The sequence below is a fragment of the Falco peregrinus genome, chromosome 4 (genome assembly GCF_023634155.1).
Source record: "Falco peregrinus isolate bFalPer1 chromosome 4, bFalPer1.pri, whole genome shotgun sequence".
Classification (NCBI taxonomy): domain Eukaryota; kingdom Metazoa; phylum Chordata; class Aves; order Falconiformes; family Falconidae; genus Falco; species Falco peregrinus.
Genome location: NC_073724.1, coordinates 55,950,493 through 56,013,179, shown reverse-complemented (window position 1 = coordinate 56,013,179; position 62,687 = coordinate 55,950,493). Strand labels below are relative to the sequence as shown.

General features: G+C 39.1%; 2 protein-coding genes across 3 annotated transcripts; both read right to left on the bottom strand.

Moving 5' to 3' along the window:
• Window positions 1-2,741: 2,741 nt before the first annotated feature.
• On the bottom strand, window positions 2,742-31,195 carry GCC2 (GRIP and coiled-coil domain containing 2). The gene is made up of 23 exons (XM_055801752.1): window positions 31,055-31,195; window positions 28,099-28,161; window positions 27,350-27,434; window positions 26,253-26,320; window positions 25,307-25,411; window positions 22,039-24,528; window positions 21,274-21,343; window positions 20,507-20,607; window positions 20,328-20,426; window positions 18,929-19,048; window positions 17,316-17,480; window positions 16,835-16,939; window positions 16,107-16,269; window positions 15,474-15,574; window positions 15,271-15,348; window positions 14,474-14,611; window positions 12,351-12,472; window positions 10,898-11,074; window positions 9,239-9,456; window positions 7,648-7,842; window positions 6,710-6,849; window positions 5,691-5,892; window positions 2,742-4,579 (listed from the first exon to the last, which is right to left on the bottom strand). Exons 1-23 carry the CDS (start codon window positions 31,148-31,150, stop codon window positions 4,509-4,511), a joined length of 5,172 nt encoding a protein of 1,723 aa, XP_055657727.1. The 5' UTR covers window positions 31,151-31,195; the 3' UTR covers window positions 2,742-4,508.
• Window positions 31,196-37,819: 6,624 nt separating this feature from the next.
• SULT1C4 (sulfotransferase family 1C member 4) lies at window positions 37,820-45,445 on the bottom strand. 2 transcript variants are annotated; one of them, XM_005228654.3, is made up of 8 exons: window positions 45,300-45,445; window positions 44,160-44,337; window positions 42,372-42,509; window positions 41,007-41,104; window positions 40,557-40,683; window positions 38,898-38,992; window positions 38,506-38,686; window positions 37,820-38,358 (listed from the first exon to the last, which is right to left on the bottom strand). In XM_005228654.3, exons 1-8 carry the CDS (start codon window positions 45,312-45,314, stop codon window positions 38,246-38,248), a joined length of 945 nt encoding a protein of 314 aa, XP_005228711.2. In that variant the 5' UTR covers window positions 45,315-45,445; the 3' UTR covers window positions 37,820-38,245. The 2 variants fall into 2 exon arrangements, with proteins under 2 accessions (XP_005228711.2, XP_055658792.1); XM_055802817.1 differs by lacking the exon at window positions 45,300-45,445 and adding an exon at window positions 44,815-44,906.
• Window positions 45,446-62,687: the final 17,242 nt, after the last annotated feature.

Genomic DNA, 62,687 nt, shown 5'->3' with positions numbered 1-62,687 from the left:
AGTTGTAAAATTTTCCCATAGTCGTGTGAAGAGACTTCAGTAAGTAACTTACAACTATTTGCTCTAGCTTTTGCTTTCTCCCAGAACTTCATGCAACCGCAGATGGTATATTCTTCCTTATGTTGTCATTGACTCCTGTGCCTGTTAACACAGCAATCCCATGGTTGTTTACCTTAATATAATCACTGGATTTCAGCTTTAAACTGTGTTCATGTTCTTCATCTTGTACCTCCAAAGCTATAAAATTAAAGCACAGCAAAGGGAACTTTGACGATTTAAGTATGAATGATTTTTGAACACAAGGTGTCCAGCTTAACCATTTCTAGCAAAAATGAATCTATGAATTCACCAATTATTTCACATTCTTGCTCTGCATTAATAACTTCACAACTCAATTGCAAAAATAATCTTTTATCACCATTTGATTGCCATAAAAATACATAAAAATAGTATGTAGTTTACTCAGAACGCTAAAACTTACTGTAGTAATTATTCTGACATCCTTATAAAAGCAAAGGCAAATTTCTGCTTCATGCATTTTAGACATGCCTAGTATATTTGGTTTCACCTATTCTTGGAAGATGGAAGGAGATTGTGCAATAACAGGGAGGTGGCTTTTATAGATCAGTCTCAAACCCCTGCAAAACTGATCATAAAAATTCCATATTTAGCTGTACAAATTTCTGCTTCCATGACAAGGTCAGTAATTGGACAGACAGACCAAGAGCTAAAGAAAAAGCTTATGGCAGCACCACAAAACAGGTACTTTAAAAAGTAACTTTATGACTTTTGGAAATCATGGTATTGCTCTCATGTTTTTGAGGCTTGTATGCCACTTGCATAATATGGAAATTTGTCCACAGCAACATTTAGTGGGATACTTTAAAAAAAGCTCAGGGTCTCTATTCAGACTGAAAGCTTAGTCTACATCAATAGATTAAGCTATGAAAAGAGTTAATATACAGTTATCCTTTCTGTTTATCAGGCTATTCTGATTATGCTCCACCTATCATAAAAAAATAAGCTTCTCCCTGAGCCACTCCAAATGCCTAACCTACCCATCAGAAATAGTTTTTCAGTCATCACTGTTCAACTGCAGAAGGTAGGGAAGAAATCTGATGGCAAATCCTGCTGACAAATCCATTCTTCTCTACCACATATCGACCATATTTTAGCACAAGCATTTCTAGATATTGCAAGATCAGCAGTATCACCATTGGTTAAAAAAAAAAGTCATTGCTTGATGACAACAATTTGATGCAACTAGTTATAATACCTGTTTATTATTTTGTAAAGTTATTTGGATGGTTTTGCTACTGCCAGTGTTCAGAGGTACTCCAAACAGAGGAAATGTAGCTCAAGTCAAGCAGCACAGAAGTCAAATATCTTGGGATGGCTAAAGGATGGGGGGTGGGGTGGGGGATGACACCAAGTTCCAACCCAAAATACTGTAAGCCATTTTCCTATGTTAAACTCTTTGCAAGAGTTCCAAGAACAAATAGGTACCTCTGCTCCAGAAATGGTCTGAAAGTTCTCAGAACAAGCTTTGATTTTCAAGCAATAGAACGATAACCCTCCCTCAAATCCTATACTCGTGTACAGCTGCTACATAGTCTAGTTTATCAATTTAAAACACTTTCAAAGGTCATCATAAGAGGACTGGGACTGTGCCCATGCCCAAAATAGCACATTTCTTTTTACACTGATTACCTTTACCTTGGAGTCTTAAGACGCCTACAGGCAGTCAGCTGCCAGCAAAAAGAATAAATTATTTACTAATACAAAAGTGGATTGAATTGCTGGAGCAATAACTGATGTGCATTTTTCCATTTTACTATCTTTAGTCTTCGTTATTCAATCCAGCCTTGATCTTCAGGATGAGCCTGAGGTACACGGGACAGGAAGAAAGCTCTTGATCCTAACACACACCTTCTCATCCTTGCAAGACAGTATGATAAATTTTAGATCAAATTCAGTTTGAAAAGTAATCAGATTGTTATTTCTCTTCCACTAAGCATATATACCATATATACATTTATATGAAAGCTGTTGGAAGTCAACTTATAATTATCAGGCTTTCTTATTTGACTGTCTTACATCCATTTGTTATGTCAACTTCTTTTCACTCTTTATGATCCCCTCTCTGACCCCATGTTTGTATAATAAACATAGCCTAACATAAAATGGATGGCAAGAAGATAAACACACCAAGCTCTCACTTCAATCCAACCAACCACCTCACCTCTTCATCCACAGAGCATCTATCTTTGAACTAGGACAACCGCAGATACAGAAAAAATTATCACAGGGAAGTAGGGAAGAGGTCGTTAAGTCCACTTTAAGGCTGACATTAGGAAGGAGTGCTGATTTATAAGGTGTCTAATATTTAAAGTTAAAATACTAAGTGCAATCCTTCCAACAAGCACATTAATACCTTCTGCATCCCTCTTCTCCACGTCAGATACTGTCAGATTGTTGGTGACAATTTATTAACAAAGTACTTTAAATGAACCCTTAAAAAAAAATATTGAAAAAACCCACATAACAGATTTCTTTTCCATTCATCCAGAAGTATCCAACACTGTTACTGTATCCCAAAGAAAAGACAGTAGCTACTAAACCAGATGCACAAAATCTTCTCTTTAATGCTACTGTAAGCATCCCCTTGTTTTCTACCTTGCACCTGACCAGCATTTTCTCAAGTAGAAACAGATATTCAAGGAAAAAAGAAAGGCACTCTGTTGGGTAAAGTTGAATTTTATTGAACTGATGGCCACACGAAAAGGCCATCAAAGATATTTCCAACCAAAACATCTATTCAGACTAGCAATTCTGAAATTACTACAACAAATATACTTTTACCTCTTCATACATTTGGTTTCTCAGCTTGTGGGTGGTAGCTACTCTTTGCAAGGCTCCTAAGGGAGGTATTTTCACAGTACCAGTAATAGTAGAACTAGCAGTTGGTTGAGGAAGTAATTGTGCACTGGGTGAAGCCAAGGCATAACATAAGCCAAATGAAGCACTGGTGGTTAAGCTGCCTTCAAAGCCACTTAGTACACACTAAGGAGAATTTTGAAGTATACCTCCACAACTTCACCTAAAGATAGATAGGAAAGGAAGAATATTGTTTAGTATTGGTATGTATACCAGGGCATGTTTCTCTGTAAAACAGCACAGACAGCATGAAAATATGAGTGAAAGGGATGGAAAGACCCTGGCTGAAAGGTTAAGCAGGGTTTAAACACATGTGTATGTATTTTAATTACTTTCAAAAAAATTAAGATGGTGAAATGGTGAAATGCAGCAAGGTGGATAAAGGGGAAAACAAGACTGAAGCTAAACAAACATGCTGTGCTGGTAACAGAAGTAGTAATTCTATGGCAGATTGTTTCTTTTTCTTCAAGAAATATAAATTTCTGTTGAATAACCTGGAACACAGATTATCTCATCTGTGCAAAAGATTTGTGCAAATGATGTGTGCAAACACAGAGAAGAGAGAGAAGGGTATAACAGCTTCAGTCTTTAGAATATTTAAAAGATGCATCTACTGACAAAAGCTCCGTCCTTTTCTCTCAGAAGTTATTTTTAGGAGTTTGACCTATGGACTCAGATTCTTCCTTTAGTGTCTTCAATATGACTAAGTCAGACGAAAAGACTGCTTCTACTAAGTACAGACATCACTACAGTAATGAAACTTTCCTTCCTGGTCTTGAACACAAACTTCCAGCCTCAGGTTAAAAAGCCATAGCTTCGGCCCTTTCTCCCAAAGCTTCAGCTCACTTATGACCTCCGATTCTTGGAGTACTATCCCAAGACTTCCATAGATGCCATTAATCTTTACAACAGTACCATACTCTACATGTGCCAAGCATCGCGTTTCATACAGTTTTAGGCACCATCTATACTTTGTGGACCGCTGCCTTCATATTTTCAATCCAGCTTTTGCAGAAAGAAATAAATATAACGAAGACTAAAAATTTAGTCAAGTCAAAGCAGAAAATGCCATTTCTGTTTCCCAATGATCTTACATTTTGTAAGCATCAGCAGAGAGGAAATAATTTTAATTTCTTCAACATGCAGAGAATAACACTAACAATACAGATGAGCGAGCTGAAAAAAATACGTTAAAGAAACTGTAAACACTTTAAAATGCTTTAAGTCTAAAGTCTAGTTATTCCAGTTATTCAAAAGCGCCATCACAGACAGGTTCGTCAAATTATGTTTCCAAGCAATTTGCAATTAATTTGTCATTTCTCATTATACTATTGATCATCAGCTTTAACATTTACAAGAGAAATAGTTGAACTGCTGTCAGAGCATAATATACAACAGTCTTTCAGAGCTACCGCAGGCTTCTTTCTTAGAAGAGCCCCAAAAGCTGAAAATAACACACAGAAATAAAACCCTGTAGTTCAGTGCTATAACACCAACAGATTGTTGTTCTACATTAAGATTTCTCTTTTGCCACTGTGGAATGTGTTTAGAAGTTGAGTGTTCCCACTGTCTCATCGAAGTCCCGACCAGCTGTGAAGGTATGAGGCCCACCCAGAGGGCCGTGAGGAACTCTCTTCCTCACCTGGAGGAAGAAGAAAAAACATAGTTTAAACTAAGGTTATTACATTAGACATTGCGTCATTTAGTTATGTGACCTTTTTTCGCCCTTTGCCTCTGCTCTTTTTCAAATGTTGCCATCGTAAACTTGTTGAGGAGGTAACATTCAACGCTTACTCTTGGGCTGCCATAGAAATGTTCATGGATTTTATCACCAAATTGACTTTACTTCGGGGGTACTTAAGGATGTTTTGAAGAGGCCATCTATCACCTTTCTTCAGAAAAATCCAATCAGTGTTTGTTAGACTACCAAAACATCATCAAAATTCTATGGACTTAATTTACAGCACATCTTTCCAAACACAAAGCCTATCATGAAATGCAGTATTTTGCCACTTCACTTATTCATGTGATCTTGTTCATAAGTTTTAAGTACTTACATATACATATGGTACTTGCTCTTCATATTGATTTTAAAACGAAGTATAGGTTACTTGCTAATGAAGTACAAGAATCTACAAGTTGTTATTGAGAAATGACAATCAAAAAGTGTTTTTAAGGGGACAAACAGTATTTGAAGCAGAGCCAGAACATTATTATACAGTCAGCTCTTGGGTTAATTTCTTGCAAAGGCTTAACTCTTTTTCATTCCTTCACTAGTTCCTTTATTTCTTAAACAAAAAGCACCTATCTTCTTGGAGATAATTTTAAAGTTAATATACTGAAACTAATATTAGATCTGCAGTACTGCCTTGGAAGGACCACTTTTAATTATCTTTTTAGAACACCTGCCAAGAAAGTAATTCATTTATATTAACCTTTACTTTAAGGTCAATTTGACAGAACTCTTCACTCAAAACAAAAGCACATTAAAGTCCTACAACTTACTATCGTCTTCCTAAAATGTACGTTTCAGAAGAAATTATATTTTAACTTAATTTTATTTATATTTTTGGGTATTTGTTCTGTTTTCTGAAAACGGAATAGTAACTTCCCAACAGAGCAAAATGGTTTCACTGCTAGCTGACTAGCATTATGCTGCTAAGTTTTGTTCCTCCTCAAAGGGCTACATAAAAGAAAGTAAGGAACTTCAGTTGCCTTTATTTCCACTTTTCTTTTTTTGCAACGCCACCTACCTTGGGCAATTGCAGTTAGCTTCCCCTTCTCTTCAGGGCTGAGCTGCAACATGGTGTCTATTACTGGGAGCAGCCTTTCTCTCTCACTTCCTGGTTTTAGAAATATGAACTGCAATAGAACATTCTTCAAGTATTCTAAATTAGCCACAGACTTTTCTCTCTCTTGATTTCTTTCCAATCTTCGTATTTCACTCTTAAGAAGCTGCAGATGAGGGAAAAAAATACGCAATATTATTTTCTTCATATAATGTGCAATTGAACCAAGGTCTTTTGAAGAGCTAAAAAGCTAAGTATACAGCTTCCTTCAAAAAGAACAATGTGTGCAACTTATTCTGGACAAAAATGCAGTGAAAATCGGATACATGATAATGCTGGCCAGAAACAACTTCTTATTAATCAAAAATAACCTTTTTTGATAAAATCTGTGCAGTAGTTATAATGATATACAGTACAAACTATTCAATTTTAGTGATGCAAGGTTGAACAGTTAAATAAGCAATGCAGATCAAAGATTTAACAATATTATCATTCATTAAGAAACATTTTATAAAAGAGAGCTTAGCATGCTTAAAGAGTATGTTAACTTAAAAAAATATCTTCAGAAAACTCAGGAGAAAAGAAAGCAGACAATGCTTCCCTTGGGATCTACTGCTTTCATCTACGTGAAAACAGTAAAGGCACTTCACTAAACATTAAACTTGCAAACTCTTGAGGGTGGTGGTGGTTTTTTTTTTTTTTTTTGTAGCAAGCTTTTACTCCACTCACCCTTGACTAGAAATTGTGGGGAAAAACCCCCAAAAACATGAAGTCAACTCTGGAAGTGTTAATTAGTCTTGTGGAATAAAAGCCCTTCTAAAATTGTTTGGCATCACCAGATTTTTATATATTGGGATTTTCTGAAACATATTCGGTGTTAAACATTTTGTCTAAGACACAGATCATATGGTGGCAAACATTTTGTCTAAGAAACAGATCACAGAAATTAGAGCTGTCCCCACATGTCCCACATGTCTGCTAACCTTTATCTGTTCCATTAGGATTGCATTGGTTGCTTCTGATTCACGAAGCAATTCATTCAAGTGCTCAGCACTCTTCGCTGTTGTGTTTAGTTTCTGAATCAGTTCATCCTTGCTAAGTTCTGTTTGCCACTGAGACGGTTCTGCATTTAATTGGAAAAGAAAACAGAGAGAAGGAAAAAGCACTTGCATCTACTTTATACATTAATCAAGTCCTAATGGTAAGGTTGTAGCTTCTCAGAAACAAAATCCATGCAAAGTCAGACTGCAAAATTAACAGGCATCATTGCTGCTGCTGTATGCTTGTTTTGCCGTCTATTTTTATATATATATAGATATAGATATATTAGAAGAGGATTGGCAAATCAGTTCTATGTGCATCAAGATACATGTTTTAATTTACCCCTTGTTTCCTATTCATAGATGATTTCCAACAGTCCTCCACAAAGTGTTCAGTAGACTCTTAAAAGCATGATTAGATGCGACCATCTCTTAGGGGACTCTTAGAACACTGTGCTTCATGCTGGCTTTCATTTTCCTAGTAAAACTATGAATAAATTCCTGTTCTAATAGGCCACAATAAGATGAACAGACATTTTATCCCTTTCATTTATAAATTGGCACCTAATTGCCTCTTGTAGAGACTAGTCCAGAACACAAGTTCTGTAACTATTCACTGACTTGCTCTTCCAGTCTTTTCCCTTTAGAAAGTCACAAATATGACATATTAAAATCATTAAAACCTGTTGCAATGTTTTATTCTTAGTCATTACTAAAGGAAAAAAAATACAGAAATTCAGGATAGTATAAACTCAGTGGCACATGTAACCTTGTGTCTTGCACCTAAAAGCATGAAAACACTATGTTCCTCATATTTTGAGGGCACAAACTTCTGCAACTTACGAAGGCAAGTGCTTCAAGAAGTCACATGTTCTACCTACCAAGGTTTGCTTCTGGGGAGTTTAGAAGTTGTTCCAAGGATGGTACATAGGTGCTGGCTGAAGAAACAGACTCTGTGTCTGTTGTTTCCATGCCTTCTCCCTCTTCCCTAGCTACAGTGTGCACATCGAGAACAGGAAGGTCAGTGTTTTGCCGTTCTCTTAAGTTCTTCATTGCTGGATTTGAAACAGTTGGACCTGAAAGATACTTACTGATGTCCATCATCAGAATGAAACTGATAGAGCTATTTCATAGGTGTGACTGTATCAGATTGGAAGGAAGTACATAAAACAATCTTCAAAAAGCAGGAGGATGAAAGGTGAAGAAAACTGAGAAAGCCAGATACACGTATAAAATTTATAACAGAAAATATAGCCTTTCACCTCCAAATGACCATTGAACCAAAGCCTGTTTCTAAATCCAAACTTGATTGGCAATTTTTATTTCGGTGACTATGAAACCTTCATGCAACTCTTGCTGTAGCTGTGATGAAGGTGTCAAATGTTTAATGCCAAACAGAATTGGCCTTCTTTCAACCAGTCCTGTGGAAGGTGCAAACTGTTCTGTTTTAATACTGTGTGCACTATCCTTCTGCTTCACTAACAGACGGAAACAGTAACTTCTTAAATTGTTACTGGTGCTTGCCAAATGTCCAACTACATCTTAATTAGTAACTTTACAGATACAAAAATAGCACTTGAGCTTGAACACAGTAAGCCCATAAATTAGAAGAGGGATCAAATAGCAAATATACCAATAATAAACATTGTTAAAACTGCTTTCAATATGCTTTTCTTTAGCTGTATCCCCTCATACTTGAAGTGGAGGTCCAGGATGCTTCAAAATCTGAGACAAACTGGTAGGAAGAAGACCTAATATTTACAAAGCAATTTCCCTCCATCTGACAATGGGCATACTGCAGAAGAGGTAACAAGTGATGCCAATACTACAACAGAGTGGAATAGTTCCAATTGAAAGGGACCCAGAACGACCATCTAGTTCAACTGCTTAACTAATTCAGGGCTGACCAAAAAGTTAAAGCATGTTATTAAGGGCACTGTCCAACTGCCTCTTAAACACTGACAGGCTTGGGACATTGACCACCTCTCTAGGAAGCCTGTTCCACAGTTTGACCACCTGCTCAGTAAAGAAATGCTTCCCAGTGTCCAGTCTAAACCTCCCTGGCAAAGCTTGGAACCATTCCCACGTGTGAGTAGCAGGAAGACGACCAGGGAGAAATGCTCAGCGCCTCCCTCTCCACATGGAGAACAATGAGGTCACGCCTCAGACTCTTTTTCCCCAACCTAGACAAACCCAGAGTCCTTAGCTGCTCCTCATAGGATATTCCTTCGAGCCCTTTGCTTGTTGCCCTCCTCTGGATGAATTCAAGTACCCTAAGATTATGAAGGGCCAGTAATAACAAAGATACGTTCCTTACTTGGTGGGTGGATTGATACGACATGTTGCAGATTCTCCAGAAAAAGTTTCTGGTGTATTACAGAACCACACACCACAACAATGTTTTAGATTCAGACTCAGGTACACAAATTTGTATCTAACCCAAGAAAACCTGGTATTATGACTGAAAGTTACCTCTAGTGCTTGGTTCACTCTTGAGTTGGAAGAACTGAGCTTCTACTCTGGAGAGTTGCTGCTGAAGAGTCTCTACTGTCTTCCTGTGCTCTTCTTGCAGGTTCCTGACTTGATCTCTGAAATTGTTCCGGAGAGCTTCATTCTGGGCTGTCAGCTGACTCACAGTCTGGGCATGCTCTGCTTTCATGACCATGTTCTCAGATTGTATTGTGCAGAGCCTGAAAACAGCGTATACGTGAATGAACAGCAAATGTCATCATTTTAGTTTTTTCATTTTAAATTTCAAACTTTCTAGAGTTTAAAGGAGTTTTCAGTTTTCATTTAGATGATAATTTTAGAATTACTGTGCAACTTTTTTCCATTTAAGTTCCTCTTTTTACAGGGAAAATCGAAGATTGGAAAAGTTACTACTTATCATATGAATGCACTGTGCTATATAAACACTTGTGTTAGAGAACAGTAAATTCAGACATCTTTGTGAAAACATTAAGGTATTAAAAGACACTGCGGTCTAAACATTCTTAAATTCTAGAACTGCAACATGACTATTTATAGTGTCATACAGGGTATGTCACTTACTTTACACTCTACTTCCTTTACCATTTATTTACCAAACACTTACGCAGGACTTCTGAAAACCTGCTTCTAAGAAGCCAAATTTAATTTTTTTTAAGCTTCAACTTTCAGTGCAAGAGAGGGTAGAAGAGCGTAGTTGTTAGCAGAAAAATATTAGTAATATCAACTGTACTTGTTTTGGAGGTATTCCAGAAGCATGACAGAATTGTCACAAGCAAATAAATGCACGTATGCAAAAACTAAACATAGGACTTGCCCTTATAAGCATACAAACTTAAATATAGCCATAGTAGCAAGTCTCTCTGAGCATAAAGGGAACCTGCTGTGATATGGGTTGTTTCCATAAAAATGCAGAAGGATTTAATTTAGCCATGTGATGATTCATTGTAACCAACTATCGGGAACAGATAAAACGGTACAAAGAAAGTGACAAGAAGTCAACAGTTCCTAATACTAAGATGTAATTTCTAATAAATATTTCATGTGAACTTCTTTGTACCCTAGATAGAAAAGACCAGACAAGGAAAGACCCTTTTCTGAAAAGCTCAAGTATTAGGCAGTCAAGTGACTTTTCAAGAAGTGATACAGGTTAAACAGATTGCATTCATTTTGAAAGAATTAGCAAATTAAGATTGTGGCAAGCTTAAGGTTAAAACCCGATACTTTCTGGAAGAAAGGCACTTAGTGGACACAGGACTGGATATTTTGCCAGTGAAATAGTTTGCTGTGCATTTAACTACCTTATTTTTCCAATAAGAAACATCTGTAAAATTTAGTTGAGCAGTCTAACACAAATGTAGTGCTGAGTGCTGGACTTAAAAAACATTAATTTTTAAATCTGATAGTTAACAGGTAAAAAGCTTTCAGAAATCTCAAATTCCCTGATCAGCTATTACTTCATTTTCATTGCTGAAACTTCTGAAGGCTCAAGAAAAACAGCAAATAATCCTTTTGGAAATTCCTTTAACTTTGTCCACAATTATGCCCTTTCTTTGGGAAGTATAATTATAGGCAACTACATGCCCAGCCCTTATAAGTTCACACAAAATCAAATATCTATATCTATTTATCTGCAACCCATACTTTTCACGGAGCTCTGCCTCTTTTGCAACAGTCTCTTGCAGCATCTTATTGTGTCTTTCCAGCAGGGTGTCATGTTCAGACTGCAATGCCTGGAGTTCAGATGCATTTATCTGTGAATTATGCTGAGCGTCTTGCAGCTTAACTTTAAGTTGATCTATCACCATTTCCAACTGTTCTCTACGAAGGGAAGAAAAACAAATAAGCAACATACATTTAAAAATAGTTATATTATTTCAAAACCTATATTATATCCACAACACTTTGGATAGCTGTTCCAAATTGCTTATTTATTAATTAAATCAATACAGCACTATGACCAATATAATCTTAGAATGCAACTGCAGCAGAAACAATTAGGAAAAGTTCTGATCCTGTTTCAATGTATGCACAAATAGGTTTATCACATTCTTCCTGAACTGCTGGCAATATAATTATTGGGGTAGAAAGTGTGACTGATACAATTTTCTACTTCCAGCTGGCAGGGGAATAGTATGAGACGCAGATGTGGCAAACAGTTTCTTCTTAGAAGTGGTGGAGGTTTTTTTGTTTGTTTTCTAAATGCACATCATTCAATGAGACTGAATACAGCAGACAAATGGCTGGAATAGATTTTAAGCAAAGCAATAGAAAGCAACATCAATCCCTAAACCCGGATAAACTCTCTTTGTCAAAAATAAATCAAAATTAGAAACACTAGGAGAAAAAGTCTTAAGTCACACACATTCTCCTTTTATACTTTCTGTATTAATATATGCATACATCTCCACTATCTCATGAACTGTATATCTCATTAATCCTTAGAGTTGACACTTATAAATAATTTCTTTGAAAATGACATCATCTGTTTATTGCTCAATTACTTGTCCACTTTGTTTCCATGGTGACCCTCTTTCACAAAAACCTAACAAAACCAGAACTTAAAATTCTGCAAAAAAGAGAGACAAAGAAATGGAACTCTTGCAGTTTGCTTCCTTCCAAGAAAGGAAAAGCTAAGATGTATTTAAAAACCCTCAAACCAACAATAAACCCCAAGTACTCTAACAAAGCACAGGTCACCCTCTGGTGGATTTTCTGCCGCAATTGCATGCACTGTTCTAAGCTCTGCATATGAACTGACATCTTGCACATAAACACCCAGTCTGTCACCAAAGACAGCTACCAATAACTTATAAAAACGATACAAATTGATGATCTTTCTTCTGTTCAGATTGGCAGAGTCACAGTTAGATTACAGGCTGAGATAAAGTTTATGAAAATAAAGAGGGTTTGGTTTGATTTCTTTTTTTAAACCCAAAGTAACTGGGCAAGCAAACTGTCTCCCTTCTGGTATTTTCCTTATTGAAGTGAAGGGCTAAACAGTGGAACTCCCTTGTTGATCAGCAATTAGCAAAGGCAAGTTCAGTAACTCAAGCATCAGTATTCTTCTGTATGTATATAAAAATTTTAGTTTTACCTTTCGTGTTTGGCTCCTTCAGATTCTGTCTGAGAAACAGATTTATTCTTTTGCTGTTTTAGAACATTATGAACACGAACTTTGTAGCTCTCAAATTCAGATGTAATAGATGCTTGTTCAGCCTATCACATAGAAAACAAACCCTTAGTAAGTTATGCTATTAACTATTGCTCCCTTATTTCTCTAAAATGAAATGCATCTTACATTGAAAAAAAATTAAAGAACCACTTCTTGCATCTTCTTCTTTTAAATGGATAATTAAAATAGTGACTACCATAAAGATCATGTTTCTTTAGACTGTAACTAAGTATCATAAAAAGAGAAAACTTAAAAAGAGAGACACTGATTTGCAACATCCCAGTATTAAAGAAGAGTACTTGCAAATTCAAAAATTGCATTAACAGAGGTTCACAAGCAAGGGGTTCTATCAAACGGCTTTAAATGAAGGCAAAAGTGAAGGAAAAAAAAGGGATCATTCTGTTCTCCTTTTATGCTACCCAGGTGACAAAAATCTAGTATGCCTTGAAATTCTGCATGGTTTTGAGGAGTTAAATCCGTCTTGTAATGGATTTATATAAGCACAAGATACAATATTCTAGTTGATTGTTAGGGTGTTTGATCTGTCTTCTCCTCTAAATTCAGCTGATACACAAGTTTCTGTGGATGTACAGAAAATTACCTCACAACATACTAGCTTCATCCTTGACTGTACACTATACAGCAAGAATAATTCCTATTCTTCAAGTACTCATGTTGTATACACCTCCAAGAACACACAGCTGCAGTTTTTCATTCTTGGATATTAGGAGAAGCTCATGGGTTCATTAGTAACCCTTGAGACGCTAAAAACTAAAATGTTCTCATATCCAAGATGAGTATTTTGGAAATTTTTTCTTCAGCTGAACTGGTGAGTGGAATTCCACAGTGCTGACCCTGATAAGCCACTCCTCCAGCTTTTCTGGAGCCTGTAACATTAGTGGCCATTTTCTTTAAATTAATCCTTCTCTTTTCTTCATCAAACTATGTGAGCTAGAATATTCCTAAGTCCTCAGGTACACAGCCTTAAACGTCAGCATGACTTCTGCCTTCTAACCTACCATCTGGTTTTGTGTCCACCTTTCCTTTAGACAGAATTTTCCTTTGTTCATAACCTTGTGATAACATCTGTTTTCTAGATGTAGAGCACCTAAAGAGGAAGGCTAACCTTCCAACAGCTTCAAGCCATGCCATCATGGAAGATCTACACCCTTACGGGTTTCACAACATCAAGGAGCAAGCCACCATGGATAGGTACAGAGTTATGAAGACCACATTTGTAATACCATGATCCATATCTACCAGTACAACTCAGGCAAGCCTCCTGTGGTAGCAGCAGCCACAAAGTTTGTCCATTTCAGTTCATCTTTTTGAAATGTAGACCTTTTTTTGAGATACTGCATTCAGCTGTTACTTATCTGCAGGATGCACGCCTATCAACAAAAGGGGCCATAGAGTAATCTCCACGAAGACAGTTTGAACATAACAGTCCTACTGTATTCTGAATCTGTCTGTCTCCAACGCAAAGTCTAGACTCCAGGAACATCTGACAGTGTCATATGGACAAAAACCTAGAAATAACAAAACCCTCAGTAATAGTGTCAGTTTCACACATAGCTCAGCTGCCAATGAAGAAGCTGCACGTATTAGCAGCATATTAAAAGGCGCTCGCAAGTATTTTTCACAGGTTTATTTTTTTTGTTTAAAGTGGTATCTGTGTTAACTGGTTTTATATGGAGGAAACGGCATTTTTTTTGTTTGTTCTCCTCTTTTCTTTAATGACATCTGTTCCCCGCAGTGTACACTTGCTGATTGTCTTAAATAAACTCTGACTACCACCACAAGGTTTTCCCTACTGGGAATACAGGAGCGCAGTCCAGATGTTCCACCAGTGATATATGACAACCAGGACAAGAGTCTGGCTTGCCCTCTATACCACCACTCAAACACATTAAGCACTGGAGTAATTCCCAGTTCTTGACAGAAAAAAAGAGAAGAGGGAAAGATCTGCAAAATACTTTTAGAGAAGCAGAGTGCAGCAAATCTCCCTTTTAAAGCTTCTGACATTACTTCTTCCACTAGAGTACCTGGGCTGCTCTGCACTCTTCTTGCAGGGTTGCAATTTTTTGTTGGTAGGCACTCAACATACGCTGGTGTTGCTCCGAAGAAGTTCGCAGGTGTTCCTGAACTTTATGCTTTTCTGATGTTAGTACAGCCACTTGAATCTGAAAAAGTTAGTTCAACACTTCAGTCTGACTAACTTTTTTCTTCTGTCTCCAAGGGATGTGCTACAGAGAACATAGGATTCTGCTACAGGCATTCCAGCACAGAACTGGTGAATATATAATTAAAATCCAATAAAAACAGAATAAAAAATAGACATGGGTTACCACATACCTCATTACAAAAATTATGATGTTTAAAGAGAGAATTGAAGATAAAACTACAGTGGTGGGGTGGCAGCATTTAAGAAAGCCAACCCCTCTCCCTTCACTTCCCTGCTAACTTTCATTATATTCAATTCCTATTCTGCCCAATCATCAACATTTATACTGATGGACAACACTTAAGATTTTTGCTGACAATGTTACATCCTTTTGTTTTTAAACTGAGCAACTTCCATTTCTGAAGAAAATATTTTAAACCATATCCCAGTTACAAGCTTCAAACTACACAGTCCTCTCTGGTGAAAAGGGAAAGAGGAACAAGAAAGGGTAAACCAGCACCAAACAGACAAAACTCATTTAAGAAAAAGAAACAGTATCCTTCTAGTAAAAACAACACCTTCTCATTCTTCAGCCTATATTCCATCTGCCCAGTGCAAATCAAACCCTTACTACTTAAATAAGAAACCTTATACTAACGAAGAAGTGAAGTTTCTTGCCTTATAGGCTTCCACTTGTTGTTGACTGGCTTCCAGTTCCCCTTGTAATGATGCCTGCAACATTAGATGGTCATTTTCCTGCACAATAAAATTATCTGGTTATTTAAAAACACCAAACCACAGCAACTTCATAATTCAGCTACCAGCTCATTTTTTTAAAGTTGGTTTAGAAATGGAATAGAGTCATTAACATCTGGACTTACAGCTTGTTTTGAATCTGCCAGTTCTTTCTTGGTTTTCACCAGGAGTTGTTTTATCTTGGCATTTCTTTCCTCATCCTGTTGCATAGTTAACTGAAGTGACTCTAATGCAGAAAATAGCAGTTACATGCAAATGAAACTCCCCCTCCTGTATTTCCTTAAAAATACTGGAAAATATTTAAGCAAATTCTGACAGCTTTTTCAAGATTTGCAAACACATAGCCTACAGAAAATGCAGTATCCTATTTCCGAGTATCACAACTACCTTCAAACAAATGAAATTATTTTAAGACTTACACTCAAGGACTGGAAGAAATGGAATGTTTAACCACGTGCTAAGTAGTAAAGTTTTATAGTGTAGTAGAAAACCCCCATTAGTCACCGACTTTCAGAACTTACGAGTAACTTAATCAGGGAAGAAACACAGCTTATTAGGCAGGCAGTTTGGCTTTTACTAGAGCAATACTAGATCAAGGGACTGATAACCTAGTAAAGTTTCCTTTATGGAAAAGTAATTTTGACTATGTAACTGTTTAGCATTCCCTCTCACTCATCAGCCTGAGTTGTTGTTTCCAAATTGCATTTTCTACCATCACCAACTATACCATAGTTACTTGCTGTTTATAGTTTACTCACTTATTTCTTCCTGTAGGGTCTCTTGCTTCTGTTTCTGAATCCCTGTCTCTTGCTCAAGATCTTCTATTCTGTTGTCTTTATCAGTAATCTTCTGATTAAGTTCTTTTACTAGCCTTTCATAGTCAGCTATTTCCATATCCATCAGTGTACTTTTCTGAGCATCCTGCAAGTTACACACAATGAAGTTAAAGCTTACAATCTGCTTTGGCTGCTAAGAATTTATTTTTTTTAAATTGTATTAAAAAGCTATATTGCCCATCTAACAAACATTTTGTAAATATCCATATTCACAAGTAACACCCATCCATAAAGTGTCCATGTCCTCAGTAAATAATCTGTTTTCAAACAAGAACCAGAAGCTTTGAAAAACCTGTTGCTAGTTCTACCAGTGTGTATTTTGCATATATGAGTTTCTATCATTTTTCAGTCCTTACAATAAGGGCAGCTTCTGAATAGCACACCATGCAAGTACTGCAGACATCCGAATTCTATTCCTATTTCTACTCATGAGAGGCCACATAACCCAAACAGGCTAAAACAAAGAAAGATAAAAACCCCCAAACCCAAAAGTATACATCAACTCTCTGAACACAAAACTGGTGTAAAAGCCCACATTTTCCCTTTTACAAACCTTGGGCTTTAAAATCATCAGAACACAAAGGGAGGCAGTCAACACAGTAAGATGGGCCAAAATCTATATTAAACATAAACATGAACAGCAGCTCTACCTTTCTGGCCAGCTCTAGTTCTTGCATGGTTTTCTGCAGATGTTTCTTTTCCTTCTGAAGTTGCATCTGAAGCTCCTCCATTTCTCGGAGAGCACCAGTATGTTCCTGAAATTCAAATACTTCTCAATTAAGCAGTCCAGCTTCAGAACAGATGTCAGCATCTATTTACACTTACACACACACACTTAGGTTGTACAGAGACAACTGATTCATTTTTTACGAAATCACTGGGAACCAAAGAAAAACCCAGATGATTATGAAGTGTTTTTCACATTCTGTAAGAATCCCCGATCTACTTGAAGTGAAAGCCTTGCAAAGTTCTTTCAATGAACAGATGAAGCCTTCAAAAAAGACCAAGTCAAATAACAAGAAGAGAAAGTATGGAACTTGTTCTATAAAACCACAGTTTACAAAGGTCTAACAGAAGTCAAATCCAGTGAAATAATGCTTAAGCCCATTTGCCATCTCTACAGAATACTACCTTTGTTTTCTGTTCTTTTAGAAGCTTTTCAGCTTCTAGTTCTTTGTCAGCCTTTGCCTTGGCTCTTTGCATCTCCAGTATCTGAGTTTCCAGCATCTTAGAATTACATTGCAGTGTTTCAACACGAGCCAGAAGGTCTTCATTAGCAGAGTGTAACTGATCATGCTGAAATGATCATAATGGAAAGATAAAAACATAAGCTGAATTTGCATGCATCTTTGACTGGTAAGATATTGTCTCTATTTAAAAAACAAACACTGATTTCTATGCAACTCCCTTGAAACAGCACTGCTACAGACGAGCCTTGTCCATCTTAATTGTTTTAAACCAGATTAAGAAATAGGCTAAATTAAAGTCACCAGCACAATTTGATTATTTTGGTCAGAGTTCATTTGCCCAACTTTCTGTAAGACACTAGAATGACAATAAATCTGAAAAAATACCCCAACGTTTATGCTTTCTGCAAGAATCACCTTCCTCCCACAATAATATGCAACGTTCGAGTACTTATTGCCCCACTTCACATACAGTTGTCTTTATAAATAAATGGTCATACCATTAATTCCTAAAAAAGTTTTAACTGCAGCATCATCAAGTCTTCAATGAGATCATATCAGTACATAGTAAGAATGTCTCCTGTATCTGGCCTATTTTTGAAATTATTTTAACAGATTTAATTCAGACATCTTCAGTGTTTTATCTCAGTCTCTATTATGCAGATTAAGAATAAAGTATAAATGAAAGAAGCTGCCAATTACCTAAACAGTGTTTTCATTTACAAAATACTTCATAACAAACTTGAAAAATTCAATACCCGCATAATCATAAAAATATATGCTTCTGTTTGTTATTTCTTCCTAAACAATTCACTACTAGCTTTTGTTTATAAGAAAATGGTGGCCTAGGTGGATCTTCAGTGTAACTACATACGGGGTCTGGGAGTTTAAAATCATAAATTCCATTTAAATCCTAAACCCACTGCAGTTAGCTTTGCAAAAATATGTCTCAGCTGCTTAATTACCATCTTAGAATCTTCTAAATGCCATTACAGTAGTCTACAATGCATCCTAAAATCTAATCCTTGTGAAAGATGCAAAAGCCCATAATTTAGTAAGTTTGAACACTGTTGATTAAATAACAAAAGAAATTTTGTCTAAGAAACAGAAAAAACCCAAATCTAACAGTTAAAGGCTACTGTACTTCATGAGAACTGTATGTGTGAAATTGCGAGAAATAGTGCAAGTTTGGTTTTGTATCTGGAATATCCAGCAGAATCGTATGTCCAAACCAAGCCAGAGGTGATCACCTGCTCTTTTCTGTGAGTTAACCTAGGGTAAATTAAATTCTTTCTATTGAGAAAGCCAGCTGTTCTACATGTATTTAATTTTATCACAGTCCAGATGAAGGTATTAAAAGTTAGGGAAAAAAAAAAACAAAACCCAAATCAAAACCAGAAATCACAAAAATCCTCCTGAATTTCATGTCACCATCCCAAATGCACTTAGATTAGGAAACTATATATAGTAACAGGCACATGAGTAATATTTGGACTCAATAGGCAAAATAATTTTTACTGTAATTACCAACAGATCAGACACACATACGTTACTGACCTGCTGGGATGACACCTGTAGCTGTCTTGTGAGGTCATCTATCTGACGTTCAAGACTATTCGCTCTGCTTTTTTCAGAATCCAGCTGTTCTCCTTGCTTATCATATTCCATCAAAAGATTCTTAACACATCCAAACACAAACCCGTCATTTTTTACAATAGACATTCAATAAGCACATTCTATACCTCAGACACTTACCCTCCTAATATTTCAGCATATGAGTTATCTTATTGCAACCTCAGAAATACCAGAATGAAATCAAAGCTATTGTTCCGTTACAGGCTTTGGGAGAAACCTTTTTCAGTTCATGAAGTCCTAGAATAATTTGGGTTGGAAGAGACCTCAGGAGTTCTACATTCAACCTCCCACTTAAAGCAGGATCAGCAACGAGATCAGATCGTGATCCTTGAATTTTTTTTCAAAACTGTATTTTTTGTCCGCAGCCCCACGGTCCCCAGCTCGTACCACGGAGTTACTCTCTCCCACACAAAGAAATCAGCATCTGTCTTTGCTGAACTTCAGAAGGCTTCTGTCAGCCCACCCCTCAAACCTGTCTATGTCTCTCTGAATGGAAGCCCTGCCCTCAAGTCTATTGACTGTTCCCAATCAGGAATAATCTGAGAACTTGATGAAGGTGTACTCCATGATTTTCTCTAGGTAACTGCTTAATTTTAACAGGACAGGCCCCAGCATAGTCCCCTTTGTTACTGGCATCTAGTACCAGCCATTAATCACTGCTACTCTGAGCCAAGCCACGCAACCAGGTTTTTAAATTTTTTTTAAGTTGTTTACCCGTTTAGATTGTAATGTCCTAGCATGAATGAGAGAGTACTGTGAGACAACATCAAAAGCCTTCCTAACGTCAAGTGACATGCACTGTTCTCCTCTCATCCGCACCTCCAACCATTTTATCATGGCAGCCAATCAGATTAATCAGACACAATTTATTCTTGGTGAATCGATGCTGACTGTCCCCAGCCACCAGCTTCTGATTCACGTGCTGAGACATGCTCCAGGAGGACTCACTACCAGCGAATTGTTAGTTTATGCCTTCACCACTTAAGGACTTTCCAACTGATCCCCAATTTAATGTACTTCAAAGAATTCATAAGGATTTATGCTTTCCCTCAGCAACACGTTGTTTGATAAGCTTGATGCTAAATTTAAAAGGTTTTAAAATACCATCCAGTAGAAAAGAAGTGCCTTATTTCCTTCTGACAGCAGCTGCACAGTTCCATTACTAGAACCTTACACCTCTTGATTTGGGTACTCAACTGCACTGACACAATTTCTTTTGCCAAACTTTGGCAAGTAAATAGCAATACATATCTAGGCTAGGCTTCAAAAGCCAAGTATTTTCTGACAGTTAACTGTCTCATAAACACAGTACTATTCTTACCTTATAGCTTTCAGCTCCTTGAATGACATCTTTCATTGAAGCAGACAACTGATCTTTTTCTGATCGAACCAACTCCAACTCTTCTTTCAGAGTCTGCGTCTTATTAAAAAGAATTGTGTGGCATTAAAACAGAACGTCACATGCAGAATGTTCCATATATTAGCAAGCAGTTAGGGTACCTCTCTTCGGCTAGCATCCAATTCTTTCTTTGCTTTCACAGCAACAACCTTAATTTTATTTAGCTTCTCTCCTTTTTCTGCAGATTCTTTTTCCAGTCTTCCTAAAATAAATAAGAAAGTGAAAAAATATGCCTCACCTCTCCCCCAAGAACTGAAATGCATTTCAATTAGAACACAAATACCAGCATGACTGTAAAAGAAAACAAAACAGAAAGCAGGGGGAGACTTTAAAATGTTTCATTCAATTAAGCATTTAAATTTGATCTGAAGCTAAAACATCCAGCCACACAGACAGCTTAGGGTCAATCCTTCCCTGTTTCAGAGGCTTCCATCACAGTTAATGTTAACAGCCATATTCCTGTCTACTCCTACATACAGTTCTAACGACTCAAAACCACTTTCCTTCTAATGTGTTGGGATAACTGCAATAAGGTAACAGTAGTTTTGGCAGAATGTTGTTTTCCTCTCCTCTTGGCAGTCTTAGGGATTCTTATTGACACAATTTTTCCCATATTTAAAAAAATAAAGATGAAATCCACTACAAATGTACACAGGAAGAAAAAAAGCTTAAAAAATATCAAATGATAACCAACTTAAGATGTGTTCTAAATCCCTAATGGAAGGAATATTGTAGGAAGCTGCATTGGTATCTACTTCCCCACCTTCCTTGGCTTGCAGGAAATACAGGAAAACTATGAAGTGAAAGAAAAACTAACAACTACAAAAACCCAAACTGTTTACGTAAAAGAGAACAGCAAGAAAGATACCAATTTTTTCTTGAAGCTCTGCTACTGCAGACTGTTGATGAGTTTTCGCAGTCTCTGCCTCCATCAAATTCTGTATTATAAACAAAGATACAAGTAGTATTACAAAAAATTATTTGTGATATCTGGTTTTCCCCTAAGAAGCCATCAGAAGTTTCAGCTACAGCTGGACTGTGTCTACTTCTTACTACCAAGAAAGTCCTTACATGCAATTTCGTAACCCTCTGGTAACTGGAAAACATACTTATGTTGAAAAGAAAACATTCCAACCTTTTAACAGCTGCTTTCCATCCTGCCCGAGGACAAAAGACGGGAGACCATTAATTCTGCAGCTGTCAGTTTTACATAATTATCAGTTCCCAGGACCTGAAGTTAGGAGTAGTTAATGCAGATCAAGCAGTATTTTTGTTTGAGATGGAGCCATAGAAAATTAAGAGGTAAAAGATTATGAGGTCAGTTAGTCCATCTAGTTAAATGATCACTTTGAGGGGTATTGGTAGGAAGAGAGGTTCAAGTACAAGCAACTTTTGTCAAAATAGCATTATGATTGGTTTTGTTCCATTGTTTCTTTCTGGGGGGAGGGAGGCGATTTTATGGTGCTAGGAGACTCAGAATCATGAGCTTTCTAGCAGGGAAACTCACTTTCAGGCCAAGGGAGAAAGAAAAAAAAAAGAAAAAGAAACAAAGAGAGAATTGAAAGTATTTTTTGAACCTTAATTCTGAAGACTTTAGAGGTTTAGACTGTATACTTCAATAACAAAATATAACCTTTAGAGAACTCAGTTCGTCTTTCACATTTCTAAGTTCAGTTTCCTTTTGTTCCAGAATGAAATTTAAGTCATCTTGTTTTTCTGATCCTTTTTGCTGTTCTTGTATTTGACTTTCACAAAAAGCAAGTTTTTGAGTGATCTCTTCAATATTAGCTAGAAGATCTTGATTTTCAGTCCTTGCTTTTTCACTGGCATTCTTCAGCTCCTGGATATCATGTTGAAGTGCTGCTTTTTCAGACAACACTCCTTCCAATTCTTCTCTCAAGAGATCCTTTTCTTTTTCAAAATCCTCAATCAGGGATCTATGTTCTGTATATTGAGCTGCATTTTCTTCTTCCAGTCTCCCAACTTCCCGCTGCAGATGAAGAACTTCTTCCTCATACTGTTTAGCAAGGCACTGCTCTTCTTTAGTTTTTGACAAGTACTCATTTGCAATTTCTAACAAGTTAAGAGAATCATGTTCTTCGTTAGAATCTAAAACACTGGAACCCACTTGCTCAAGTAAACAGTACAGCTGGGTTCTTATAAGAGATCTGTGTGCTTGTTCACTTTCAAGTAATGTTGATAAATGGTCTTTTTCTGCATTCAACATTTGCAGTTTCTTTTCTAAGTTTTCAGACTGTTCTTTCAACACTAGCCAACCATCTTTTTCAGAGGTAATCTTTGCCAGCTCTTCACTTAATTCACCTTTTTCCTGAATTATTTTCTTATTTTTCTCATGAAGAGTATATACTTCACATGAAAGGTTCTCTCTTTCATGCAGCAGGGATACAACCTGGTTTTCCAGTTGCTCTAGCATTTGTGCATTTTCACTCTTCCTAGTTAAAGCTTCATTCAGTCTCTCTGTTAATTCCTCCACTTTTTTCTTCAGGTCGCTATTGTACTGGTTAACAACATCCACTTCTTTCTGAAGTTCCTGATTTTTTCCTTGTTCTTGCTTGCACCTTTCCTGAAGGGTTTCTCTGTCTTCACCCAAGCATTTTACTTCATTTAAAATACCCTTGTTTTGATCAGTAAGAACAATGATCTTCTCTTCCAGTTCTTTTATAGCAGTCTCTTTTTGGTTGATGTAGCTTGTTATTGTGTTATTCTCCTCCTGAAGACTAACAATTTTACACTGAAGTTCTTCTACCTCTGGCTGATTAGATGACAGTTTTTCTATTTCTTCCCGGAGGCAATTCACAGTTTCAAGAAGAACATCTTTTTCATTGAAAGCAGCCCGGAGTTTCTGTTGCAGTTCACTGACATCAGAAGCTTGCTGTTGTCTCATTGATTCAAACTCCTGGCTGATCTTTCCAGCAGATTCCCCTAGCTCAGTCTGTAGAGTTTCCATTGTTTCTCTCAGGCTGTTGTAATTGGACACTGCTTCTTCTTTCTCCTGAGTTAGCTTTTCAAGCTGTTCTCTTAGTTCCTGTGTTTCAAAAACTAATGCCATCTTTTCTTTTTCAGACCCAGATAATAAAGTTTCATTTAGTTCAGAAATGTCTCTCTTATGTTGCTCTTTTAGAGTTTGAGTCTCTAGCTTATGCTCGTTTACAACAGCTTCACAGTGCTGTCTTGCTGCTTGAAGCTCCAACTTTAGTTTTTCAATTACACAACAGTAATCTTCTTTAGTAAGCTGCAATTCATTTATCTTAAAGTCCAAGTCTTCCCGCTCATGAAAGTACTCATCCTTTATGCGATGGATTTCCTCTTCCAGTTCCAGTTTAACGTTACTCATGTATGTTAACTCATCTTTTAATATACTGTGTTGGGATTGGAGCTCTTCTAAACTATTCTCCAGGTGCCTAACCTTTTCTTCCATTTTTGCTTCTACACAAGGTTCTTCTCGAGTATCTACAATATCTATCTTGTTATCTACATTTTTATTTAAGACTTTTCTCAGCTGCTCCAAGTCATACTCATGCTGGTCAGCAAGAGCAGACATTTCATCCTTTGCTTTTTTCTCTCTTCTTAGGCTCTCCTCTGCTAAACTGTGCTGTAACTGATCTATCTGATTTTGCTTTTCTTCATTTTCTTTAGATGATATTTCAATCTGATGCATCAACTCTGACACCTCTTCCTGATGGGCAATTTTTAATTTTTTAAGCTCTTCATTCAGATTTTTGATTTTGTTATGGTAACACTGAGAGCTGCTTTTAATAGTTTCTTGCAGATTTGTCACTTCTTTGTTTTTGTCTTCATTCACCGTTTCCAATTGCTTGCTCAAACACAAAATTTGCTCCTCATAAGTAGATTTAATTCTTTGGACATCATCTTGTAATCTTTTAACTTCTTTTTGACTATCATTATGACAATTGATCTGTTCTACCAGCCCCATTTGTTTCTTCACTTGTTCCTCTAATTCCATTTTCAGCTTTGTTATGTCCTCATTGTGTTTACTTTGTGCATTTTCTAATTCACTCTTCAGAGCTTCTATTTCTTTCAGAGAGTCAAGACTTGATTGCTCCAGTTGCTTCTGCAATTCTTCTGTCTTAGCCACTGCAGCCTAAACAAACAAGAAAGTTATTAAATACAGTAATTTAGCACACAGAATTTCCAAATAAAATTGTTTGCAATAATTAATTAGAAGATTTAGGAGTTTTTAGTTTTTAAAATTGCTATCATTTTAAAATATCTGCCTATATTAGGACAACTCAATTCAGAAGACACCGCAGAGAGTACAAAAATGTTTGCAGAATGAGAAAGGAAAACTAAGTCTTAAATCATGTTTACCGGCATAATTTCACAAAATGGTCAGGATAGAGTTCAACTTTAACAACTATTCTGGTAATGTATTAATGACCAAATTACTTTAGGCACATCAAAATCAAGTATCTGGAATATAACTATTAATCAATTGCAAGCAATTCGCTATTATTAACCGAGATCACTGACAAAATATAGATGTCTTGGTTGATAGGCTACTTCCTATGAATATCTGAATGTAAACCTCCTATTTCCTATGAAAACCCAATGCTGATTGATTGAAGCCATCACATATGTTAGGCCACTAATGCACAGACTGAATTCTTTTTGAACAGCTGTGGATCCAACTAGTGCATTTAGAGTCCTATAAAAATTATAAATTAAGGGGTACAGAGAAAATATGCTTTAACATATGAAGTATTTAGACTATTTAGACTTATTTTTTTTTAAGGTAAAACAGAACACAGGTAAGTGAAGAAAAAAAGATTACAACGGAAGTAAAATACACAACAAGCAAAACTAGAAAATAAACATATTTCTGAAATATTTCACTAATGTTCTATTGCTTGTTTTAGTACCTCTGCTTCTTGCTTTCTTTGAATATTTTCCTTTTTCAGAGCTACACACTGCTGCTGACTTTCAGCTTTTTCCAGAAGTACAACATCCAGTCTTTCTGTGAGAGCCTAATTTTAAGGGAGAAAGATCACTGAAAAAAGGGTTACATAACAATGGAAGCCTGAAGAATTTTTGCAAACCATATGAACTCATGCATTGGTCATGACTTTTTTTGTCAATTAAACAGATTAGTCTGATTTTTAAAATTAATTTCAGCCCAAACATGACAGACATAGAATAGACAGACTAAAACAACAACGTCAAATAACAGGTTCTGTTCAAAATTGTATTTCTGATCAGCTAATTTATTATCACGAGGTAGGGGGTGGGGGAGAGCTTCCCTTCCACAGAAAAGAAACCTCCATCCAAATTATTAAGAAAGAAATTCTGAGTTGATAAATTCCTCCTCACTACCATTTTTCACTTTCATATGCTGTCTATGACCCTTACTTTGCGAAAAACAAATGTTCTTGTGAATTTAAAAAAAAATGCAGTTATCTTCCTAAAAGTGTTTCCTGTGACATGCAACTTTAATTTTGTGTGTTTCTGATCTCATCAAATGACTGTCTCTGAAGTTTTCTAAATGGCTGAAGTCTTTCCACAGTGGTCATTCTAAAATAAACAAAAGCCTGTCTAACCAGCTACACGAGGAAAAAGTCTTGCTGAGGAAACTGTATGTTCTGTACTGTTCCTCACAGAGCCAACAGTGTTTTCTGAAAAAGGAGAGTAAGGATATGGGGAGAGGAGGAAAATAAAATGATGGTTTTGGACTTGTCTTGAATTCCCGAAAATTGATTAAATTCAATTTGAGTAACAGTTTCAAAGCTGTTTACTATTTGCCAAATTATTTCTGTAACCTATTTCAGCTAACATTATGTAATTAATTAGAAATCCATTATTTATTCCTACCTGAATAATATCATCAGCTCCTCCAGTAGCTGCTTTAGATCTGAGTTCTTCAATCTCTTTCTCTAGTTCTTAAAAAAGTAATTTCACAGTGTGAATTGATGCTCAATCACAGGAGCAAATTACTAGCAAACCTAGCAAAACTAACCACACTCATTCAAACCAGAGATATCTTTTACTTCATCAGTTTTTGTTTGTTACTGAGTGACAGAAGGGGCTAACTGGAAGAGAACAAACACTCAGTACTAATTCTCCAGTCCTGACATTTAGCATGGTTTCCTGAGGAAGCAAAGCTTCCTCGTTGGGGCAGAGGGACAAGAGATAGGAATTCTTTTGATGATTGTCTTACCTTCTACTTCACGATCAATTTAAGCCAGAGAAAAAATATTCAGTTCCTATCGGTTCTCTAAAAATAGGCAGCAGGTAGAAGAACAAGACCTTATGAATAACCCCACTGAGGAAAAGCCTAGTATAGCCCACGCCATCCTTATTATTTCGCTGGGCAGCTACAAGCAGTCAGCATAACTCTAACTCCAAACGGCAAGTGACACCAGTCCAAGTAGTGGGCCACTGGAGGAAAAGGGACAGCACATGAGAGCACAGACTTACACCGGATACTTTTAGGTGGTCAACACAAAATTTTGTTTAGTATAATTTACAATTTCTTGTTAAAGAAGCAAATGATCAAACATAAAGTAGATATTTATTTCAAAGAAGCCACTGTACTCTACAACTGTACTAATTATGCAAAACATGCATCAGAGACATTTCCCTTCGCATCTGCTTCCTGAAAAGCAACACGTATCCTGCAGCTGATAAGGGGAACAATTACAAGTCCCACTTTAACTCTTACACAAACTACATTGATCCATCATGCCATACTGCCAGATCAAAATTAATTTAATACCCAACAAAAGCAATGCTTCTTTTTCTTCCCTTCCTTGCTTGAAGGACTTCAGTCCTTACCCTCCCACAAAAACCAGTGAAATCGCAGGAAAAAAATCCAGGATACTTGCCTAGAATTTAAATATACCTAGCAAAAATATGCAGTGATAGTACCAAGCATTAACACAGAAATTGTTCTCTTTCCAGTAAAGTACCTGTACATCTTAACTTCACTTTCTGTAAAAGCATCACTTGTTTTTTTGCAAACTTGATGACATATTCTTTGGGCAATGTGTCCAGCTGTAAAAAAAGTACATATTAGAGAACCAGACTCCTCTAACGCAGAGGTAAACTGAAAACAGAGAATTTTAGCATCCAGCTTCCAAGAAGTCAAATTTTAGGGCAAGAAATGGTCTTACCACACATTTGCATGAAAACTAACAGTCAAAGTTACTGCTGTTCTGTTATCCAACTCTGTTATTTCAAGTCCAATAACCAGAAGCTACTCCTAATTCTGTACTTCTCCAAAATCATTCTAGAGCACACAACTGGGCTCAGTTAGACGGAAAGCTCAGGAAGGGTTACAATTCAGTAATATAATATGAAGTGTTTTGAAAATAGCATGCTGACCTAACATTGATATTGCATATGTTGGAAGTAAAATTAAATAAAGAAGTCTGTGCTTTTTATGAACCAAACTGCTGCCAAAACTGGCTGCTACTAATATTTTATCTCATATTATAACAGGAAGCAAACTTGTAAGTAAGAGATTCCCCCCGCCCCCCACCCCAGTTTCCAAAAAACCGTAGCATTAGTTTATAAATCAAGTTTTCAAGAAGTCTAAAAGACAGGAAACTCTTTAAAAATACCTTTATGTCTTCCTATTAGTCACAACTTGCATGCCAAGCCGTAACCCTTTCGACTACTGCTATGCAAATAAATGGGGTCTGTGAAGACTGATTACCTTTGATTTGCCTGATACTGGCGTGACAGAAGACGCCACCATCTCCTGCCCAGCATCTTGCACCTACAACAAGATAAAGCACAACCTGGGGTAACTGAACTTTTAAATTTAACACTATCAAAGGAACTAACTGCAAGCCTGCAAACACTGAGAGTAACTGAATACAGTGAGAGTTCAAGGAGAAAAAAAAAAAAAAGTAAAAAACTATTTGCAGGACTAGTCAGAAGGATAACTGAAAAAAACTGTGAGTGGTCTATTGTGATTTGTACAATACAATAGAATAGAAAACTCCAGGTTTCCAAACCGGTACGACCTTATGATTCCATTACTGAACTGATATCCAGAGCTGATACGCTACTTAAAAATTATTTCATTTACAAGAGGTTACAAAGGTGCAAATCACTATCTTGTTCTTAAAAAGACTAATTTAAAAAAGCATGAACAAAAAAATCCCTGTAGCGGATTAGCTATTAAATCAAACTTTGGGAACTTCTGAGCCATATGTACCCCTCAATTTTTTTTTCTTTCTTTCTTAAACACACTGGTTATCGCTAAAATTGTTGGCCGAACAAATATATTTGAAAAGACTGTAAAGCTAGGAATAACCCTCCCCCTACCCATTCACTCTTTTTCTTTGTTTTTGTTTTGTTTTTCAAAAACATTAGTTAGTACTAGAAATGCTGGCCTGGCAAACATATTTGAAAAGGCTTTGGAAATTCTGGGCCCCCTATTCCTAACATACATATATAATGCCTTCTACTTTAAACTTCCACAGATCTAACCTGGGAGACTCTATGTTACTTTACAGTGGTTTGTATGAGAGATGCTTACCTATACTCCAGAACATGAAAAAACGCACATAACTAAGATGGGGCAAAGGAAAATGGAACAGACAATTCCAATATATTAAAGGCAGTATTTCCAAGCCTTGACCTTTACCCTGCTTTATCCTTCTTACTATCATGCGTGTACATATAAAGTGAAGGGGTGTATATATATTTGTATTTTTATGTATCTACGCGTTTGTGTGTGTGCATATGTATACACATGTATCTTCACTTTTCTTTTGCTACTCTGTTCTGACAAAAAATCCCTCTTCTATTAGAAACTATGGAAAAAACAAACTGGATCTAAACACTACTAAAATAAAGAATTACTAATAATTTACAGAGAACAGCTGATACAGATAATAAGGGAAGTCATCCTTAAAAATATGAGTTCAAGTACAGACCAAGGTCAAAGGCAGTTACAGTTATCTCTCTTTCTGTATCACATGACCTAGAGGCTTCTTTTAAAAGGCAAAAGCAGACTTATCAAAAAATAATGTGCCTGTTAAACAAAACACAGCACTAAAAAAACAACTAAAAGTTTACGTTTCACATTTCCTTGGTGCACAAAACTTTGCCAACATTTACATTCTTAATATTTCAGCATTGCAATTAGCAAAATGCTGTTACCACAAGCAGTATGCTTACAGAGTATAATTAAATTCAGCAAATTGTATGTACTGTTTAGAAAACAATAGCACATGTCTCTCCACACTACAGTAAGGTCAGATGAATCTACATATTACTTTTACTCTCCTTTAAGCTAACAGGCACAGAGGCAGAACCATGTATCACGTAAGACAATACATCCAGTTTTGCAGTTCTGGTAGCAGAAACCAGAAGCAGCTTGTGTAGAGGGGTCCGTTCACCCGCTTGAATCAGAAGCGCAAGGAAGATGAGTCACTGAAAAAACCTAAACTTTTTATTGATCAGGTGTATCTGAGCCTGTGAGCCAGCAGACAGTAAATACACTTCTAAGCACAACCCTGAATCCTGCAAGGATTCTCGAATTTCTATTCCACCATTCTGAAACCCGGGTATGCTGCCTTACCTTACTGATATATTTTAATGTAAAGCCTCCTTTATCTACACTAAGGCGTTTTCAAGCCACAGTTTAGCATGTTCTGTGTATTTTAATTGCTATCTACTCCTTATTTTTGCAATGGCTTAACAGAACCTTAGAAAGCTTAAGTGATGTATAAATGCAATATATTAGGCTCTGATGCGAACCGCAGCAGCAGTGACCATTACTAACAGCAATTTTCTGAGCTGAGTGCAACTTCCAGACATCGCCAATTCTAACCATACCAGGTCACATCAAAACATGTTCAGAGTCCCAATCCCTTCAGCAAACAGGCACTCAGTACGCCTGCAGCTCAGAAACCACCAAGAAAGTCAGTGTCATGTATCACTTTTAAACTCTTCGGCGTTGCCTTTGGGTTTGCTAAACCAGATAACATCGCTGAAATAGGTGTATTTGCTGGTGTTCACAGTGTCTCGCAGCTGATGTGCTGGTAACACACCAGGTGCCCTGCGGAACGCCTGTTCGCCCCTGGGTGCTCTTTAAAGGGCACCCACGCCGCGCACCCGCTGTGTGTCACCGGGGCGCTTCTCCCCGCGCCGGCTGCGCGCCCCCATCCCCTGCGCCGCGGCCGCCCCCCCACCTCCGCGCAGGCGGCACCAGGCAGCCCCCGCAGCCCGCACGGGCGCCTCACGCAGCCGCAGGGCAGGACCAGGGGCCTCGCTACCGGCCCGGGCGGCACCGCACCGCACCCCCTCACCGCTGCCGCCAACGGGCCGGGCTGCGCCGGGGGCGGACGGGGGCGAAGGGGCGCGCAGCGGCCCGCGGGCTACCCCTGCCGCCGGCCAGCAGCCGCCGGCCAGCAACCTCCGGCCGGCCCCGAGGGCAGCGGCGCCGCCCGCCTGGCGCGACCGCTCCGCTCGCCGGAGAGCGCTGGCAGCGCGGGGGGCGCTGCGCGACAGGGGGAGGGGGCGGGGGGCGAGGCTGGCTACCCCCGCCCCGCTGCTGAAGCCCAAGGTCACGCGCCTCTTCCCGCCTCCCCCCCAGCTACAGCCCCCCCCGACGGCCCCGCGTTCCCGGCTCCCCGCCGCGCCGCCCGCCCCGTTACCTCCATGGCGGGGCCGGCTGCCTGCAGGGGCGGGGAGAGCGCGGCGCCGCCGTCAGCCCCGCTACACGCCCCCCGACCCACTTCCGCCTCCGTCATCCCCGCACGCCGGTAGCGCGGCGCCCAGCCGGCGGGGCGGGGGGGGGGCGGGCTGTCCGCCACCGGGCCCCGCCCCTGGCGCGCGGCGCCGGCAGGGTAACGCCTGCCTGGGCGGGGCGGTGGCCGCTGTGGCGGAGGCGTGAGCGCTGAGGCCGGGCCGCGGCGGCGGCACAGACCGGCCTGGGAGGCGCAGGGAGCGCTGCCGGCCGCACGCACTGCGCGTAATAAAAGCGCCCCAAGGGAAGGGGTACGGCTGCGCCCCGGCACGTCCTGCTCCCGAGGGGCTCCTGAGGGGTGCCCGCCACTGCCAGGGCACCTTTAGGTGGGGGAGCCTGCTGTGAGCCCAGCGTGCCTGTCACCGTCAGGGGCGTGTGAGGGCAGCAGCTTCTGTGCTCGGGCAGGGACTTGGGGATTTAAGACCCTGTTTCTGGTATCTCGGTGGAAGCACAGCGTGAGTTATTTGTCAGGCGCTGGGTGTGAAGGCCCACCAGAGCAAGTACCAGAAGCCGGGCACTACGGCCTGTAGTTCTGGTGTTACAAGAGACATTTTCATACCGTTTGGGTAGGGGTTTGAGGGGAGCGATACCTACTTCAAAGTACACACATTTTTTACTGTAGTCATGCTTGCATTTTGGTAGCACTTCAGATGTTTTTGATGTTTCATGATAAGTCATTGACTTACTGAGGAGTTGCCTGTGAGAAAAAGTTTAGGCGTATTATTCTTTTTACAGTTCACTGGATAACTATTTAATATCATCAAACGAATTACAATGCCATGAGAGAATACCTGTTAGTTGCATGTAAAAGAAGTCATGTTAGTCAAAAGGCTGCTCTCTGAAGAATAACTTGGTATTTTTCCACGTCTGGTTATTGTCCTTCATCTTTTAAAATTCAAGTGGCAAGTAGTGACAAAAGGCAGAAAGGTTCTTCACATATACCTCAGAAATTATTCCCTTGTCTTTTCTTTTTTTTTTCCCCTTCAATGCCTTCGCTGTACATTATATTATTATTTATTGTGATCTATGCAGGTACACAACCACAGCAGCATATGGTTCCTTGCTCTCCCAGAGGCTGCTGGCAAGGAATAGATCCTAACCAAACTGCAAGAAGCTGTTTTCCGTTACTTCTGTTATTACACTTTTCAGAAGCCCCACAGGGAACTGAACAGATTGATTCTTTCTTTCCCCATCCACTTTGTGAGATATTGAGCTGGGTACCTATGCCTGTGCTGCCATGGTCTAACGTGGGTTTCACACAGCTTCACAAAGAGCCTTTCTAGATATAGTCCTTCTAAAACCATCCTTCAGCAAAGGGTTTTGACCCTAAACTGCACTATACTGCAGGGCTCTGTCCTTCCAGGTCAGTCTCCAACTAAAGTTGGGCATTTGGGGAGGACGCTGCAGGAAAGCTTACCTTCTCTTTGGGAAAACCCCAGAGGAAAAAAAAAAAATGTTTCATGTGAATTTGTTTCTTCAGTGTATACTCAGAAAATAGGTATTAGGATCCAACTCTTGGGTCATCTCATGGCTTAGACTATAAGGAAACTTATTTTGGAGATTTTCAGATGGGTTTGTACTGAAGACAATGAAGCACTGGCTCACTCATTGCAGGCTTTCTGAAACAGATTCTGGCTAGGGAGCACTCAGCCATGCCCCCTCCCCGAGCTCCCTGCTCTTGTGAGAGAGGTATTTGACAGGGACAGGCAAATTCTCCCCTCCCACCCAGGTCCATTTGGTGCAACAGAATTTAGGTATGCTTTACAGCTGAGACTGTCACGACAGTCTGTCATTCTGGTCCTAAATTGCAACAGCAGTTGAGGCATCCTGGTTAGGGAATGGTAGAAGAATGTAAGAAGTTTCTAGTATAACTAGAAGAAAAAAGACTGATGATTTTGATTGTTTCAGTTACAATAAAGTAAGTTGCTCCTCATTTTGTGGGAAAAATTGTCAATTTGTACTGGCAATAGTCTTACATAATTTTCATAAACAGTTTGTGAATTGTATGTCTTACCTATCCAGAAGGAGCCAGTAAGTTGATACATATTGCATTCAGCTACTTTGAGACAAATGAGAAAACCAACCATAATTTATATGCTTCATATATTCTATGATTTCATTATCTTTGTAAAAGATAATTAGTTCATCTTTTTAAATAGTATTGTTTATGTAAAACAAGTGACAAGACGTTTACGAGATGTGTTGGGGCAGAGCATAACAAACTTTAAATTCCATTGAAAAGCCAAGTCCTACAGGGCTGTGATTAGCCCTTACATCAAGGCAGGGTACAAATGCTTGTTCACTATCATTGGAATTACTAGACTTCAAAGAATTTTCTGAAGAGCAAAGAATGAGAAAATTACTGTAATTTTGCAACTGAGGAATGTGTTTCCAGCATATAAGAGCTGATACTTTAAATACTTGGCACTGCAGAATCTGCCTTTCCAACAGGTTCTGAGGATCAGAGACTTTTACTTACGAGCCACGCTGGGCCAGTCAGCATTCTTGCTTTGAGCTACTTTTATGGCTTTTCTACATGTGAAATTAGTATAAAGGAAAGCGGGGTATGAATTTACAGTATGTTAACTATTCTTCTTTGTTTGGAAGCTTAAAGCCCTGTGCAAATGAACTGTAAATTATTTGGCTGACTATGGCCATTATGTTGGGTTGGATTCAGGTTCAGTAGGTTCCTGCAGAAGTGGAATGGGAGAGGCTACAGGTACGGTGAAAGAGTTAAGGAAGTGTAAAAGGGGAGGTTAATCTGAATGAGTAAATTAGATGCAAGGGCGGTATTGTTCTTTGTATTTATCTTGATACTGCTTTGTACGTGAAGGATTTGCTTAGGTATTAGAAAAGAAATTCTACTTGTAGTCCTTAATTCTCTTCTTAAATTGTAATAGGAAACAGAGGTGAGAAGTTTGGTGTTCTGTTACTCATCTGCAAAGCCCACCAAGCCTGCTGAAATATTAGTGTGAAAATGAAACAAGGAAGCTAACGTTTTGTTTGAACACTTAGGGCTGGGTCTGAGTATAAGACTGTTCCATTGTTGACAGAACATGAAAGCCCACTTAATCACACACAGAGATAATAGCAAATATGGATAAGGGAGGGTTGCTGGTACAATAACAAGTTACTGTCAATCAAGAGGCCAAATTTTAACAACAAAGTTACCTAAGAATCTACCTATACCTATATTGCCTGTACCAAGGCAGGACCTGGTGTGTCTTGCTTTTGACATAATCCCTCTGTCTCCATGGTCGTGGTAGATGGCTCTAATTCAACTGTGAGCCTTCACACAGTCCTAAAGCCAGTCTGAGCTCCCACTGCTGATAAATACTGACTGCCCTTGCAGCAGACCATGCCAAAGCCCTTCTGCAAAATAATCTATGAGTAATTTGCCTCTTCAGCATTAACCATGGGACACTGCTGCATGACAACATTCCTGACCCACCTACGCAGTGTCAAACTTTGTGCTTGTTCTGGAGGGTGGGCAGAGCCTTGTTATCCAGCCTAAGCCTATGGCTTTGGGTCTGGCAGCAGTTTGGTTGCATCCTGTGAGTATGAAGGGCTTAACTTTCTCAGTGTGCCTCTAGGCTCACCTGCAGCCTATACTAAGATGGGGCTTGCATCACTCGTTGAGGACGTTAGGGAAATAGAAGCTTCAGTCCAGGTTTAAACTATAATCTTAATGCACCTCTGGGAAATGCCAGAATTAATAATTAACCTTGTTGTAAAGATAAGGCTCCTTGTGAACTTGTTGACATAAACCATTATAAAAAACATATGGAATAGGATACCCATATCCTATATGGACAGGACAAATTAAATAAAAACTACTTCCTGTCCATGATTTATCTCCTGACTGGGTAAACATGCCAAGCATGAAGCAGATAATCTACCATAAAATCAGTAGAAAGGAAAGCAGTGTCCCTCTGTCTTTGACTGCTAACTAAGAAGATAGAACAGCTCCCTTCTCTGGCTCTTTCTTCAATCCTTTGAAGCTTGGTGCTTCTTCCATTCTGTTTTGTAAATGGTTGCATTGCTATCAACAGTCACACTGAATGGTGATCATGACTACCTTAGAATTAACACAGCAGTTCCCATTAAAAAGTCTGTATCAAAGCAGGAATCTTCAGTCATTCCTGGGGGGTGGTGGTGGTGGTGTGTTTTGGTAGTTGTTAATGCAGAGCTACAAAACAGAATCATGTGAACGTTAACATGTATTAATCAACATTGATTTTCAAATGTTTGTTAGAGACAAATAACAAGGTTTTCCCAATATCAAAACTCTTCAGGTATACTTTCTTATAAAAGAAGGAGCAAGCAGCATTGAAGAAATTACTGTGGAATTGCATTAGCTAAACTGACACAAGTCCTTTTTAACTGACATAGAAGTTGCATCTGGTTAGTGAAATCATGCATCTAGGTAACTGGATGAAAAAAAGCTTAAGTGTATATTCAGGACATATGTCTAATATAGTTCTATATGGAGCTCTATCACCATAGTAAACAGAGTCGCTTGTTGCACCAGAAGCTTGACAATAATTTAAGGTGACTTGAAATAATTTTGTTCAACACATGCAATCTCCTTCTGCAAGTGCTCACTGATTTACAGTATCTTATGTAAAAATAAACCTCTTACCAACTTATGTCAAAATTAGTGAACAATCTCTGCATACAGACACATAATTTAAAGCTCTGTACAAAACAACTGACAAACCTAAAGATATTTAAGTTAAAGGTGCTTTAGCTGTAGGCACCCTCCAGTCATCTACCCAGAAGCATATGCACATCTCTATAGACATAGTGTCACAATAGACACCAAACCACAGTAGCGTCCAGGCCCATTGGGGGATGCACAGCCTATTAACCCCTTTCCCAAACTTTCCTGGTAACTACAGATCCAATCATTTTCCCTGGTAACAATTCACTGTTCCCTATGCCTTTACACTGGTACAATTAATAACATTTTGCAAATTATGGCTGAATGTACAGCTTAATCTCTCTCAGCTATGGTGGCTTGACAAAGCATAAAAAGCAGAAACATCCCACTTTTCTATCTCTCTGCCAACTATATTTTATGATAAAGTTAAAATTTCTGTCTGTGAATATATATAAGGATAACATCAATAGGATAAGAAAAGCCAGTTTTTATGTAGCCACCCACGCAGTGTTTGTTTCCCTCTTTTTTTTTCCTGGGACTGTACTCTGACCTGTCTAACTTCTTACCTGTTTTTCAGAGCAGCTGAATTGCAGCTGGGTGAAGAGTTACTTAAGGAAGCTAGAGCAAAGGTGACTTTGCCAGTGTGATACAAGCCCCTTATTATATGGTGCCTCTATCCTTGCAGTGGCTGTGCAGCTCCCTGTCAGACCAGGCTTCAGTCACTGTCAGCATTTTGCACTTCTGATAGATTCAGAGATTTCAAAGGAGGAACAAATAGGTCATCTGTGTGACCTTTTGTACAGCACCACTCATAAAATGTCACCAAGCTCCGAGTTAAGCACATTTTCCATTTACTGATGGCTCTTATGACACTGAATGAGGATTAGATTGACAAACTGAGCTAACTCATGTGGCTTCATGAAGCAATCCGAGAGAATGGAAATATGTCAGCAGGCAATGCTTCTTCCTCATACTGGCAATAGTAAGATAGCAAGTCAAGTTAATCATAAACAATAAACAAACAAGTAGCAAAAAGCTCCCCAGGCTGATATTTAGCCTTGCTGCAATCAACAGCAGTGCCTCTGCCAGATTAATATTGCTGCTTTTTAGAGAACTGAATTAGTTTTAGATATTTGGATTAAATAGGTAGCCTGAAATGGACTGTGTGTGTTGACAGCTGCTCTTATTACTAAACCCGTGGAACTCTCCACAGGCCAAAGAGAAAATACCCCCAGAAAACATCTGTGTTAAACTAAAGTAGACTAAACGAGACTGAGACAGTATTTTCCTCCAGCTTCTGTAGTCTATGTTGTTTTCCCTCTGACATTCAGAGTGCAAACCCAGTTAAGCAGGAACTCATTGGGGCCTTTTTGTGCACCAGGCTCAGTGGTGGCACTTTAAAATCAAAAGTGGATTGGTAACAGTTGTGTATAATTAAATGGGCTAAGAATTGCTTCAGTTAATTTTCCACAAACTCAAAGCATGGCTATAGTGCTGGTACTAATACTAAAGCAGAACTGGTCTTTTTTTGATAATATGGACCAGGCTCTGTGGCAACTAAGAGACCTCAATGGGATGTTTGTATGTTTGGTTAGCAAGGGAAGAGTGTAGAAAAGGAAGAGGTAATAACATGGTACATCTGATGAAGACTTTTGCAATGGTGGAGAAGAGGGAGGCAGTACATGCAGCACTGACTCTTGACGTGGTTCATACCAGCTTTCAGAATTCGCCAAATGTTAACAGAAGATTACGCTGTCCATTTCAAAAGGCAATAATAAGGTAAGCTTCTTCTCTTGATGCAGTAGGGACTACTGCCTCCACAGCTGGATTGCAGATAAAATTTGCTAAAGGGCTCCATGGAGGCATTTATCAAAGGAATTAATGGGTGTTTGGTGGTTTTGGAAATGTTGCCTTCATCTCAACGGCATCTATGACATCCCGCTTAAAACAAGAAAAAAAGAAAATTATTCTACTTTGTACACTTCTGTTGCTCTGTTTATACTGACCACCTTTAAACTTGTTTATTGTTGTTTATTGTTAAATGTTCATTTAATGTGTGAATAGCACATAATGCCCACATCTGTTACTGGGAAAAAAGGTGTTAAAAGAGTGTATCAGTTACAGGTTAGTTTGAAAATGCCAGCAATATCAACTGCAGTTTTACAAAGACAAAAACTCAAGGCATGACTGCAATATTTTTGTTGATGTTGAACTTTACTGTGGGAGGCATGAATAAGAAGTATCCAGAAGGATTATTTTCTTCAGGGAGACCCAAATGTCCCCATAATTTGGGTGCTCTCACAATAATGAAAAATCAATGGTGTGTTGAAGAGAGATGTTGAAACTTTAGAGACATGGGCATTTTGTGAAGGAAAAGCAAAATATATAAAATGGAAAAAGCTGAAGATGACAGAGGATAATTCCCATTGCTAATAATCACACTTCCGTGCGAAAAACAAGAGAGGTATCAGCCATTTTCTTCTTATAATCTTCATCAAATTTCTCATTCTGTGCCACAGTGAAATAATTCTTCCAGTCCCCGACAACCCCTAAGAAACAGCAAAGCAAAAAGAGAGAGATTAATTTGCCAGTATTTCCTGAAGCCCGCTAGCCATGACTCACTAAATACTTGTACTTCAAGCTTATTTCAAAGCAGAATGACAACCAGGAAGACAGAGGTGATGCCAGTAACAAACCTTTTCTCATGAATGGGGAAACAGAGTGATCCATTATTCCCTGAAACTCTTTGGTGTAGTTTGTCATGGGATTTTCCTTCATTATCTCAAATGAGGTGTAATGGAGTATCTTGTTTAGAACCTCCTCATTCACGTCCTTCTCCAGAAACTTCAGAATCTTCTGAATTTCTTGCTTTGGATTCTGCAGAGAGAATAATGGGTTAAAATACAGAGCCAGGAAAAGCAAAGAAATCAAACGTAGTATTAAAGTTGCAGTTGCTAGGGTGAGAAGATCAGATTATTGGAAGATTTACTGATACAGATGGCATTGTAATAGAAGTCTGTTGATTGTAGGTAGTACCTACTGAACGTCCAGATTTCACAGCTTTATAAACATACATTCAGCCTTTTACCTCCTTCATATCTTCATAGAAGAGGTAGAGAATACGGTGCTTATCTTTTGCCTTCCACCATCCTTTTACATGGTCATACCAGGAACCCCAGAGCACTGAAAAAGGAGTAACAGCAGCAGCAGCTATAAATGCCCAAACTGTCTTTAGGTACCTGTGGCACTCATGTTTCCTTCATAACCAGTGTCTCAGCATTTCCCAGCTGCGTACTGCGGCCTTGACTGCTGTGCTCTGTGCTTACCACAGTAGTCACGCTATTAATGCCTCAGGTGTATGGATGCTTAGAGAGGATTTATGTGTAACTGTAGGGGGCAACACATGCAGGTGCTTACACTTGAATGAAAATTCAAGGCTGCCTACAGTCGATGGAAAGAAATAGATGTTTACAGAGTGATTCATCTGATCAGCTGAACAAGACTGGGCTTAATTGGCCCTACTTTGAGCCAATTTTGGCTCAGATTTTACTTTTGGACCAGACAGACACCAAAGGTCCCTTCCAACTTGCATTATTTTGTGATTCTGACTGGCTTAAATATTTGGTATACTGTCAGAAGTACCTGTTTCTCTCCAGCATGTATCAATATGACTACCGTGGATAGAGTAAGCTATGTTCTAGATGTCTGCGCTGGGACAGATGGCTCCCAAGCCAAGCTGGTCAAACACAAGACACAAGGTCTCCTTTAGACTTGAGAGTCTCATGATGGTCCAGACAGTGGTGTTTCTAGGCCTACATGGTGGCAAAAATATTAAGGACCTATGGAATCTACTGACCTGAATTGCGAACTGCTATTCACCTGAACAGGTTTTCTTGTTGTGCCAGGGGAGGTTTAGATTGGATATGAGGAAAAATATCTTCACTGAAAGGGTGGTCAAGCATTGGAACAGGCTGCCCAGGGAAGTGGTGGAATGGCCATCCCTGGAAGTGCTTAAAAAACGTGTAGGTGTGGTGCTTGGGGACATGGTTTAGTGGTGGACTTGGCAGTCCTGGGTTAACAGTTGAGCTTCATGAACTTAAAGGTCTTTTTCCAACCTTAATGATTATATGGTCCTGTGATTCTATGATTGTATGATTCTTGGATATAGGTACCTCTTTCAGAAAGGGAAGAATCAGCTTCTAGGCTTGCTTGTCTTCAGATAACTGGCTTTGCTCATATGCCTGATTTTTAGATAGATGTATTTAGGTAAAAGACTCATCTCAAATGCGTGGTGCACTTTTCTACACAAAATTGAACTTTGCTTTCACAGAATCACAGAATGATCAGGGTTGGAAGGGACCTCTGGAGATCATCTCGTCCAGCCCTCTGATTCTTGTGTATCAGTTTAGAGTTAAACCAATTAAACTACTGTTCCTTCCCAACCGGCTTCTTTCAACCTCAGAGAGAAGAGATTAAGCCCCAAAATTGTCGTATGTTTCTGAATGATAACAAAATAAAGACTAGCATTTTTTTTTTCCAAAATGGGAATGTAAAGATAGAATTAATCCTTTAGGTACTAATAAAAAACTGTGAATGAAAATAAATTACTACTGAAGCACCTTCAGTAGATATCCTTCCATAAAGTGTCAGCACTGGATTTCAAACCATAGCTGAAATAACTAGATCAATGGCATGCATTTTTTAAAAATTCACAAAATCTTTTATACAACTAATTGCAGTTCGTCACCTTTTCCGGTCATGAATTTTACCAGGAACTCTTCCCAGGTTCCTGGCTCAGGCATTCCTTTATTCATTCTGTGGAAATGGTAGTACGACACCAGGTTGTCTTTCGCATTTCTTGCCACATAGATTATCTTATTGATATGAAAAGAGAGAGAGAGGAAATAAAAATAACTTAAACATATTTATATAGATTTTGAGCACCTCCTGGAGTTTTCTCTTGGAGCCTGATGACAGAGCCTTAAGAGTTTTTGCTTTGAAGCTGCCATTTTCTGAAATCCAACTCAGGTAACTTAGTCATGACTTCTTCAGTTTCACACAGGCTTTGCACATTAAAGGGAGAAGATCTGGGGAGACCTTTAAGTTTCATAAAGATTCTGGAAACCATATTCAGTCCTGGTTTATGTCACTGTCTTTTCAAGTGGAGTAGAATTGAGTCCTACCTCTCCAGCCTTACCTTACAGTTTTGTTCCCAGAAGGAGGGAGGCACCAGCTGCACAGGGAGATGAGTTTTTATTGTTCGTGGAGAAGGCATGGCTTCAGCTAACTCCAGGCCTGTGGGATGTTTCATTATGAGATGTGACTTGTTCTCTAAATTACATTAGCACTTCTTTGCTATTCTCATATGTCTGACTGACTTTTCAGCAGTTCAACTTGCAATGATCATTCATCTCCAAAGCAATTACATAGCAGTGTAACACATACAACATTGCGTAAGCATTTTCAGTGTTTCTAGAGAAATTATTGCCTATATATTCAAGGAGGAAAGGGGGAACACTGAGTCATATGTTTTTGTTGCTTTCTTGGGTCCATGTCTAACCCCTGCCTTCCAAGAGTTAGTGATGAATACTAATTTAATTTACCCTACCAAAGTTTTTCCTTCGCAACGTTTAGTGATATTTCCCTTCGGAGGTAAGAATTTTTTGCTTCTTTCTAGGATATGAGAATAATGTACTGGCTGACTAGGCTTTCTGGATAGCATGTAAAGAGAAACTAGGCATATGATGGACAGTGGATTTTGAATAGCTATGTGTACATGGGAATACTTGGGAATATCTGGTGATATGTGGAGATGTGTTACCCCTTCCTTCTTCCTTTTTAAACATCTGTCATCACCTCTATCATTTTTTTCTTATCGTCTGTCATCCTCTATCATTTTTTTTGTCTCTCTGTGTCAACACAGTGTAGCTTAGAAGAGAAAAAGTAGCACTTCTGGTGCAGATTTAGTCAAGCTTTTTAGCTTCAAATGTGAAGAGAGTCTGGCTTGAAGATTTGTGTGGCATGAGAGCCCTTACTGGGGGAAGAATCTTTTAGGAAACTGTCTTTGCAAAACCATCAGTCCTGCTGGTTGCCTGAATGCCCCATAGCTTGTTTAGATGACTAGACCCTAGAATTTAACAGCAGTTATTTAAAATAGTAGCAAACCCACTGAAAACATTATTCACCTTTTGGGAATACATCCATGACATAGGTTTCTCTTCCATACAGCCCCTAATCAGAGAATGGCATTCAGTTGCCCCCATGTTGCCATTTTACGCATAACTGCTGCTGGTTTAGGTAACTGTGGAGCATCAGCTTTCAGATGCCACTCCGAAACACCATGGTGTTCAGTAGTGCCTGAATCACATCTACCAGCCTTTAATTGGCTTGAGTAGCACTGGATGTTCATGTTAAAGCAACTGAACTGATCTCTGATACCCAACACAGTGCATAGGTCAGTGACAAAGCATGTGGGACTGTCCCCAGGAAACCTGTGGCATCAGCACCGAGTGCATTTTTTGCTTAATTTTGTCTAAAATACAAACTTATTTATGATATTCACCTGAGTAACGCACAGATGGAGGCTCTTGGATAGACCACTCAAGGAAAGGATGGCGTCTGTAAGTAGTGGCACGTCTACACTTCTCAACATCTCCACTTTGTTGAATCATATCCACTATCTCCTGTGTCCATGTGGTACCTGAAAATGTCAGTGTTTAGACATTTCCCTCAGGGATAGCCAAGAGTTTGTTCTATTTTTTTTCATTTCTCATAGGGAAATGAAAGCCCGAACAATGGACTCCCTGTTAAAGGAGGAAGGAACAGCACAGAAGATGATGGACAAAGTGGAAAGAGAGGATAATGAAGGAAAACCACATAATTAAGAATACAAAAGTAATTCCCAAAGCACAGTTTCAGGGATTCCATTTTAGACAGGATTCTTGCCAACAGAAATAGCCTCCACCCCCACACCAGTAATAAAAAAAGCTCTGGGATAAACTCACTGTTATTTTGAGACTGTGTTATTTGCAGGGAGAAATTAAATTCCCTCCTCCCAATTTTCATATCTCACAAAAATTCAGGTATTTCAACATTTGTTTTCATCCTGAATTTGAATGAAACAATTAAATACCTGAACTTTGAGTGAGTAAAAATTTCATACAGTTTGAAAATAGAAAAAAGTTGCAGTATTTGCAACATTCCCATTTGTAATACTTTAATGAAGGTCGGTACATTTCATTTGCTCGAGCTACTGCAATGTCTTCTAAGAGTTACAGTGTTTTGTCTCTTAGGTTCTTCTTTTCCCTTGTAGTCATGATCACTGGGTTAACCACATCTCCTCTGAGGTACTGTGGCAAGTCAGCTAGAGAACAGGCTAAGGGATAACTTGGAATGTGGCTTGGAAGGGAACTGCCCTTCTTAAGATGTTCGATTTGTGTATCTCTGGCAGATAATGTCAAATGGACTCCTAACTTTCTTTTCAGTTCAATAGCTGAGAGGTTTTAATCCAGACTGGACATAATAATATGGTTTTGCTTTCAGTATACAGGAAGTAAATTAAAAGCTTTCGAGTTTTACAAAAATAATGGGGTTTTATTTGTAATAATGTTTTCCGCTACTGAAAAAAAAATACTTCAAAATTCGTTCTAATTCAAGTAATTATTTTTTTATGATCATTAAATGCTCCAAAACCTGTTCCTGAATCCTCTAAACTATACATGGTTTATTCATCCAGGATTAATATTGGTGCTTGTTATTAATTGTTCTCCTGTATAGAAAATAAAAAGGATCTCATAAAGATGAGAAATAGCAATGAGCTAAGTGGTTAATCACTGAATAAAATACCAGATAACTGAAGTTAATGGTGGGAATTTTATTTTATAGGCTGAAATTATTAAGTGAATGTGGTTATTTCCTTAAAATAATTAGCCCATTTCCAGAAATCAGTACTGGTTTACACACTAAATTACACATTCCCCAAATATGTAATACAATCCGTAGTTTTTCAGTCAGTTTCTATTATTTCTTAGTAATGATGACTTTTTACTAGGCATTGTTAAACCATTACCAGTTGGTGCAAAACTTCTATTGGTGCCATTTATGTATATAATCTAAAACAAAGGAAACATTTAAGCGTAGGTAATTAGACTTCAAGCATTTAAACTTCAGTAATAATAGATGGTTGTTACTTCTGCCAAAGAAGTCACAGGTTACTAGTCTCAGCTGACAGAGCTTCACATCTTTAAAATATATGTCTGGTTTGGGATAAAACAGGTATCAGTCACCACAGGACAATTCCAACAATAAGCATGATCCCAGACTTTCCTATTCTGTTCCTGCCCACACCAACCTGCTTTAGCATAGGTTGCAATGAGCAGATCGTCAGGTCTGGCTTTGAAGCTCCACACTTGGTCCCACGTGCTGCATATTGACTTTGTGAGAGGAATACCTTTCACTTCACCTATCTCAGCCCTGGGTATCGTCTGTTTCAGACTCAAATCTTCCATTTTGTCCAGGGCCATCGAGCACTGCATGAAGAAAGAAAGTCTTGGAATTAACATAGTTACTCTGAAAAATACCTCCATTTACTCATCCATTCTTCAGGTCTCTTTTATTCACTGAAGTTCATGTCCTCTGATTTCTTTGGCTGTGATTCAGCCTACCTAGAACCATGCATAGGCTCCTTAAAACTGGATATGATTTTCAGAAATGCTTGGTATATTGCTGGTGGTGGTTCTCAACATCTCTAAAAATCACTCTGTTTACTTAGATACAAAAAGAAAAAAAAAGCGCCATTATTCCCATCTTTAAATATTTTACCAAACATATTTATGTAAAATTCTCACTAAGTATGTGGCTTTTGAAAGATAAGAAAAAGTAATCAGTGGTGTGATTCAAAAGAAGGCAGAGTGTAACAGCTCCCACTAAAGTCAGTATACAGGACCCAATCCTTCCTTCTTCAAGAAAGTAAACAGCTGCTAACATCCTTTGGGCCTTATACTCACAAAAATATTTGCAGAGCTCTTCTGTGTTTTGTTCCTGCAGCTTTTCGCTCTTAGAGCACTTTGCTGTATGCTGAGATTTGTTGCAGATAAATAATCTGAACTAGACAGATCATTAACTAAAGGTTGTTAGACTTTCAATCAATCTAGTTACATCTACTGCCTATTATACAGTTTTACAGTAACTAGTTAATGATTTCTGGATTTCTCTCAAGGAGGCCGCTTAGCCATAACTTTCAGAGTTCCAGAATCTGGACAGAGGAAAGTTCTGCTTAAAGGGAGGCTAGAAAAATAATCTCAATTTAAAATATCAGACAGCAAAAAGACATTTCAGTCCCAACAGCAAACATTGCCAAGGTATTTCCTTTCATTTCGTTGTTTGCTCACACCCGATTTCCCACAGATTCAGTTGAGCAAAGCGAGAGGTTAGGTTTGTAGCTGGGCAGTGACCCAGGAAATTTTAAAAAAAGAAGGAAAAAGGAATTTACCAGAGAATTTTTCATGCTTGAATGTCTTCGATCCTTGGCTGTATTGATGACTGTGCAGCCACTTCTATCTTCAGGCAGGAGTAGGGTGAAAGCCTGTGTGCAGTTTCTGTTCCTCCTATGAGTATGAGGGAGAGTGAAGGAGGAGGTGCTGTGGCAGCCAACCACTGAAGAGCTTTTCTGGCTTCCTTTGTGAATTCTTTTTTAATCTTGTGAAGGAAAAATACTTTGAATTCTCATCTAAAGTATGATTCTTTACTGGCATCAACATTTAATGTTGGTCAGTAGTTCCAGCAAGATTATTTTAACTTCTCTGTCATTGTCAACAATCTTGGAATAATTAATTTTCCTCCTAATATCTAATCTAAATCACAAAATAGTTTATGATTTGTTAATAATTAAGTTCAATGAGAATGAATGAATTAAAAGTCACTTGTTTTCATTTTCATCATGTACTGCACTATGCTCATTTAATAGATATTTAAGGGTCTGTTTCATTGCTGGGGTCAACCATTTATGTTTTACAGCACTTTCTAGACAGGTTCACTTCTTAACTAGCTTGGCATTAAGAGGTTAGGGATCACTGCATGTTTGGTAATGTTCTTTTATAAGATTTAAGTCTCTGCCTATCTTTATATGAGATACTGGGAGAGATAATAACATGCCCCAGACTAGCCACAAACAGCATAGTAACATTGGCTGCCAAAAGTAAACCAATGACACTTTTATATCTAGTTTTCAGCTGTTGCAGTCATCCTGAAATGTTTGATTACATCAGGAAAAGCTGTTGTTGAGCAAAAAGTAGGTCACTGCAGCTGAACTCAAGCAAGTTTGAATGGATTGCGTTCATAAGGGAAAATTATTTTGAAACAGCGTTTGCTATCAGGCGTTGCTTCTGCATTCCATTGAAAGCATGCAAGCACTGTGAATTCTGAAGGTCCTTTTTGGTCATGCGTTGGATGGTCTGGCAACATTTGTATCTAAAATGACTTTTGGCTATGTAATTTTTTAAAGACGTTTCATGTGTCCTAATCAAGTGAGCGTGCAGCCATCCTTGCAGTAATCCTACCCTTGTATGGAGAGTTAGCCAGCATGACCAGTAGAGTCTAGAAGTGATTCAGCTGACCAAATGTGCGCTGACTTGCTCTGCATTCTGTGAACTGTATGGATTTGCTCTCAGTTGACTGTAGAAGGAGAATAGGTATCCAGCTTGCAAAGGCTTCTGTGTATTTTAAGGGACAGGTGGGAGGTACGGATGTTCTGCCCCAGGGGAGAGGGGGGAAGGGAGAGTGAGCCACTGCGGGGCTCTTCTGGATCTCTGTAAGAAAAGCCTGACAACAAATGGCTTAATAAAGCAACTGTTCTGATAAGACAGAATAAGAAGAGGAATATAGATAGTGAGTAAATCTTATGTCCCTTCAGATGCTGGGAACCTTGTGCTTGTGCAGCATCAGATGGAGCCCAGGTGGATTTTTCCCAGGGCAGGCTAAGCAGGTCCTGTCTGTGGAGAGAAGCTCCTCCTGCTTGGCCATTCAAGTTATTGTATAATTTTCTTGCAATAAAGCAATTCTATTCCTGAAGGACATTTCACAGGAGGACTTCTTGTTGTCCTTGCATACAAAGGCCAGGCCAGCCAGGAGACATGATCACTGGGACCAAGTGGGAGCAGCCGAGCACAGGATAAACTATGCAGCACAGGCTGCACGTACTCAACATTAGCCGTGCTGCAGATCTCTGAGTCCTGGATGTACAGTGGTGTCCCGGTCAGCATTGCCACCTCCCGCCCCTTGATCTGCATGCAGGCCATGACTTCCCTGTCACAACTCACAGCAGACAGGTAGTGGGTCCCTGTTGAGGGACTGTGGGAGTCAGTGAATTGATTCAGCATTCCTTGTATGATTTCAGGAAAAGTTTCCAAATAATCAGGAAACAAACCAAGAAACCAAGAAGACTGCTTGATTTGCTTTAAGCCAACCACTTGTTCTTTTTCTGGCTTTGACACTAGGTTTTTCTTCTGAAGGCTGGCAACACTAGAACTAACAAATAACACAAAACAAGCAGAGAATATATGGTTAAGGAATAATATTTCTTCCTTGGTTTTCTTTTTTTTTTTTTTAATGTGACCATTACCTTCAACTTCAGTCATGGGAGGATTTGCCATTTTCCTTTCTGTATTGGCCTGTGCAGATTCTGCTTCTCCTCACACCTGCACTTGCCAGTTGGTTTGTTGGTTTGAAATGGTATTCACCCCCCCTTCAGTTATGCAACCATCCTGATAATGCAGTAATCCCCCAAGCACATCAGATGATATATCGCGAAAAAGGGAAACCTAAGAGCTGCTGATTCAGTGGCTCCCTTTTATTACAGTTGTGAATCTGAGTAGTACTGTGCCAGATAAGATGGAGTGAGGTCAAAACCCACTGCCTGTAGCTTTAAAACTGCTTTCAAAGTAGGCAACGGGTGATGGATTTCTCCTGTTGTGAAATAAGGAGGTGAGGGTTGAACAGCCCAGCCCAGGGACTTGGATTTCTGGTCTGGGATCAGGGTTTATTGGGCCACTCTAGAAGACGATGGGGCACTCTCTGCAAAGAGCTTCCTCTAGGTTTCCATTCACCTTTTCCTAAATGCAAACTGATGGCAGATGTTTCTTCATGTAAAACCCAGTGTGTATATTTTATTTTATTTTAGCTTGGCTGAAAACAGTTAGAAATTTAGCTGGAATGGAAAGCTACAGGCCACTCAACAGAAATAATAATGGGCAGAGACTGCTGGGTGCTCACAGCATGGAGACAAATGACTGCGAGTCAGGAATATGTTTATTTGTTCTTGGAAGTATCCTTGCTGTATAGCGTTATGTGTTAGGGTAGTTAGTGCTGGGTTTCATAGTCACTGTGATTTGTGAAACCTGCATCTCGTCAGCAAAGGAAGTACAAAGGAAGAGTAGAGGAACCTTTATCTTACTTTTGTCCTCATCTTCCATTCGTAAATCTACACATGGTAAGCCAACAATTTTTCATTTATCATTTAGTTCCAGGTAAAATTCTCTTTTTTAGCACACAACAGTTTATAACAGCAGCAGAGAGGTTCAGGAATATTATTGCCCAAGGTAACCAAGTTGCTGGGGTGACTGCTCAGAGTGGTGGCTCTGGCCTGGCCTGGGCTGGACAGCCTCCTCTTCTGGTCCGTGCAGGATACAGCTTCCATTTGGCATGGTGTCACCACAGTTGTTTCGGGGATAAGGGCATGCTTGTACTATGTACTTACATACTTTTATTCAGTGGTGTAGCTTTATTACCAGTTCTAATTCTTCCTTGGTGGGAACTGAAAACACAGGTGTGTGTCCTGAGGGCCCCTCAGGGATTTGGTGGATTCAGGACCCCATTAATACCTGTTGCTGCTACGCTTCATGGCTATCCATGCCCACACTTTGCTGTTCTTGACGTTAATATGACTACTTATATGAGTGAGCAGAGATACTCAAATGTTAGTGACTAGAACATCTGAAGGGAGTTAAGCAAAAGTAAACAGCACTACAATGGAGTCAAAACTAGAAGAAAATGTATTAGCAAAGAATACAATATTAGAGTTTATGATTCATGTTGTATCTGAAAGGAATACTTGTATATCTAATCAGTGAACAAAAAGTAAATGTTCTTGTTGAGTTTGTACAACAATAAACCTGAATTAAACCTATTCAGGCTCAAAAATGCAAATATGCCACGTTTCCCATCAGAAAGAAAATAAAAAAATAATATTTAAAACCCCATCGTAGTACTGTGTTCAGCTCTGGGGCCCCCAACATAAGGACATGGACCTGTTGGACCAAGTCCAGAGGAGATCCCTAAAGATGACCGGAGGGCTGGAGCACCTCTCCTATGAAGCCAGGCTGAGAGGGTTGGGGTTGTTCAGCCTGGGGAAGAGAAGGTTCCGGGGAGACCTTACAGCAGCCTGCCAGTACCTAAAGGGGGCCTACAGGAAAGCTGGAGCAGGACTCTTTGAAAGGACAGGTAGTGATAGGACAAAGGGGAATGGCTTTAAATTGAAAGAGGGTAGATTTAGACTAGATATCAGGAAGAAATTCTTCACTGTAGGGGTGGTGAGACTCTGGCACAGGTTGCCCAGAGAAGCTGTGGATGCCCCATCCCTGGCAGTGCTGAAGGCCAGGCTGGATGGGGCTTTGAGCAACCTGGTCTAGTGGAAGGTGTCCCTGCCATGGCAGGATGGTTGGAACTGGATGATCTTCAAGGTCCCTTCCAGCCCAAAACCTTCTGTGATTCTATGATTCTATGAATAAAGACGCAGTTTTCTTCTGTTAGCCCTCCAGATTCTGGAGTCGGGTGTATGCTGGATTTTTTTCTGTTTTTCAGGTGAGATCTTCTTTAAAATCTCTTCTTTCATTCCTATTAAATATATCAGTTTTAAGTTTTCTAGCTTAAAAAAAATGCAAAGGGAATATCTAAGAAATAAAGTATGTTTCCCATTACGATGTGATGCTTTCATTTTTAAAAAAATTACTAGAACATTTCTTACTGAAGATGTCTGCAACCAGATCTCTTCCAAAAGGTTCTATTTCATTAACTAATGGAAAGTCCTAACATTTCTACATTAGTTTGTTTTTTTTTTTACTTGCCCCGCGATGAGTGTTTCAGGGGTAATTTTCATGTAGAGAAAGAACATTTGAAAGAATGTGAGTAACTGAAAAAACTCACTGAATGTATTACATCAGATTTTAAAACCATCTGAAAGAAATGTCTTGAACAAGAAATCTCTCAGGCTAGTGGACATGAATAATACTCAAGCTATTTAAAGGCAGAGGAGGCTGCTTTTAATCTAAATTTTTTTGAATTTTTTTGAATATTTTTGCATTTAAAATTTAATCAAGAAACACAGCAGGACTTTCAAATCATGTTAGAAAAAGTGTGTTTTCTTTTGTTATTTGCACGGTATCAGACCTGAAGTGGGATGAAGGCTACAAATCCTACATCAGAATCAAGCACTATAATACAGTTTTAAGTCTCATTTTTGTCAGATCTTCCCTATATTCAGTTGTCTGTATGATCTAGGGTACTATGTCTTATACACTAAAATCTATACTAAAATCTATGGCTGATACATTTGAGTGAAAAAAATTTTGTCCTTGTTTTGCTTAGTGTTTATATTACATTTCTCTAACACTCTAGTCTCCCTCTGCTGGACAAAACACACTCTTTATTCCCAAAGATGTTAAAAAGATTTAACATTACCTTGAAAGCTACTGAAATCTTTAGATACTAACCTGTATTCCTCATTCAGAAAAATGCATACTCCAGAGAAACTAGAGTGGTCTGGACAGGCCCAAGTTTCACTTTCAGCCTTCTTGATCTTTAAAAGCTGGTTGTCTATGTTTCTTTCTTGGTGACTTGAGTTAAACTGACCTGACTATCAGTCGATGAGCATGCTTAGGCAATGAAAACTTTTGGTATTGTGGGACACATCTAGAGTTAAACACAGACAAGTCCTGTCGCAGACTCCTGGCTGTCACAGCCCATATGTTGTCAAGGGCAATCCTACAGGTATATCTGTAAAATAGGAACAGTACTACCAATCTTGTTATGGTTGTTTAGTGAATGTCTGGGTTGCAGCCAGATACAGTTGAGATAATAATCACAGATATATTTATATAATAGCAAAATAAATACTAAGGGGAAATATTAAGTGTAAACACAGAATGAAAAGTCCAGGACATTTAAGCACAATACCTAAGTGCTGTCCCTGTCAGTAAAGCACTCGTGTCCCACTGCCATCACACTCCAGAAATGTCTTTGCTTTAAGTATCCTCTCTCCAGCACAGTTTCCTGCTAGAGGAAGTGTTGGAGCCCACGGTGTGTATAACCGACCAGCTCTGCGTGTGTTGGGGTCACAGTCATATTAATATACGATCTTGTTATTGTGGGCGTGCATAGTTAGGTGATAAAGTTTAATTGGAATCCTGCAGCTTTTCCCAAATACTTTTCCCAAGAAAATATGCTTATGAAATGCTGTAGTGTCACCCTGTCAGTGGCACTACATGCTTTTGGCATTGTTTCTGGAAATTACTTTGTAGAAATAAAAGGTCAGGTGTTCACTATGCAGAATAACACATTCCCACTCGTAAATGAGATTTGGTTTAGAGCCACAAGGGGAAAACAGAAACCTGTAATCAACAGTTACAGCTTGGTGCCCTTTATATATACGAAACAATGGAATTTACTTACAAACATTACTTAGCATGTTAATACATGATTCACAGCTGGCTGCAGACTTCACTGCTAGCAAGCTTAGTGTGGACAATTTAATGCAGGCAGCATTGCTTGATATAGACAGGATAGAAGCTGTTCACATTCTCAGGCTTAAACTTAAACATGGATGTAGCAAAAGTCTGCATTAGAGAACTTGGGAGCACTGCTTAATTTTAGGTGCCTGTCACAGCTATGTACTTGTTTCTCCCCAAAGGAAGCCCCAGAATTTGTGCCAGATGCTATGGGGGACTGGTGCGCCAAGACCCCAGTTTGTGCTGTGATGAGCAAGCAGAGGTGAAGACAGATGTGGCCCAAGAGCAGATGTAACCGAAGAGCCAACAGACTGCAGGTGAAAGGTATGGGTCCAATCTTCCAGGCAGCAGGCATGCATGGCTTGATGAGCAAGTGCTAACGGAACAGTTATGGTCCTTTCCCTTGGAGCAGTGCAGTGCTAAGTGGAAAAGTAATTTATTTTCTCCATCCTTTTGTGTCAACCTGCCCTACAACTGCCAAATCATAGTAGGAAAGAAATGCTTTTTAAAAAAGGCACTCCAAGAAATTATGTAAGTTGTCCACAGCTCTCTGTTGATTCCTTTGTATCAGCAGGTGAATCTCATTCTTGAAGCTCGATCCAGGATTCCAGTTCTCCTAAACAGACTAAGTTGTCGTGTATTGCATTTATGGATCTGAATCCAAGCTTCATGCCACAATAACAGTGGGGGTTCTTTTAATGACTCTTGATGAACTGATGTGCAAGTTATTTCCAGTCAAGCCAAACATCTGCTTTGTAGCACAGCTTCATGTGAACACCTCTACTTGCATTAAGTGAAGTTATGCAACAGGTTGTTTGCGTGATCACTTTATTGAGCTTTCTTTATGGATGTAAGCAAACCTTTGAAGTGGACTTTGTGTACTGCCATCATTTCATATCTGTATCTCTTTCAACTGGCATTTCATTCTGAGGCCTCAATTTGGCCATTTATTGAGTGTTTGTACCACAGCAGCAGAACAAAACAGCCCGCAAGCCAGGGAAAATTAATTTCCTCTTAAACCCCTGTATACACCTACCCTTTAGACAGGATGTGATTGAGACAAAATAGTTTCACTGCTTTGGATTCACTACTGTCATACAGATCCCCCGGGGCTAGTGGCAACTGCAGTCTTCCACTGAGGCTACGTGAAACTAGAAACCCAGGTCAGAGCAAAACACCATCAAACTTGTGCAATTATTTTTTTATTTCCTGAGAAGAATCACGTACTTCATTACAGCTGAAGACTGGAGATTGAAAATTTAATTTTTGACTCTACTGGTGGTATAGCAGGATGCTCAAGCTATACCCGCTGCTACTTTAGGCACTAAAACATCTTGACCTTTCATCTGGAACAATTAAATGGAGTTTTGCTTAAGTGGCACATCTGCTGTTCAAGCTGAGACTTCCTCGCATGAAGACTGCCATTCCCAGTTCAGAAGACATTTGCTTAGCCAACCAAATTATAACTCCAGTTTCCTTTTTACAAACATCTGTTTGGAGACAGGAAATTCTCTCTGGGCGTGAAGCTTCAGAAAGCAGATTCAGAAATTTTCATTCAATGTTGAACTTGTGACCAGTAGCCAAATTCCTCTCTGAAATTCTTCAGGCCCAACAATATTACTTCTTCAGTCTAGTGCTGCTTGGTGCTGGGAAATCCTTGCATGATTATTTCGTAACTTAAAGAAAGGAATCCAGATGCTACAGAAACCCAAAATTTGAACATATATGCTATCATTTTTTCCAGTACAATAGGTCCATGTGTCACAATTCTTATTAGGTAGCAGAAAAAACATTTTATGTGAGATACCTGAGCAAACAGAAACTCCTACTAGTAAGGCTTATACAAATTTCTCTCTTGGCAGGGCTGCCTTTATGCAGGGTTTGTAAAAAGATCTTACTCTGTTAAACACAATGCAGTGGGGAAAAGCAAAGCTGTAAAAATTATTCATTTTCGTGTGACTACAAAAATTAAATTATTACCATGAACATTTTATCACGAACATTCATTAACAGCATAAAATCTAATACTCTTCAGAAATACAGAAGTTTCTGTGTTTCGCTTGCCTGTGTGTTCTGATAGAGGCAGCCAGCTTTAATTTACAATGGTGGATCCTTAATGGTAGACATTTTAAAGGTATTTTATGTATTTTGAAAAGTCTGTTCACATTGTAAATCACAAAGACATTTTGAGTAGTTGAAAATTTCCAGAGCTTCGGTTGAAGCAGACTGGAATCTGCACCCCTTTCCAGCCTCATAACAAAAGAGCACTTTAACAGCTGGATGAATACCAGGATGAGGTTACCTGGTGTTAGCAACAGCTGGCCTCACTGTCCTACCGAGCTTGCCTGTTGTGTTGTTATTGAAACGGATGCAGGTGGGAATATTAAAGTGAGAAATGTGTCCTCCCCTTTTTTAAATATTCTTTTAGGGTTTTTTTCAGCTTATTGATAAAAATCTACTCAGAGCTGAGTGGATGTGTTTCTCCTCTCATTTAGGCACTTTTGGGGACTGTACCATTCACATTAACAGAATTGCATGGGTACATAACTAGGAGAGGAGTTGATACAGGATTCATAAAGTCTGTTGATGTTGCCATGTATTTTTCTTCCCACAGGTCAATAAATCAGTTAACCTGTTTCCTTCAGGCCACTGGCATAAAAACAAATAGCAGTGTCATGTTTTCTGAAGAACTCATGCCATTCTGAAACAAATGACCTGTGTTTCAGCGTTACATGGCGGACTGAGGACTGTGCTATTCCTTGTGGCAGCATTAAAGAGGAAGAAGCTCTCATGCTTCAAGATATAACTTTTGGGCTTAAAATATCTGTTCTCTTTCCCTCAAGATACCACAGCAATGAAACCAAATAGTGAGGTGTCAAAGGCTGTATTCATACAGCCTGTGGGTGCCCTTCTGTTCTTGTGTAACTCCTGTATAGTGGAAAGATGATTAGAAAAAGCTTTTCTGAACATCCAAGTCTGACAAGCTGTCTTTTCACATCAGGGACTAGTATGACTGAGAATCACACAGTTAAAGTTTGTATTCAGTGATTGAGACATGTTTGGTAGGAATCTCTCCATATTTTAGCAGCACTTAGGTGCTTTGCCACATGTGAGGTCCTCCTTTGCGTGTATAAAACTGCACATGCATGGTATCAGCAGCCTTAGATGCAACTGAATTGCTTTGGTGGATGTCTACCTATCTTCATTGGCAACTGGGGCAGCGAAAGCACCTTGACTCCTAACTCAGGCGCCTTTCCAAGTTCCTGAAGTTAGGCAAGTTAGATCCAGACTCTATTATGCCCCCCAATAAAATGGGATCAGAGCTGTACATTTGAAGTAGTCTGACCCACAAGTCCCTGTATGAGGGACAGTAACCTATATATAAACACATGTATATGTAGAAACAAAGAAACTTCTTTAGTCTGAGTCTTTGTTGTCCAACAAAATGTTTAACAGAAGGTCTGAAAGAAATCCTGCATAAATAGCCTCATTTCTAAAGTGCATGGCTAGTCTTGCTTCCATAAAAATGTAGGGTAATGTGTCTATTAATTTAATGGGAGAAGAGCTTGGTTGTGATATTCATTGTAAGGCTTTAAAAAAATCTTAGAAGCATATGAAAATTCTGCACTAAACAGATACTGTTTCCACTCTACTTAACAGCATATCTCAGAGAGAACAGTCCTCTTGTCCAGAGACTGTAAAGGAGGCACATGACGTTCTGTTTCTCTGTGTACTCAGTGTCATACTTTCTGTTCCTGTAGCTCCAGCCTTGTTCCTTGGGATGCTGAGGTACACGATTGTCTGTGTCATCTGCAAGACAGAAAGACAGGATTTTGCTGTCAGTTCTTCCCAACAAGAAAAGTAGAGTTTCAAGTCGAAACAGACATGAAATAAGAAAGCTATAGGAATAAAAAATGGCCAGTCAGTTGTTTGTGTTTTGACCTAAACTGTATGAATGACAGAAGTGTGACAGCGTGGTTCCTGAGTTAATTAGAAAAACTCTTACCTTTTAAAAATGTTTGTTCTTTACTCTTCTAATTGTGCTGGAAAAAAGTCTCTTGGAAAATCACTACTGACCATTAAATCTCAGTTAACAACTTTTATGTTGCCTTCAGCACAAAATGAAGAAAAATATGGTCACTTATTTTACCAATTTGGATAGGTGTCTTTCCTTAGATTGCTTGTGTCTGATGTAAAACTACTCTGTTGAATTTGGTGGAAGTTCATAAACTCTGTGCTGTTTGGAACTTTCCAAATGGCAGGAAGTTCAGCAAAATATTAATAGTCCAAATTTATGTGATTTTTCTTTTTCAACAAGAATGATGTGAGACATAAGGATTCCTAATGAAATTAAAGAACAGAAGATTGCAAATTAAAAGCAAATATCTTACTAAGTGATGTCCTTGTAACAGCTATGGTTGAATTTGAAGGCTTGGGTAATTATGACCATTATTATAATATGTTTTATTTCACATGCTGAGAAAAATTCTTCCTGTCACAGTAAATGACAGTCCTAATGCAAGATGAACACACTTGATGTTTGTATGCTTAAAAGATAGCTATTTTTCAGTTAATATGTGCTGTTCATCAGGGTCATTAAAGTATTAGCATAGTTTTGTACTTTATGCAAGGACAACTTCTAATGCTACCCAGTACAGGAAGAGTAGTTTATTTTTGTTTGCTTTAATGAAGATGTTTCTTCTATAGAGCATTCAAGAGAGGGAGACCTACACAAAAGATATGTGTGAAGTGTTTAAGTATAATATACCGGATTAGGGATTTTTAATGTCAAAGAAGCATTCTGGATGCGTTGTTTGCATTCATCAGTCTCGCTTTTGCATGCATTGACTATGGAAGCTGTCAAAAGTGTTGAAAGTCTGGCAGATTTTTTGAGCTAAGTGTTTTATTTTTTGACAGAACAGTTCGCTTTCTGAGTCCTGCATCTTTGCTTCACTGAGCAAAGGATGCTGTTATGTTTGGCTTAGTTCATTTTGAAGTCTCCAGTGGTCATAACCCATAAACCGGAGTGACACAAGGCCATCAATCAACACACGATGACTCTTGTCTAGCTTTGAATTCTTGAGGCTATCTTTGCACATGATGTTCAGAGTGCAACTTGTGGAATATCAATCATTTTTATAATGTGATAGTGGAGCTCCAAGATTGGAGTTCCTGCCCATATCTCCAGGTTCTGAACATTTAACTGCTGGGTGAGTTACCTGACAGCACTGTTTCTTCAGGCATGGTGCTTTCACATGTAAGAGTGCCTCTGAATGTTTTTGAGTTGTACTTTAATGACATGGCATTCAATCAATGAGCCATGACCATTCCTGGGTTTTGGTGGCTAAATGGCCACACTCTGAAGGTGATTTTCTACAGGCTCAGCATTAATTCTATTCTTTCTACTGTGATACTAGGTAGTAGTTACAAGGTGAGTACTGGCATATATGCCAGGTTAAAATGACCATGTAATCTGCCCGCTGTTTGCATGTATCTATGCTCATTTCCAGGTTTTACATAAAGCTGACTATGTCTTTTGCACCCATCCTGTACAGTTACCTACACAGATTGCCTATGTTAATTGAAGGAAAACAGAATCTCTTAGCTCAACTAAACCATTGCAAAACCCTAACCTAAACAATGCAGGTTATACTGTTCTACTCCAAAAACTGGACCTAGAGTTTGCCAACATGCTGAATTGTGATTTTGTTATACCAGAAGGTTTGTGACTTTTCCTGACCCACTCAATTTAGGGAATTCTGCAAATCCATATTTTACAAGATGGGTGACTCCAGAAATTTGTTCAGAAATACCAAAAGCAGTTAAAAATTTCTCTCCATGACCTTCATATTTTATGATGAAATATAATTGAAATAGGATACAGCAGGGAAGTTAAGTTTGTGGCTGATTCAAAACACTCTGAAATCCCATTATTTTTTATTTCACTGATACTGGAAACTTTGAAGTCAAGTATTTGTGTGTTTTGTTGTTTTGGGTCAAAAGTTTGAGGATAAAACTAATTTTTTTCTCAGTAGAAGCTATTAATTTTTTTCCTGTCTTGCATAGCCTACCTGTGAGTTTTAATTAAACTTTCATTGTAAGTAGCTGAACGTGATCAATAAACACACCTTTCTATTAAAAAGTATTCATATTTTTAAACCACAAAGACATAGCTCTACATAACTGTAGCTGCTCCTTTATGTTGCTTGTCATCACTTGAATGATTTTTTTGCCACGCTTGTGCTTTGCTAGTCCTGGCTCTGCTGTAAGCCTTGTTACAACCTAGAAAATTCTGGGACTAATTTACAGGGATTTCCAGTGATTCGCTAGGGGGGACACGGCTGTTCAAAGGCAGCAGCTGCTGCTGGCTCCAGGAAGTTTTGTGGTTGGTGGTGAAGCTGTGGAGGGGCTGTACAACACGTGGCTATTCCTGGGCTGTAGGGATGGGCTAATCTAGGGCCAGCATAGCCTAAGGGTTATGTGGACTTATTTGCCTAAGTGTAGCAACCTAATTGCCTTGAATGCCCCAGTCTGGCCTCCACTTGCCTCTCCAGAAGGGCATAAATCTCGTGAGTCATATCTGTCAACCACAGGCAAATATCTTGGAAATACGCTGAATTAGCATCTGACTCACTTGAAGGACCCTGTGTATGTAACTCAGCCATCCCTTAGTGGGCAAAGACAGTGGATACATCCCAATGCATATAGGCAATAGCTCTGATAACTCAGTGCAATTACGTGTGATAGTTATAGATATAAAACCTAGTGAAAAACCTCCGTCATCTTCAAGAGCTGCAGGGAACTGATCTCGAGACTTAGCACCTGAAGCTGCTGTCTCAGAACATCGTATGCAGGAACTGATGGCTGGTTTTGCTTCTCATTGCCAGCTTGCAGACAACACTTGGCAAATCTAATTCGGAAAGTAAGGTCAGGAAATAGTCACATGAGGAGCCTTATCGCAGTTGTCAGAAGTGTGAGCACTCTGTGATACAAGTGCAGAAGTGGGTCAGAAATGAAAATTTTTTTCTATGTTAACACTCCCTCAAAATTCGAAGCAAATGATCTCCTCTATTTAAGTGATTGGTGTTGGCAGGACTTCCACCAACATTTTTTTAGGGACGAATACTTGGAATTAGTTGCCATATGGCAGCGTTGTGTACTATATGGTACTTGTTTCCTTTTCCAGCATGTAAACGCAGCCAGCAATGCCTTCTGAAGATAGCCAGTGTGTCTCTAGCATCTACCACATGTCAGCAAGTGGGTGGCAGTGGGCTGGAGCACTCTCAGGAGGGCTGTCCCAGGAGGAAGCATTCTGGCTACATCAAATCAAAGGGCTCCAGCTCTCACCTGGTGCGGTCTCGGTGACCTGGGCACCCACCAGCTGCCACCTTCTGTCCCTGGTGTCTGCAAGAAGCAAACCCAGCTGTGGGCTGCTGAAAGGACCAGGGCTCTGTAATGTATCACAGTGGGTATGTGATGCTAAATCCGTAAGTGGATTTTGTTGCCACGTTTATGTTGTAGTTTGACTGTAGGCCCTCTCAAAATTCAGTGCAGAGGGAGTATATGACTGTTAGTAAAAGAGAACCAGAGAGTGATTCCTGGCGCAGCAAACCCAAGACTGCACTCAGGGCATGGCTTATACTCACGGAGGAAGCCGGGTCTGCAGTACCACAGCAACCTCTGCACACCCTGGCTGCCATCACGCATCCTGCCTCCGTGCTGGAGGTGGATCAGCAAGACTGGGCTGGGGAGTACATCAGGCTTGTGCTCGCTCCTTGGATGGGCTTCCTAAGATCCATTCAGCCGGACTGTCCCACTGCATCGGGCCGGAGATTGTCCAGTATTCTTTTGAGCCTGGGCATCTAAAAATGATCATTAGCAGTACAGTCCTCTGCCTTGGGAGTAGAGCAGCTGAGAAGTGAACCAGGCATTGCGTTCTGCAAAAAGCTTTAGGGCATCAGTGACAGACCCACTTGTCTTTAAAAACATAATAACACATTTGATTCCCCCCTTGTGGCAAACTCCCAGTAATAATCCTATCTATTTGTGACAGGCATAAAAATACATGGGATTAAATTTAGCTGGGACAGTGTAACTGTACAGTAGTGTGATTTTCCTTATGTTAAAAAGTCAGTTGCAGCTGTGCTGCACATTGCAAGAGCTAATCCCACAAAAAAATGAAGCTCCTGTCCCTTTGCTCCAGAGACAATCCATTAATGTTTAGAAGTACTGCCAGATATACTTATTGGACTCAAAATATAGGCATATACCTATATGTGTATTGGCATATACCTGACGGTGCACATGTATGTCGTGTGAGATGCCTCAGGACTCCCCATCGTGTTTACTTTCCAGAAAAATGTAATCCTATCAGTCCTGTGTTTTAGTTCAGAATGAGATAAAGTACAATATCATGCACTTTACGTGTAAAATACAGAATAAAAAGAAATTTGTCATAATCCCATTTTTCCTTCTAAAATCACCTTACTTACTTTCTCAGATAGACTTGGTTTTCCCTTCCTAGGGAAAAAACCCCAATGTGTTTCAGCAACTAAAAGATTCAAACCTGGGCAGTTTGCGTGAGGAACTTGGTGGTCTTCCAGTTAGTGGGCCACTATTCTTACTGTATGTTCACTTATTCTCACAGTAAAACCTAATCTTGCATCACCTCCTGCATCGGCTGGTCACTCATCCACCTCTCTCATTGTCAGATGACAGTAGTAGCAAACCACAGGAGCAATCACATTTTCAAAGGTTGAAATGAGATTTTTTTTTTTTCCCCATAAGACAGGCGTGGTGGTCTCCAAAGCTTGTCTGTCTCTATCTGCTTTCCTGCGAGAGTTGTCTTCTGCTTGCACTCCTGCTCCACTCTTAGATCAGTAGAGATACCTTCATAACCATGGAGCTGCTTTTCATGCCCTATTCTTCTTCTTCATTAAATTCAGCCTTTTGTGTTTACATCCCCACTGCTTTCCTCCTTAACAAGCTCTTAAATCACCAATGCAGGATGCTTGGAGAATTGACGTGGGAACTTAATTATGAAATGAAAGCTTCTGATCCCAGAACAGGTAATGCTGCACCAGGGCCTGCTGGATCTGGTACAGATAGCAAGTGCTATCAGGTGGCTTTTGTGTGGCTGGAAATAAGTGTTTGTGGGCCTGCTCACAGCCAAGGTGGGTATTAGATGCTCCTTATCACTCTCACTTGGTTTAGTTTCTCATGACAGCTGTAGCCACTCACCAGGTCCTGAATCAACCAACCTAGTTTTAGAAGGGTGTTGGTTTTTTTCTTCCAGAGTAATAGTTTCCCTTTGGAGCATGAACCTTTTCCTGGAAGTGTGCTCTCTGTTGGACTAGATGTTAGAGACATCACCAGCATTTAAGGAAATCCCATCCTAGTGCGGTTTAGGGAAAACTGGATACCAGGGATTTAAGCAACTTCCACTGTTCTGAAGGAGCTGGCTGGCTCTTCTGAGGCTCCCTGGCTGCCTACAGAGATGATCACATTGCACATGGGTGCTCAAACCTTTCTGTAGATGGGGTGGTAAGCTGCAAGACAAAATGATCACAGTTGGCCACTAATGATGTGTATCGCATTGCCTGGAGAACAGTAGGAAAGACCTAGGGATAGATTTGTGGTGGTGCTGAGCACACTCACAGCTGATACAGGAGCTGATTGAAAATGTGCTTTGAATATACATATGACTACAAAAAGGCAATTCTGAGAAACAAGAATATAGCACTATAGCTCTTTGGTGGAGTTATCATCCATGAATTTAGATAATCCTTTTGGAACATACTTTTATACTTTTGATATCCCTAACAAAATGTAGCACTGAAGCCCACAATTTAATTACAAGTTATTCCAAAAATATATTTCTCTATGAAAAAACCCTCAGCAGGATACTTTCATTAGAGGTCCTTTCTTTTTTTTTTTTTTTTTTTTTAAATTATTCCCTTTCCAGCTTCTTTGCATTGTTCATAAAGTGATAATCTCTTATATCTGAAACAGACTCCATAGGTAGCTCAGGTTGGTCACCCAAGAATGATAAGCACAGCTTAAATTCTAGCTTTAGACACTCTGAGTTTCTCAAGTGTAAAACTAGAGCTGGTATAAAGTTTGTAAAATTAGTATTGTCATTGCTCATGATGCTCTTAGACACACAAGTAAAGAAAGACTTTTAGTATATTAAAAAGTCCAGGAAGAGTCTGAGGTTATAAGCATCAGTTCTGCAAAGTCTATAAATAATATAAAAAGGTAATGTAAATTTTTTTGAACTACTAAATACTAAGTTACTAACGACTCTAAATGATCCATTTTCTATTAGTTCTAATTCAAGCGGTGGAGTGATTTTACAATGTATACATTTTCTTCACCTAAAACCTAAACTTTTGCTTCACATACTCTTTTCATTGCTTTTTTTTTCATTCACTATTCTGAATCTACAATATATCTGGGTGATGCCTTGGTAAATAAGAGACACTTTCATAAGCATGTTTCTTTTTTACCCTGATTGCTCTACGGGACTTTGAGGAAATGCAATTATTTCCGCCCCCATCAGAGAAGCCACTTAGATGCTTAAAGGTGAGCATTTGCTTAAGTGCTTTACTGATTGGGCTTTTAGTGCACTGGAGAGTGTAAATTAAAAAAAAAAAAATTAAAACAACACCTTTGTCTCCCTCATCATTCGAAAAACTAAAGAAACTGAGCACCGCATGGAGCAGCTTGACCTTTAGAAAACATTTTGTAAGGCATTTTAATGAAAGGCAAAGGGTACTTCTGAAATCTTCAGCATTCATCAGCCGTTGCCTCGTCTGTGAAAGCACCGACGTCGCTGAGCAGAGGAACCGGCCCCAGCCGCCGTGCCCGCCAGCGGCGCCGTGCCCGCCGGCCCCAGCAGGGGGCGCTGTTCGGTTTTCGCCAGATGCTCTTAAAGTAACCGGGAGTTTGTTGCTAGCGAGAGAAAATGATCGCTAGCATCCCACTGCTGTAACCGTATTTTGTCTGCTGCTGGTATCTGTTGCTTTGCTTCGTAGCAACTCTTCCCCCCTTTTTACTGCGTAATAACACTCCCCTCTCCTCCCCCACCCCCACACACCCAC

Coding starts and splice junctions, on each gene's coding strand:
- SULT1C4 (XM_005228654.3), bottom strand. Junction 41,105..42,371: donor TCCATCTGTGCGTTACTCAG/GTGAATATCATA, acceptor AACATCCCACAG/GCCTGGAGTTAGCTGAAGCC. Junction 40,684..41,006: donor TCTGGGAACAAAACTGTAAG/GTAAGGCTGGAG, acceptor CATATCAATAAG/ATAATCTATGTGGCAAGAAA.
- GCC2 (XM_055801752.1), bottom strand. CDS start 31,150: ATGACGGAGGCGGAAGTGGGTCGGGGGGCGTGTAGCGGGGCTGACGGC. Junction 14,612..15,270: donor AACAAGTGGAAGCCTATAAG/GCAAGAAACTTC, acceptor TAACTTTTTCAG/ATTCAAGTGGCTGTACTAAC. Junction 11,075..12,350: donor GAAGGAGCCAAACACGAAAG/GTAAAACTAAAA, acceptor TTCCCTTCGTAG/AGAACAGTTGGAAATGGTGA.